At 32.2% G+C, this 72,089-nt stretch overlaps 4 protein-coding genes across 6 annotated transcripts in view; all 4 read right to left on the bottom strand.

The window, feature by feature from the left end:
- The window catches only part of LOC111707860 (E3 ubiquitin-protein ligase Siah2), a 36,153-nt gene extending 27,474 nt beyond the window's left edge, over positions 1 to 8,679 (bottom strand). For 2 of the 3 annotated variants that reach the window (XM_023481040.1, XM_023481041.1), the window contains exons 1-11: positions 8,633 to 8,679; positions 8,039 to 8,084; positions 7,070 to 7,173; positions 6,811 to 6,874; positions 4,884 to 5,000; positions 4,303 to 4,366; positions 3,579 to 3,783; positions 3,001 to 3,052; positions 2,131 to 2,176; positions 954 to 1,139; positions 271 to 368 (exon numbers count right to left, since the gene is read on the bottom strand). In XM_023481040.1, the coding sequence (XP_023336808.1) occupies positions 271 to 368; positions 954 to 1,139; positions 2,131 to 2,176; positions 3,001 to 3,052; positions 3,579 to 3,783; positions 4,303 to 4,366; positions 4,884 to 5,000; positions 6,811 to 6,874; positions 7,070 to 7,173; positions 8,039 to 8,084; positions 8,633 to 8,640 (990 nt within the window). In that variant the 5' untranslated portion in view covers positions 8,641 to 8,679. The remainder of the gene's footprint in view (positions 1 to 270; positions 369 to 953; positions 1,140 to 2,130; positions 2,177 to 3,000; positions 3,053 to 3,578; positions 3,784 to 4,302; positions 4,367 to 4,883; positions 5,001 to 6,810; positions 6,875 to 7,069; positions 7,174 to 8,038; positions 8,085 to 8,632) is intronic. The other variant, XM_023481042.1, reaches the window with a different exon arrangement.
- On the bottom strand, positions 8,676 to 14,198 carry LOC111707861 (deoxynucleotidyltransferase terminal-interacting protein 2). Its single transcript, XM_023481044.1, has 8 exons — positions 13,634 to 14,198; positions 13,261 to 13,329; positions 11,404 to 11,489; positions 10,950 to 11,040; positions 10,422 to 10,518; positions 10,108 to 10,204; positions 9,693 to 9,795; positions 8,676 to 8,867 (listed from the first exon to the last, which is right to left on the bottom strand). The coding sequence occupies exons 1-8, from the start codon at positions 13,697 to 13,699 to the stop codon at positions 8,724 to 8,726; spliced, it is 753 nt and encodes a 250-aa protein (XP_023336812.1). The 5' UTR covers positions 13,700 to 14,198; the 3' UTR covers positions 8,676 to 8,723.
- A 282-nt stretch (positions 14,199 to 14,480) lies between these two features.
- On the bottom strand, positions 14,481 to 23,323 carry LOC111707863 (3-hydroxyisobutyryl-CoA hydrolase, mitochondrial). The gene is made up of 14 exons (XM_023481046.1): positions 23,157 to 23,323; positions 21,992 to 22,054; positions 21,569 to 21,652; positions 20,774 to 20,847; positions 19,975 to 20,049; positions 19,609 to 19,747; positions 18,740 to 18,808; positions 18,433 to 18,514; positions 18,020 to 18,175; positions 17,578 to 17,659; positions 17,179 to 17,238; positions 15,640 to 15,705; positions 15,094 to 15,134; positions 14,481 to 14,637 (listed from the first exon to the last, which is right to left on the bottom strand). Exons 1-14 carry the CDS (start codon positions 23,301 to 23,303, stop codon positions 14,573 to 14,575), a joined length of 1,203 nt encoding a protein of 400 aa, XP_023336814.1. The 5' UTR covers positions 23,304 to 23,323; the 3' UTR covers positions 14,481 to 14,572.
- Positions 23,324 to 30,877: 7,554 nt separating this feature from the next.
- Positions 30,878 to 61,413, bottom strand: LOC111707862 (sodium- and chloride-dependent GABA transporter 1-like). The gene is given in 22 exon segments (XM_023481045.1): positions 30,878 to 31,785; positions 33,934 to 33,980; positions 34,255 to 34,301; positions 37,697 to 37,799; positions 38,248 to 38,359; positions 39,378 to 39,487; positions 40,686 to 40,758; positions 41,561 to 41,633; positions 42,399 to 42,497; positions 46,211 to 46,334; positions 47,252 to 47,332; positions 48,847 to 48,920; positions 49,982 to 50,085; positions 50,600 to 50,628; positions 51,706 to 51,843; positions 53,308 to 53,365; positions 53,819 to 53,903; positions 56,161 to 56,263; positions 56,978 to 57,043; positions 57,443 to 57,507; positions 57,990 to 58,095; positions 61,336 to 61,413. Coding segments are annotated over 22 exon segments (1,824 nt in total). The 3' UTR covers positions 30,878 to 31,736.
- Positions 61,414 to 72,089: the final 10,676 nt, after the last annotated feature.

Here is a 72,089-nt window from a genome sequence, read left to right as displayed (position 1 = left end):
AATATCTGCTGCCAGTGCCTATAGCCGGCCAAACGGCTGGACCGATTGGGCTGAGTTTTTTTGTGGACACTCAAGGGTGGCCGGGGGATGCTAAAGGCTAAAGAAAATTGGAAAAACAATTTTTTTTTAACATTTTTTATTCCACGGGCAACGCTGGGCCCTTCAGCTAATATTGAATAAATAAATAAAAGAATGAAAGGATGAAATGATGAATGAAAGGATCAGTAAATGAATGAAAGAATGAAAGGATGAATAAATAAATGAATGAACCTGTACACCGGATTCTCTGGTAGTAAATATAACTAGATCAGCTGCTCTCTCTTCTCTAGGGTTTCCAACTAGATCCTCAGCTTCCCCCGTAGTTCCACCTATGTATACACAATACACACTCAATTAATCATTCAATCGGAGTTCTAGGGACTTCCTACTAGCCACATAGAATGCTCAAGATGAACTTACTAAACCACGAAAGAGATATGGACGTATAACTTTGTGATAGGTGTCTTAAAGTAAAAGGAAAAAGCATTTAATTTAAGTTGCTATTTTCGTTGTGTTTTTGATATTTTTTAGCTGAGACCTATCGCAATTAAATCTGAATTAAAGAGACTGTTCACGTAATTCAAAAACTTTCCACATTCAAATGTTTAAAAAGATACCCTTTAATCTGTGTACCAATAGGGAAAATATCATAGTTTTTCTATTTCTTGAAAGAAATAAATCAAGTCAATCAAGAAACCGCAATAAAAAAGTTTGTGTGTGTGTCCAGAGAGAAACATAAATTTAAAGACAGTTTACTTAATTTTGTATAAACAACAGTGCCATTTTGAATTTTATCTTAGTAACAATAAAAATAATATCCTTTTTTCGATTATGAAAATAAGTGAAAAAATCCGTTTAAAAATCTGTCCACGTTACCAGCACATTCCTAAATTTAGTTCATTCATTTCACTCACCTTGATGATGTATTCCCCCCTGTTGAAGACCACCTCCTCCTGCTACTCCATGAACAGGACCTTGTCCAGGATGATGACCAACTCCATGTGTAACTCCTTGAGCAGGATGATGTACTACTCCGTGAACTATATCACTGTCTAGTGTGGCATTCTGTGTAACGGAATGTTGATGCGATGTGTTTTCTCCTGAACGACATTTCAATCAATGAATTATCATAATTTCAAACATCATTGTATCAATTCCCTAGGATTCCTATTTCCTATAAAATTTCTCAAATATTTTTCATTTCTGATTGTTTGTTAAAATTTCAATGTGACTCTCCATGCAAAGATTGTAATGCCCGCCTCTCAACGGTACCATTGAAACTTTTATCTGATCAATAATCTGATAAGATATTGCTGTTTTCTAGGTTTTAGAGTGTTAAATTCTGATAATTCCTGTTTATATTCCTGTTGTAGAAATGAGCTATTCATATTATTAGGGAAAACACAATTGAAAATAACCAATTTTTAAAAATATACATGTTAACATCTAATTCATACTTGATCAGACAAAGCTTTTAAGGGTACCGTTGTAAATCGTGCATGGAGGTTCACTTGAAATTACGCTTACAGTCCCTTTAAGCTTGTATTCATGATCAAAAAATTCTTAATTGGCTGTATCAAACCATTAAACCCTATTTAGGCGGAATATCTGGTGAAACGACTGACACTCTGGACTATGGAGTGCTTGCGGAATTTAGTTGTCCAGTTTAACGGATTTGTCATTCAGGGTTTAAATGGAAAATTGAGTTTTTTAATAAAATTAACAAAATATAAGGCAATTTTGTTATTGTTGTCGAAATAAATGAGTTCGCTTTGAAATAATGAAAATTGCCCAAATGTATGATTTGACCAGAAAAAAAGTTGTTCAATTGTTTCCACGCTTTAAAATAGCCAAGTTTTACAACTATCATGAATTTTTTTCAATTACATTTTTTTAAATATTAACTTGATCTTTTCGATAATTTTTTTTAAAAAGTGTTCAAGTTAATAAATAATTTTTAATAAAAAAAACTTAAAATTCCGATAAGTTACCAGGAAAAACTGATAAATATTTCTTAAGAAAACATTATTTAAAAAGAGGGCTTGCGAATAAATAAGTATTAACCCTCTATGGCCATTGTTTGAAATGTTCCTGAGGTTTGATGAGCAATATTACCAGTGAATCCATTTCCACCAGGCTAAACATGGAATTGATTATTAAGCATAGCTTTATAAAAAGCTAGGTGTTAGTTATGCATTTATGCAACAGTTCAAATTCAAATTCAAATTCAAAGAAAAAATAAAATCAAGGGATTCAATGATTGGAATAAGCCCTAAATTTTATTTAAGCATCCCTTAAGATTTTAATTTCTATTTCTTTAAAAATACTTTGTATGCAACAATTTTTATTAAATCCTGCTAATCTAAAAACGTATTTATGCAGGTCAATGTTAAACGCAACTCTTTTCAAAAGATTTAATCCCCCCAAGGGTTTCAATAATTGGGATACGCCCTCACGTTTATTCAAGCATCTTTTAGGATTTAAATTTTTACACGAATGTCATTTGAATTCAATGGAAAAAAAATCCCCAAGGGGTTCAATGAATATCGTAGAATCCCTTGTGCGGGTTAGATTCTTCTTGGTTCTACTTTTTCTGTGAGTAAATGATACATATATGATGGGTTAAAGGTATATACAATTTCTTTAATTAACAAATATATTAAAAATAATAACAGTGTTTTATTAATAAATAAAACACACTATACATAGTCATAAACAGAAAAACCCGGATTTAATTGACAGTAACAAGGGACTTTACTATATCTCTGACAATTTTAAAAGCTCAAAAAACTATTTTGTGATTATCATGTTGTTAATAATATTTGTAAAATTAAACTGTAACGTCGTCTGATTAATTGCAAATTAATTCCGGGTCTTTCTGATTTTGGTTGAATTAAATATACAAATATATTTGGTTGAATTAAATATACAAATATATTTGATTGGTTAAATCAAGTTTACCTGTAAATGTTCAGCTTCCTGACTGTGCTGTCCCTCTGCTGGGAAAAGTGGACTAAAACAATACAATTATCAGACCTATTTCCAAAATGATGAAGACGACATTTAAAATTACTTAAGAGGCGTGGAGACTTTTTGCCACATAGCATACCGCATAAAAATGAAAATAACCAACAGTAAAAGAAAGTACATGAATTTATAAAATATGAAAAAAATAACTAATTAGAGCAACATGTGTTTAGGAGTTTTGACGTTGGAACTTTTGTATGAACAACATCAACACAATAATAAAAACGATGTAATCCGTTAAAAAAATATAATCCGTTTGAATAGACTGATTTTTCTTCGCAAACTCTTGTTGGCACAGAGAAGATTTATTGGAGACTTCGGATTGGTCTCACCTTTAGAAATAATAAAAATAACAAAACCTAATCCGTCAAAATAGATATGGAAGTACTTAAAACCACATGATTAAAAGAAGTTTAGACATCTGAACAAACACAAGACAATTAGGAAGCTTGAAGAATATGAGCCCTTTTGTCAAGAATAGAAAAAAAAGAAAAAATTTAAGAGATTTTTACCTATTCTGTAGAGAGGGGTGTTGAGATGAACGAGGATTGGTTGAGGGAAGGTATGGAGGAAGGGAGTATGAGCTGGTATTGGATGCTGTGAGGGATAGGGAGGAGGGTATAGTGGAGAGGGGTAAGGAGGGTATGGTAGAGAGGGGGCTAGCAGAGTGGCAGGTCATCAAAGGAGGTTCGCTTACACTCAATGTAGACTGGGACACTAATCAACAATAGACTATTGAACACAAAGAAATTTTTTAAAATTTGCCATTTAATTCCCATTTTTTGACGCAATAGAAAAAAATGCTACTGACTAAAATGTTTGAAAATTCAAAATGAACACCCCTTTAAAAATAAAAGAAAGTAATATCCTGTTTTTAGGCTGAACCCCACATATACAGAATATTGACAAATGAGCGAATTATTATTATTATTAACAGCATTCAATGAAATAGGAGTAGACGCACCATGGGTACAAAGCGGACTGCCTACTTTTATTCAACAACAAATTTATGTCAAGTATTTTTATTCGACAACAACTCGATGTCAAGTACTTTAATTCGATAACAAATTTATGTCAAGTATTTTTATTCGACAACAAATTTATACCGAGTACTTTTATTCGACAACAAATTTATACCGAGTACTTTTATTCGACAACAAATTTATGCCAAGTACTTTTATTCGACAACTAATTTATGCCAAGGTAATCCATTAGGTTGTTTCTATAGTAAATTGCCTGTTTGTTGGTTGAGGTTTACTTGAGCTAAGTGAAGAGCATGACCCGGAGTCAGATATCCGTCCTAAGAACATTTGATTTCTTAAAGGGACTGTAAGACTAATTTCAAGTGACCCTCCATGTAATTATGGAAATGACCCACAATATTGATCAGATAAAGGTTTCAATGGTACCGGTGTGAATTATGCATAGCCATCTTTGCATGGAGGGTCACTTGAAATAACGCTTAGAGTCCCTTTAATCTTGGTTTTAATATAACTTGTCAAGTTGTCGTGTGGGGCAAGAAAATCGAAATGACAGTTAAGTCGTATAAAAGTTTGTAGATTTTCAGGGATTCGATTATAAACCTTCTCCTGTTTATCAACTGTTCCCTTTTCTTTAAATGATCCAGTTCCGTTTGCGTTCCCCCTCTCTTTTTCACGCCTGTTACTGCTACCCTTTCTTGCTCCCCTTCCTGCTCCTTTCATGCCCCTTTCATGCACGCTTTCTTACTTTTTCTACCTTTTCCAATCCAAACTAACAAGTTATTGTTCCTTTCCTATTTCCTGTATCTACTCTTTATCCTGTTCCTGTTTCTTTACCTGTTCCACCCAATTTTGGTTTGGTTCCATCGGCTGATCCTGGTCCTGATCCGGATCCTGTTCCTGTTCCCTGGAACTATTAGAAGATCTCCGACCAAGAGGTATACTACTTTCATCCTGAAATTTCAAGGAATTTGCCAATTTTTAAAGGAACAGATAAATCGCCAGATAGTATAATTTAAGGGCTGTATTGTATATTCTTACTTAGAGTTGATTTCATACCAACAAGTGAAGAAAATTTCTCTGTACAGAAATATAATTCACTAGCTTGGGAACCCAGTATTGCCCAGGGGAGTTAGAGTTTACCCACTGTTTACCAGTCCCTTCTTCTATATATAAATTTGGCTTGTCTGTCTGTCTGTCTGTCTGTTTGTTTGTATCCAATAAACGTCAAAACGGCTGAACCGATCGGGCCCAAACTTTTTGTGGGACATCTAGGGACTCCAGGGAAGGTTTATGAATGATTGAAATTTTAAATATTTGTCTCCATCAAAATTGATCTTCATTAAATTTTTGAAAATTTTGAAAATCCACGAAATTTTTTGTGAAACTCCGCGAATTATTTTTGTTTTGTTTTACGATGTACACAAAGAGAACATGTTCACAATTAATTTAGAAGATGGGCGCGAAGCGCCCTCTAAGGCTAGTGTTGTAAATTACGATTATAGCTATTTTACCCGTTAATAGTGAACCCAATCAACTTAGAACCTCAAAACCAAGCTAAGAACTTTCCCGTAGGTCTCCCAAGTTCCCCAATCAAAATTTGAGGCAATTTTCAAGGGATTCCTGAGTTATGATCAGACAAACAAACAAACAAACAGTGATTACAACTTTATATATATGGTTGGAAGAAAATGTAAATTTCAAGCCACTTACTCTGAAGAAAAAGTGTACATGCGGGCAGATGAGATTTTTCTACTTTTTTACACTTAAGTTTCAATTTGAGGGTTTCAAATTTCTTAATTTCTTTCCTTTTTTGATTTAGGTAAAAATGAGGGGGGGGGAAGCGAACAAGAAGGGCAAAGGTGAACAATAAGCCTTTAAAGGAATCAACACAAGGGAAACCAATAATGGAGAAAAGGGGGGGGGGGGGGGGGGGAAAGGGAGAAAATTAAATACAAAATTTTTTACTAAAAAGTAAATATATTCCTACAATTCTAAAGGATGTTTCCACCTAGACAACAACTAAATCAAAACTAACTATTTGAACAAGTTTCTGAGTTTAAAATCTGTTAGATAAACTATTATGTAATTAGCAATATTGCATCTTATATGATTCAATCACAGTTGACATATCAGACATCAGTAAGAAATGTACAGGGTTACCCACAAAATATTTAGACTCTAATTACTACTTGAAACTCTTTGAATTTGAATGAATGATTTGGAAAAGAGAAAAAGTTTACAATTGCAGGGAACCAATAAGGCTAGAACATAACTGTAGTCTGTTGATCGAATCGAACACTTAAATAATCAGTTTGATCATACTTCAAAAAATGATTTTAAAAGAGACTGAAGAACAACTGAGATTCATTTCTGGAGAATGATTGATTGATTGATAAAAGATATCTCAGATTGATATCTGGAAAAGGATTGGTTGAAAGATACATGAAATTGATATCTGGAGAAGGATTGATTGATTGATTGAAAGATACCTGAGATTGATGTCTGGAGAAGGATTGATTGATTAATTGAAAGATACCTGAGATTGATTGCTGGAGAAGGATTGATTGATTGATCGAAAGATACCTGAGATTGATATCTGGAGAAGGATTGATTGATTGAAAGATACCTAAAATTGATATCTGGAGAAGGATTGAATGATTGATTAAGATACCTGAGATTGATGTCTGGAGAAGGATTGAATGATTGATTAAGATACCCGAGATTGATGTCTGGAGAAGGATTGAATGATTGATTAAGATACCTGAGATTGATATCTGGAGAAGGAATGTCCTGAGCTGAGCCCGGGGAGAGGAGACAGAGCAGCGCTTAGAAATTTAACATTATTAATTTCAGGGATATTAATTCAAAATCCCCTCCTCCCCCCTCCATTCTTTCTTCTATGTGGACGATTCTTAAATCATGCGATCATGAACCCGTCCAAAATCTTTGTGTAATCAAGAATTAATAATAAATGACTAATGAGTATGCTCTCTTTAAAAAATGAGTTATTTTCAAAATACCTGGATGTGAGAACACTTGGTGAATCTTCAACATTGGTCAGCTGTCGTTTTCGCCCTTTAGATGGGCTTCGTAGTGAACTTTCCTGATGCCATCCATGTCCACTCTGAATAATAATTATATAAACAACTTTAAAGAGGTAAATATCAAATAAACACCCTGCCCCCCCCCCCCCAGGTAAACAAACATTTTTGACTTTTCTACGATATGGGAAAATTGAAAACTTTATCTTTGGGACTTTATTTATACAATTCTCTTAAAAATTATTTTCTCCACAAGGGATGACACTAAATATATCTACAGACTACAATTCGAAATTCCAATGGTAATTTTAGAATTTCAGCCCTCTGCTGCTTATCGTTAAGAATTCTGAGTCTAAAACTAAAGAACGAAAAGTTACGACTTAAATGTTAAGTTACAGCTTAAATGCCACTTCCGGCTTAATTTAAACCTGAATTTTAACCCTGGGTTTAAATATTTAGCTCGCCGAAATCGACGAGTTAAAATTTTAACCCAGGGTTAAAATCTTTAAATTCCGCATTTTCCCAATTTTTCAATCAATTATCATTTATCTGAGAAAGCAGTGAAAACCTTGATTAAATAAATTTCACGTTTTAGATTAATTATTGTTTGCACATAAACCCCCAAACGGTTGTAACTGGAAATATGTTTTGTTTTCTGTAACATAAAATTTAAAATTAAAAGACAGTTGATCTGATGAGCAATGGTTAGTGGTTACGTAATTTATCTCTCGCCTCGCGTTGATTCTATATTTTACAGAACTTTTAAGCTATAACTTAAATTTCGCGCATTCTTAAGTTTTGGACTCTGTAAGATATCAAATCACAAATGCATTCCTAAAATCAAGAAAAAATACAATATTTCTTTTTAATTCAGTTTTTATTTGGAGAATTGGTTCGAAAGTTTTCCAATATTCTCAAAAGAGGAATGTTTTTCAAGAAAATAAATACCTTTACCTGAAATCCACTCCGTCCTCCTCGAACTATTGACCTTGTCCTAAATATTAATAGTAATGACAAAGTAATCTAAAGGAACTGTCAGCGTTATTTCAAGTGACCCTACATACAAAGTTGACAATGCCCGTGTTACAACGGTTCCCTTAAAAGCTTTGTCATTTGCAGGTTCTCTGCGAAAGTGATTTGCGCATATTTTGCTTATAAGAAACATTACAATGGAAAACTCACCGAAATGAACACTTGTCGAGTAAGAAAAACGACGGTATCTTCCACATCAGGGTAAGGTTTCAAGGGTACTGTTGTAAATCAGGCATTGCCATCTGTGCATGGAGTGCCACTTTAAATTATGTCACTAAATCCGGATTAAAGTATTCTTTTAAAATTGAAGGAAAAAACAAACAATAATTTAACAAAAGTAATAATAGACAGATCCACCACGGTGAGTTAAGAAAAAAAATATAAAAAAGTAATTCAAATACATTCTAAAAATGATAAGTCTAAAAATTATTTTACTTTTAGAAAACACACCTGAAGTTTTTTAAACTTCATACAATATTTGTATGAATAATCTCAAATAAACTTACATACCTAACCATTTAAAATCTAGCTGAGCTGATACATTGATAAATTATTTTCTGAAAAAAGTTAAAAATAAAAAAATATTTGATCTGTGGTGGGTTTAAGCTGAGGACTTCTTCTTCTTCTTGTTAAACCGTTTATCCTTCCTGGCCTTGTCCTCTATAATCTGAACATACTTCCGCTTGTTGTACCGCTTAAACTCAGCATCCGCTAGCAGTTCATCTACCATAGTCCGCTTACGGTCCTTAACGAAAAAAATTAAAGAAAAAATAAATTAATTTTGTCTAAATTCAGGGGAAAAAACATGAAAAATGTAAAGAAAAATTAATAAATGTAAGGTTGTATTGGTCTCAAACCACATTGTAAAAAACTTGGTTTGAACAGAAAAAAAATACTTTTTTTTAGAAGATTTTTAGATGATTCACCTGAAGTTCAGAAAAAAATTAAACAATTGAGGGTTCTGTTCTTTAAAACAAATTTGTTGAGAATTGTAAAATATAAGGTCATTTCTGTTTATAAATTTTTTTATAAGCGTGTCATCAATTTGATTTGAAACATATCCTTTAAAAGAATATGACGGAAGTTGTTAGTGATCAGAGCTCAGCCATATCTTGTTTGAGATAAAAAAAGCTTAGAACTTTATTGTATACTAGGCTTTTACTTCGCGCCCACTTTTTATTTCAACTTTTAATTGTGATTTTATCTGTCAGCATCTTCACTTTGTACAGTATCAAACAAAAACAAAAAAGTTTGCACATTTCAAAATATTTTTTCGCTCATTTTCAAAATTTTACAAAAATAAGAAACTTTTAACACAAATTTTTAAATTTTGATCATTCGTAAACCTTCCCTGGGGTCCCACACAAAATTTGGGCCCGATCGGTTAAGCCGTTTTGACGTTTATTGGATACAAACAAACAAACAAACAAACAAACAGACACCCAAACAAGCTTATAAAGATATAGATAGATATTAGATATGTATCATATTTGAGATGAAAACTTTGGAAGTGTCTCCTTAAATTCCGTTGACAGTCCCTTAATTTAAAGTTTGATAATAAAAAACTGACCTTTTTAGGTATTCTATCACTGTAGAAGTCGTATGGAGAGTCTACAACGGTTCCGATTTGGAAATATTTTGGAAGGTTTTTCAAATCACTCTTTTTGTAGAATCTAAAAAATTTTTCATCAAATTATTGATTTCATTTAGTATGACATCAGTTGAACATTGACACCCTCTACTCCAAAGTGAAATTGACAGGATAAATCTTAACAATTCGTAAAAGAAATTTACAGGAGAATTTTTACCAAAAAAAATGTTCAAAAAAATGTGTTACAATGCAATGAGTACTTTTCAAGATACAAGTTCATTTTCCTGTAAAAATTTAAAAATAAATACAATATAAAAATTCTTCGTACATTATAAAAAGATTCCGCAGATTTTCTGATTTCCTTGGCGGATTTCTAGATAAAAATGGAACTTACCGTTTAGGATCTAGAGCCCCTCTCATCTGCAGTAGTTCAAGATCCTGTCGTCTTTCATCGGTCAACTCAAGGGCAGGTAGTCCAAACCAATCCTTACCTAAAATATTTAGGTTAATTTATTATAAGTTCAAACGGGTCATTTACTTCTGTGAGGCCATATATAAATCTGAGTTGATCGCAATAATTAAAATTTTTTACTTTTTTACAATTTTTGTGCATTATTTTTTATATGAAAAACTAATTACTTTTAATTTCGTTCTAGCCTTTTTGAAGTAATGTATTACTTGGAATATTTTAGGAAAATTTAATTTTACCTTTAGTTTTCTCCCTTTCTTCTTTTCTTAACAATTTAGCTTTATTCTTTCCGATTCTTTCTTTAATAACGGACGGGGCTGCGGCACTGAAGTCCTCCTTAAATATCATGATTAATATTAAATAACAACCCAACACAGAACGCTCCTGGTATGAACAATGTCCGTCTTAATGATGTGGGGGACGATAGTTCAGCCGCTAAATGTGTAATAGTCTTGACTGATAAGATAGATAATTTGGAAGCACATAGTCAGAGACGTCATCTGGTCTAGACTGTTTTAGTATTGAGAAGAAACTTACACTATTTCTGAAATTAAATGATATAAAAGATTTGAGAGAAAAAATTTGAGTGCACTTTCCAAAAAAATTATTTCTTCCCGATTTTGTCACCAGTGAAATTCAGTGTTTAATAAAAAATCATCTAAAAATACAAGATTTACAAACGCGATAAAATCATCTCATCCTCCCCCAATTAAAAAATCCTCGAAAATAAACATTCCTATGTGTAAAGAATACACATTTCTATGTACCTGTGAATCTATGTTTGGTTTAGTGTGCACAATAATATTGTTTTCTTCTTTCATGTATTTATCATCATCCAGCTCTGCATCCAGTTCCACGCTAAACATTGCTTATCAATCAATCCATCAATCCACCAAGAAATTCACCAATCCAACAGATAATCAATTATCAGTCTTCTAATTCAACACTCTTTTAATCCAACAATCAATCAATTCATAAATTTATCAAATCAATAAATCATGTATCAATGTATCAATGAATCAATCTATCAATGTAATAATGTATCAATGAATCAATGTATCAATGAATCGTATCAATGAATCAATGAATCAATGTATCAATGAATCAATGAATCAATGTATCAATGAATCAATGTATCTGTGCATACAATTCATTCATCCATTATCAATAAATTCATGAAAACTTATCATGTTTGAATAAATAGTTTATCTACTAGCGAACCTGAACTGTGATGGGTGTTTAACTGTTGGAACTAAAACTTTAATAAAATCCTCCCAGAGCCCGCCTTTCTTTACTCCACACAGATCCTTAATTCAGGGAACATTAATTCCACTTGCCCCTTTCTAACACTGAATGTTAGAAATGGGCACAAATTGAAAGACTAGGTATTTTGGATCTCGGCCCAAAATTGAAAGTAAAAGTCAATAGAAAAAAAATTAACCAACGTAAATGCTTGAAAATGGACATTGAAACGAATTCGAGTAATTGTCTTAAGCCAAGATATGTTCCAAAACGCAACACGAGCTGAAATGCGGTAATTGTTTTAAAATAGGGATAAGTTCGAAAATTAAATCAAGTAAGGGCTGGCACAAAAAAAACAGTCAAAAAACTCAATAAAACCTACCTAAAAGTGTTTTTCTTTGTGTGTTTTATTGGGGTTTCTTAAAATTTTTCTATTTTTAAGCCTAATCTTCACTCTTTTAACTTCTACTATCATTGATAATGATTATTAGGTAGTTTGTTTAACTAAAACTGACACATGAATTCAATTATTGTGTTGTAACTAAAACCTATGATTTTTAATAAGAATATTGTTTAAATAATATTCCGAAAAAAAACTATCAAATAAATTTAACTATTTATCCTTGTCACTCAGGTGAGTCACCTCCTCTTCTCCAAGCTATGAAGTAGAGGTATTAGGATGCTTCATCTGTAAACAAGACCAGACAAATCCCATTGTAGAAAACAATTGTAGAAATTAATCATCTACAATTTTTTTGAACTTAATAAGATAAACAGTACTACAACAGAATTTTCAAATTTGTTGAGATATGATAAGGAAATGCAATCCCTTGATTATTATCATGTAAGCAAGTGAGCACAGTATTTCAGTATTTAACAATGGTCTTCCTTCTTGAGCACATAATTATTACCAACTTGTCTGACTGAGTAGCCCCCCCCCCCCCCCCCACCTCTTCTCAGAAATATGTATCCAAGTAAGAAAAAAGATCAAACCTACTCTGAGATTCCTTGAACAAAAATATTAAACAATTGCAGTATACCCCCAATGAAGAGGGGAGGAAAAATTACCATATTAAAAGATAATTTTATATGATTATAACATTATCACAAAATATTATTTTTCTTAACTACTAAGGTTCACCTATTGCCCAAATAGTCTTATTACAATGAATTAGCAAGTTTTAGTAGGTTTTAACTATTGTAAAATTGAAAAAAAAACGTTAAAAACCAATAAAACCCAATACAACCCAATTAACCCTAGTGGGCTGTTTTTTTTTCCAACCCTGAATTAAAGTTTTAAAGTTGATATTTATTGTTTCAATAAATAGTATTAGTAATTTTTAAAAAATCTATGGTGTAGTTTTTTTCAACTCGTCTTGGATTTAAAGATATAAAGATATATATATATATCGAAATATATTTATATATAACGAAATTGGCCAAATGTTATTAACGTAACATTGCACATATTTGCTCTGATAGTAAAAACAAATATGTATGTTTCAATCAATCAATCAGAAATTTAACAACAGTATCTTAAATTCATGTTAAAAGTTTTTTTAGAATAAAGGTGCTTAAAGGACTAAGCGCCGTTTCAAGGAACCCTCCATGCAAAAATAGCAATGCTTGATTCACAACGGTACATTTGGAACCTTTATCTGATCAATAACACAGAAGATATTGTCGTTTTTCTTGGAACAAAATGGGAATAATTCTGATAATTCTGCATCTTTAAATAAAGAGTCACAAGAAATCACACTTACAGTCCCTTTAAGTTGATTAAATTATAGAAGAGAAATCCTTAATAATTTGTGAGAGAAAAAATGTATCAAATACCTTGAAATTTTCTAAAATTTTCTCCATCATAGGATCTAACTTGGGTTCTTCTTCCTCTTCTTTCTCAACCTAAGCAAGATATTTAACTACAAATATTGAAGGGTGTGCAGGTACAATAAAATCAAAGTTTACGAAGATCTGGCATATTAAATATAAAAATGACTTTTTTCTTTGATCGAATTTTTTGCCTTTTTTGTTTTTGAAGTTTGATTTCTTTTTTATAAGCTTTAGGCTCTCTTTTTGTTCCATTACTACTTAATAAAAAAAAACATTACTTCACTTTATTTAATCATTAATCATTAAGCAGAAACAGAGCAGATAAAATTTTTGACGTAAAATCCCTTTTATGAATAAGAAGTCTGACATATCTTACTTTTGGGTTTGAGGGAAGAGGAATTCTAGAAACCATCTTTTCTTTCATTTTTTCTTTTTTGCCCATTTTCGTCTGAAATAAAAATATATCGGAGTTAAAGGGACTGTACACTTCTTTTCAAGCGATTCTTCATTTTAAGATTTGTCAGATTTACATTAGTTCCTTAAAATCAAATCAAAACTTGATCTAATCAACTCTGAATAAGATAGTTTCGTTTTACTTCAGTGAAAAATGTTGAATTAGGAAAATTTTATTTGTCTTCGCTCAAGTACATAGAGTCACTTTTGTAGAGAAGCCACTTAGATCAATTTTGAGATAGAAGACATCATTCTTGCTCGGATGAAGGTTTAACGGTTCCTAATTGTGAATCAGACTGCTCCTGTTTAAATTGAGGATCATTTAACATTACGTTGACAGTTCCTTTAAATCATTATTCTAACATGAGACAATTGAACAATAAACATTCAAAGCAAAAAAAAAATACGAGTATTCTGACTAGAGTTTTAATACAACATGAACTATGAACTATGTACACCGTACATGATTTTAGATAAATTTTGGTAGATTTATAGTTATATTTGGTAGATTGAGTTAAATTTTGGTAGATTTATACTGACAGTCAGTAGAGATGACGAAAAACGGGAGGGTAAAATTAACATTGCTTTTTTGGCAAGAGAAACAAATTAAGGATTTAAAAACGAAATTGATCAAATGTATAAATATAAAAGCACGAACTTTCTTTTCTTAAATATTTGGAACAAAATTCTTAATATCTTTTGGCAATTTTATGCTACAAATATGGTTAAAACGGAATATCAAATACTATTTTAAGTTCTTTTAACTATTATTATTTCAAGAGAATTCTCTCTTTAAAAATATTTCTATTTATCTGATAAAGTTAAACTATTAATATATTAAATTCTGGATTAATTTCTTGTTTCAGAGATTCAACTCTAGGTTGCTTTGAAGAGGTTTAAAGTATTCATCCACCATTGAGTCAGTCACTTCAAATAATAATACAATATTATTAATAATATCAATTCTAATTCAAGTAAAAAAAAATACAATTTTAATTAAAGTCCCATTTTCGGTTTCAAAATGCATTTATTTCATGTAGTTATATGATGACTAAATGTATATACTTGTAATTCTGTCTGTCTGTATCATATAAACGTCAAAACCGATCACTTCCAAATATTTATTGACAATTCACATATACCCTCCAGGGAAGGTTTATGGATTGCTAAGTTAAAATATTTCCCGGATTTTTTATTTAAGAAGAATATGTTTACAGAACAATCTGTAAAAAAATTTGTGAAGAAAAAATGACCGTTAAAAAGCAACATTTAAACACTTAAATTGTTGCTTGAAGAGAGGCGCAAAGCGCCCTAAAAGCATAATATAATAAACAGAACTAATTTGTTTCCATGAGTATCTTTAAAAAGTCAAGAATAGTTTACCTTCCTGAAGACTTGAAGGATTCCATTTTGGAGAATTATCCCTAAAAACGGTCAATTTTATCATATTTTCCATAATATTTGCACTTTTCATGTTAAAAAGTAGTGCTCAAGTAATTCTCTTAAAAAAAAAAAAAAAAGCACAATCAATAAGAATTAAACATTGTTACCGCGATCACTACATCTGTAATCTATATGTTACTATGAAAGAATAAATACTTTTGAGGATATGAAAAAAATTGACTTTCAGATTTTAGTCTCCTTTAGTGGTCAATAAGGTTATACCTTGAATGGATGTAGTTCCAGGGGTGTATATTTTTCAGAATTCAGTTTTTGATGATTTGGGTGTGGACAAATTGAAAAATATGACAACAAGAGCAACTTTTATATTCTTTTGATTCTATTCATCCCAAAAATTCATTAAGTTTTCCCAATTTACCAATTAGAAATTATGCTAAAAAGAGTGGAGGGGGGAGGGAAGAAACATGATTTTTCGAGAAAACATACACACCGGATATGATGAGCTTAACAAACAATCTATATTTATACCTATCGATAAGAAGCGCTCGGACTCCTTCATAAAAATCATCATTTTCACAGCAGCGCAGAACCAATCTTAACAAGAAAAATGTTTTCGAGTTAACAATATTTAACGAAAAATCAACTTTTTTCTACAAATTCCTTTTTAAATAAACAGTTGGCGCAATGTCAAATGACCTTCTATTTTTGACGTGTTCGATTTACAATAATACCATTTAACACTTTTACTACCCAAGGATGATGGACATGCTTGTAAATGTTGTTAAGTTATTTGCAAGCTGTTAAGTGTTCAATGTTCAAATTCTAAAAATATTAATATTCAATATTTTCATTTAAATGTTTAAAACCCTAGTTTGACATAGCATGTTAGGGATTAAGTCAGCTGTGTTGAGTTCACACCGTACGCTAGTGTACACTCAGCAGTACAGTCAGCTGTTTTGAGTTCACCCTGTACGCTAGTGTACACTCAGCAGTACAGTAAGCTGTATTGAGTTCACACTGTACGCAAGTGTACACTCAGCAGTACAGTAAGCTGTATTGAGTTCACACTGTACGCAAGTGTACACTCAGCAGTACAGTCAGCTGTGTTGAGTTCACACTGTACACTAGTGTACACTCAGGAGTGGTTGCTTTAAAGTTTTATATTTCACTTATGCTCTTGTCCTGGCTATTCCTTTTTTATTTTTCTAATGCTACAATGGTAAAATGTTAAAATACCTTTTTTAAGTAAAAATTGGTTCTTTATTTGTAAAAAATGCATGTGGTGTGATTGTTTCCTTAGTTAGTTTGTTTGTTTACTAATGTATAATGCATTTGCTTGTTTTATTTTTTAAGTTGATGCTATATTTAGATTTAGCATGTTGAATGAGTCTTTTTAGATGGAGAGAAGGTAGAGAATAGTAGTGGGTTGTCTCAATCTACTGAACAATAGCGTGAAGAATCATTTGCTGGAAATTAGATCCTAAATCTTCCCTAAGAGGAGATAAAGCAGGTTATCTAGTAAGTTGTTCGTACAAAATAATTAAGTTTATATCAATATTGATCTTTACTGAAAAGATCAATATAAGGAGCGTGTAAGAATGAATATTCTTCAACTCAAGAATGTAATTCAAGGAAAGTTAATTGCAGTTGCGTATACTCTGCCTACATATTGGAACCAGTTCTCTCTGGGCGGAATTTGTAAAAAAGAATAGATGCATCAGTGTACGTTTAGTATCCGAGGAGGTTAAAAGCATTGAATTTTGATAATTTTGATAATTTACATAATAGTTTCCTATGACCAGAATATTTCATTAATTATTTATGTTAAAGATGGATCCCATGTCAGGCTTCGACATCCGTCTTGTGTTCATATTACCGCCCAGTGACAGTACACTGCAGTACAAAAGATGCGTACACCTCTGAAATAACTTTCTATGCATTAAATCCTTGCTTCAACTAGTGTAATAATTTCCATTCTTTAATGCATGGATCGTGTAATAATATACATTCTTTCACGCTCTGACCGTGTAATAATTTTCTAAAGATTACAAAGGGAAAACATTTCACCTATATTCTAAATTTAGTGCTTGAGAAAGAGAGTTCAGGTTCCGACCTTCTGTAATCTGTCTAAAATTAACGAACTTATGATACAGAACATGAGGGGTAGGCAAACAAGAAAAAAATAAATTAAGAAACTTTCTTGAAAAATCACCTTAAAAAGTTCTGACATTTTGTAAATACAAGAAATGAACCTTTTTTTAAAAAAATTGTTTGTTTGGCAAGAAATCTTTTTTGTTTTATTAAAAAAATTTCGAATAAAATGAATAAAAAAATTATAATTATAAATCCTCAAATACTCAATAATCTTAGTAAAACAGTCTGTTTTTAGTAACAGTGTAGATTGTAAAAAAAAACTCAATTAATTAATAAGGAAGAGTTTAAAAACTACATAAATAAGTTAGTTTCCTATGCGCCACTTTTAAGGATCTTGGCGAGGCTCTCTTCAAAGCTTTCAGAGTTTTCAAGGCAAACTCTGAACCGTCACTTTCTAACAAGGATATCAATAGTAATTTTAAAAACAAAATAGTTTATTCCTGAACTACAATTCAATTAAAGTTAGGGTTCCATATCTACTTCCAGGGAGAAAACTAAACAGAAAATATTGAATACTTTCATATCTACTTCCAGAAGAAAACTAAACAGAAAATATTTATTACTTCCATATCTACTTCCAGGGAGAAAACTAAACAGAAAATATTTATTACTTCCATATCTACTTCCAGGGAGAAAACTAAACAGAAAATATTGAATACTTTCATATCTACTTCCAGAAGAAAACTAAACAGAAAATATTTATTACTTCCATATCTACTTCCAGGGAGAAAACTAAACAGAAAATATTAATTACTTCCATATCTACTTCTAGGGAGAAAACTGAACAGAAAATATTTATTACTTCCATATCTACTTCTAGGGAGAAAACTTACTTGCATATCTACTTCCAGGGAGAAAACTAAACAGAAAATAATATTAATTACTTCCATATCTACTTCCAGGGAGAAAACTAAACAGAAAATATTAATTACTTCCATATCTGCTGTCAGGGAGAAAACTAAACAGAAAATAATTAAAAGGACTGTCAGTGTCTATGTAAAAAAACTTATTCTAAACTAATCTACGGAATATCTATATTTTCTTTTTAAGTCAGTTCCGATATGCAGGTCCTCAACACTCATTTCTCATCCCGCATTTGTAAAGAAGTTTTACGGAATTTTATGATTTTCTAATTTGATGTAAATTCACTTTTTTTGGTTTCCTAACCTTTATCTTTCTGGAACTGGCTGCTAGCAGAATATTTGTCCAGTATACTACTTACATCTTCAGGGTTGCTTTTCAGATCTGCCTAAAATTCCAGTTTTGAAGATAGTAAAGCATGTCCTGTCCTGTCCTGTCCTGTCCTGTCCTGTCCTGTCCTGTCCTGTCCTGTCCTGTCCTGTCCTGTCCTGTCCTGTCCTGTCCTGTCCTGTCCTGTCCTGTCCTGTCCTGTCCTGTCCTGTCCTGTCCTGTCCTGTCCTGTCCTGTCCTGTCCTGTCCTGTCCTGTCCTGTCCTGTCCTGTCCTGTTTTTACCTCTAAATTAAGAATGTCTCCACTATCTACCGCATGTGTGGCGATGCCAGCATGGAGGCAGTCTCGACCCTATAAAAGTTTCAAAAATGAAAGAAAAAAAGGATTATTGAAACTTTCAGTAGACAAATATAATTTAAGAATGATTTTTTCCCACTCCAGGAATTCATTCATTTGTTTTCAAAACAATTTTTCCCTCTATTGATACAACTCGGAGAAAAAAAAATCCTCTTAATTTTTTTCTCGCTTTGAATAAACAAAGAAAAGGGGAGGAGGTGAGTAGTTTTTTAGAAATCCAGAGAAGCGTCCCATCTCTTATTAGATTATCTCCCAGCTTTAACTCCAAAATAGGCACCTGGCACATAATACTAAAACCAAGTATTTTCTGCATGCAAATTTTTTAATTGATTCCTTCTCTTTAAATTTTCCAATTAGACCCGGAAATCCCAATTTAGAGCTATTTACAATCCAATACAATTTGGGTCACCCTGTACCTTTTAACACAGTGCTTAGGATCCGGATAAGTTAGATCCGCAAGATTTTGGCTTCCTGTATCCAGATCCGGATCCAAGGGGAAAAATATAATCGAAAAACGGCAAAAAAAACTTTACTCTCAAAACCCAAAAAAGAGAGATAATAAAAATTTCCTGATTTCTGAATGGTTTATAAAGTTTTAGCATAAAAATAAGCGAAAAAATAAGACAAAAAATTGGAAAATTCTGCTTTATCAAACAATACAGTAAATCTTAAAAGAAATGACCGACCGGGATCCGGTTCCATTTTATTCCAGTGCGGATCCAGGATTCGGATCCGCATCAAAATTAAATGGATCCTAAGCACTACAGTTTTAAGCTTGACAAAATTTAATGTACCTTTAGCCTATGTCCAGTGAGGCCGAGAAACATGCCTATACTTCCTGGGAGGCGTGGCAGAAAATAAGCTCCGCCCACATCAGGCACCAGGCCTATCCCGGTCTCAGGCATAGCGAACATAGTGGTCTCACAACATACCCTTTTTACAGAACATGTTGTTAGATATTGTGATTAGTATCAGGAAGGAAAATCAGCTGGTTGTGTCTTATAATTTTTTAATTATTTTGAAAAAAAATATTTTTTAATTTTGTCTTGGATTTTTATATTGTGGTTATTTCCATGTTAATTGGAACACCCTGTACTTTTTCCCATGTTTATTGGAACACCCTGTATCTGTATTCCCATGTATATTAGAACACCCTGTACCTGTATTTCCCATGAACAGATATCCCGACCCCTCCTCCCATCACAATTCCATTGAGAAGAGCAACATACGGGATACTGAACAAAAAGAGGGAATATTATATTGTTTAACCGTCTTATGTCCAACATTACACACCTGTTTTTACCCCCAACAAAGGAAGGTTAATGCTTAGGATCCGGATCCGTTGGATCAGCAAGATTTTGGCTTCCTGGATCCGGATCCACAAAAATATGCGGATCCACGGATCCGGATTCCAGGGGTAAAATTCAACCAAAAACTGCAAAAAAAAACTTTTTTACAACTAAAACCCAAATCTGAACTTTTGAAAAAAGATCTTATAAAAATTTCCTCATTTCTGAACTATTCATCAAACTTTAGGATAAAAATGAGCGAAATTTTTTTTTAAAAATTTAAAAATTATTTTTTGTTGAAAAAATTCAGTCAATCTTAAAGAAATGATCTGGATCCGGATCCATTTTTTTCCAGAGCAGATCCAAGATCCGGATTCGGATCCGCATCAAAATTAATTGGATCCTAAGCACTGCTTAACGTCCTTTGGGACAATTAAGTAAAATAACCATTAACGACCCGCTCTGCGCAGATTTCGTGAAAAAATCGTGCATTTTCATCTCAAAATGCGATTAAATTGTGTACAACTACTTTTTCGGAAAGTTAACAATTTTACTTAACCACGGGTTCCAATTTGCATACAAAACATCCAGATTCCAAAAGTACGGTATAGAGAAATACCTTATAGTTCCTGTGAGATTATCCTTTAAAAAGTACGGTATAGAGAAATACCTTATAGTTCCTGTCAGATTATCCAATAAATATTCATTACGGAAGAAGTTTTTCTGAGCCTGACCCCCTCTTTCCTGAAAAATACATGTTTTAACCATATCTGGGATTTACAACTTTGTGCCTTAGCTATGAGAAGGGAGAGGGGGGGGGGGACAATTTGACACTTTGAAGCACCAAAGGCTGTCAAGTTGGTCTTAAAAATGATATAAAAAGTATAGATTTCGAATGCAGTCTCCGATTGTGATCATCTATCTACACGGGATCGACATCAGCAACTTATTGCTTCAAATTTGAAAGGAATTTTTAAAAAAAATACAAATTTCATTTTCTGATCATCATTTTTTTTATCAAATTACTATATTCAACATCGATATAGAAACACAACATGTTGAAAACTTACAATTTTTTTTAAATCCGTTTATTTTTTCTAATATTATTTTTAAATGCACGAAAAAGAATAGCTTGAAGATAGATCGGCAACAACAAAAATAGATTATAATCAGAAAAAAAGATTGACGCGCCCAAATCACTACATATATATATTATATATTTACTTTTAAATATATATATAATATTCTAGCTTGAATTCTCACCTTTCCCTGGACACAAAACTTTCTCTATGAAACGTCAAGTCAAGTTGTCAACCAACTCAACTAAAAATGTTTAAACAAAGCTAACAAAATTCCATTGGCTTTGAGGCAAATCTGTCAAGGAGCTCATGAATTATGATCGGCAATATAAAAACAAACAGACCTTACTAATTAATATATTTATATATATTTATTGTATTTTAACCTGTGTAATTGCTCTAATATCTCCACCAGAACAAAATGCTTTATCTCCGGCTCCTTTAATAATTACAAGCTTTACTCCTTCATCCTGTATACACCAGAACAGTTCAAATCATTTTATTTCAAGTATTTTAGGAATCTTAGCGCAGGGCGGAGAAAACAAAAAATGTGTTTAAATATAGTAATTTTTACTGAATTGGGAAAAATAAATAGTTTTATTGGGTAAATAAACACTGTAATAGGATACTTCTTATGAGTTGATGTTCAATAAAAAAAAAAACATAAAACAAAACTTCTTGCCTTAGGATGAAAAAACTATTTTTTTAAATATTTTTTTTTAATTCACCTCCCCCCCCCCTCCATCTCTCATAAAAACCTTATTATATTTTTTATCAATATTTAAAAATTTAACAATTTTTAACTGTTCCTGCCAACGCTGTAGTCTAGGATGCATAGCTGCAATCATATTTTCGTTCAAAGCATTCAACGCCTGAAAAAAATCTTTAAGGGACTGTAAGCATAATTTAAAGAGACCCTTCATGTAAAGATGGCAATTACCGATTTACAACGGTACCCTTGAAACCTTTATCTGATTAAAATGTGAAAAATACCGTCATTTGTCCAGGTCTCGAAAAGTGTTGAATATTAATAGTTTCTTTAATACAAGAAATGCCCAAGTCACTCTCGCAGAGAAAAGTTGCAAATAAAAATAAACAGTTGAAATAAAAAACATGGATATAATTTAAACTTTATACGACAAACCGTTGTAAATCGGGCATTGCCATCTTAATTCATGTGGGGTCACATGAAAATACGCGTACATTCCCTTTAGGCTTTTTAAAAAGGGACTGGCCCCGTAATTCAAGGAATTGTACATTTCAAAAATACTGTCAAGTGTCAAGTAAGGAATACAAAAGGAATTTACAAATAAAGTAAAGTGTAGTTTCTGGGACGAACGTAAACAAACGCAATCCTGCTCTGTATAAATCTCTTCCAGAAACTGCAGTACACTTTAATTGAAAACAAAGATAAGGGCGTTCCTATTGTATATTCCTTGCTGTCAAGAAGAAACCATCTTATGTAGAGTAGCAATCAATCAATTTAATAAGTGAAATATAGGTCCGTGGAAACAATTACTGTGTTTTATATTCAAACCTAGGCTCGCGCCCATCTATTATTTTAATTGTGAGCATTTTCCCTTTGTAAACATTGTAAAATGAAACTTTAAAAAGTTGACAGATTTTATAAAAAAAATTTCTTGGATTTTCAAAATTTAATGGAAATCGAATTTTGATAAAGGCAAAATTTTGAAATTTTGATCATTCATAAACCTTCCCTGGGGTCACGTGAGGTCCCACACAAAATTTTGGTATATATAATTAGAGACAGGTGTGAAAATAATAAATGGTGTTTTCCAAATCCAATGTTGTATGGGTCATATTGAATTCCCTGGGTTCAAGTCATCGGATATTTCTACAGCAATAGGTACGAAGATGAAATGAGAAAATGAAATGTTTTTGCGAATAAGATATACTATTGTTGATTTATTTTGATATTGAATAAAGTTGTTAAGAAGAAAAGGATTTTTCTACCTTAGGTCTGTTTAATAATATAGTTCCAACCCCTCCTTCCGTCTCCAGTAATATGTCCTCGGTGATAGAACTCATTTCTCTTGAAATAAATTGTCTAGAAATCCGCGGTTTTAAACTTACAAACGATCTAACAAGCTTTAACAGCATTTTGTCTGTAAAAAATTCACGATTAGATTATTGTGTAAATATCAACCTTTCTGGACTCCCCCCCCCCTCCATCCCTCCTGTCAATTTTGTAAATGGATCTCATATGTAACACATGGATTTATTTGGTCATGTGGCCTAGCCTGTCCTTGGCGCAGCGCTCGGTCCCCTAGCCTGTCCTAGCCGCGGCTCTCGGCCGCCTAGCCTGTCCTAGCCGCGGCTCTTAGGCCCCTAGCCTGTCCTAGACGCAGCGCTCGGTCCCCTAGCCGCAGCTTTCGGTCCCTAGCCTGTCCTAGCCGCGTCTCGTAGCCCCCTAGACTGTCCTAGCCGCGGCTCTTGGCCCCCTAGCCTATCCTAGACGCAGCGCTAGGTCCCCTAGCCTGTCCTAGCTGCAGAGCTCGGCCCCCTAGCCTGTCCTAACCGCAGCACTCGGCCCACAAATTGTCTGAACCTAACCTAACCCTAAAGTAATTGGTCCAAAAATCGTATACTAGGAAATTACCAAATTACCTATACCTGAATTTTAGTCTTTAAAAAATTGATAAGATAGAATTGAAGAGGGACAGGGGGGCCAGAAATCGTTCTCTAGGACAGACCCGGTCTGCGAATTTGACTAAATATTCTTGTTTATCTTGTGGAAAAAAATTTTGATAATATAAGTGATAAACAAATGAGTGAGATTAGTTCAATCGGTTTCAAGTGTATCAGTAAATTTAAAGCGCATTTACGATAAAGTGCCGCTCATGATTATCATTAAAACATTAGATCGTCTTTGTTGAGAAGACTATCAATCAATTGTTGTGGCCGCAATTATAGGACAGACGCTGAACTCAGCGTCTGGGTGGTGTATTTTTCGACCTACACATATCCGCTATACTCCACTTCTGACCTACACCAAATCCGCTATAAAACACATCCGACCTACTAGCACGTGGTTTTACAGCTGCGATATGGACATGTGGCCGCAGCGCCCGGCCCCCTAGCCTGTCCTAGCCGCGGCGCTCGGCCCAGAAATTGTCTTAACCTAACCTAACCCTCAAATAATACAAAAATAAACAGCTGACGTAGGTCCGATATTGCAGTAGGTCGGAAAGTTAGTAGGTCGGAAGTTCAGTAGGGGAGATATTGCGTATAGACGATGTAACATTACCGCTGAACTCCAACCTTCGAGTGTGTGAGGTGAGGAAGACTTCACTTCAGATTTTACAGCTGATTTTACTGAACACCGCGCTCAATTAAAAGCATGATTAAGGGGGGATGGGGGGGGGCCAATCAGAGTTTGCCCTCACTCCTCCCACACACCCTTAAAAGTTTGAGTGTCCCCCCCCCCGCTCAGTTCGTCTCTTCAAATATCCTGGCCATTTTGAATCTAATTTTAACCCTATCACCGTATCACGCCAAGTATTTAATCAATGCAATTTAATTGTCAGGTTAATTAGACACATTTAAAACTGAATTTATTTTTATTAAAAATAGAGTAAAAAATAGTTTTACTCTAGGAGGAAAAAGATTTTGCTCTTTTAAATCTTTAGAAAAGCTACTCTGCAAAAATATTGTCTTTGTTAATTCCAATTTCAATTTTCTTTCTTGTATGTTAAGATCTGAAATAAATCTAATATGTAGTTATTATTTAGAAGTAAAAATGTATTCTTCATTGTCCATACCCTTTTTTTCTATAAAAAGACATCTATAAATTATAATGACATTGACTATTATTTCAGAATTTAGAATCATTTAGAATATGTTGACTTGAAATCTAAAATGTCTGAAGTATCTGCACATTTAAATTATTTTCGTGCAAATTTTAAAGATGTTAAATTTTAAAATGAACCTTTTTAAAAAACAAATTCTAGGATCCCCAGGATTCTAGGGGGGGGGGTAAATAACCCCAATAACCCCCCCCTATTTCCGCCACTGAGGGAATGTTTTTTTGGAGGGGGCAAGGCAACTGTATAACTTGTAGGGGCAGAAGTGGAGTAATCCCTTTTTATAGGGCGTGAATAGTTCAGGAGTAATTACTTCCAAGATTCTTAGACAGTAGACACAGTAAAATAAAATTGTAAACAAATATCTAAAATCTTTATGCATTATCCAACTAGAAAGAAACAAAATCTAAATCTGACGAAGCTGTAAGAATAATATTATGAAGTGGGCTTAACAATTTATTAATGAAAAAAAAAATATTCTAATTGCGTTTCTAATTAATGTAAAGTACTCCGCTGCTCCTCCATTTTTTCTTTTCTCAAAGATTTCTTGAAATAGAACTTCATGATTTTCCTGATTTCCTGAACTTATGCAGTACATAAATCTCCTGACAGACCCGGTGTGATGCCTGGAGAGAACTCGTACCTGCAGCGAACTCTGGTTATGCTACGCGGCAAAGCGCAAGATTCTTTAAACATAAACAAACACTTTTCTTGTTTGTTTACATTTCAAGAAACTTGCGCTTTGCCGCGTGCATAACCAGAGTTCGCTGCAGGTACGAGTTCTCTGCAGGCATGACACCGGCATCATGAAACCTTAACAAGTTTAAGATTATCTTTAAGAATATTTGTTTCTTAAAATTAAAATATCCATTGTACACAGAATGTATTCTTGGGGGTTGGGGGAGGGGGGTTGGTGACAATTTGTTGAAAATTTCGGATAAACAGCAGTTGTTTGAAACTGAGAAACATTTCAAGAATATGTGGTGGCCGTGGGCAGGGCATAACCCCCCCCCCCCTCTGAACGCGGCCCATCTATACGCCCTTGCTATGAACAAATTATGAAATGTTCCTTAAAGATGAATCCAATTCTGAAACTATTTTACATTCTATGAAACTAAATATGCGTTGGTTAATCAGCTTTCCATTCTTCTTTCAAAAATATGTCCACAAATAACATAAGTGGGGGCAGGGATCGATAGTTTAGCTCCTGTTGCAGAAATGTTAATGTTTCAAAAACTCAAAAAAGAGTCACGGAAGTTCGTAGTAAGATTTTGACTCCACTGGAGACCACCGGAGGGAATTCTTTTTCACTGGAGGGGTTTAAAAAAATGCTTTTTACATATGTCCCAGATGACTCCCAGTTCCGTGGTGATGTCCCAGATGACTCCCAGTTCCGTGGTGAAAAAGTGGTCATGTACAAAAGTAAAATCTGCCGTGAATTCTTCCCCACCTCGCACACTCGAATTGGTTGGAGTTCAGCGTCTGCCTAACACCGATTCCAAATTGGTCCCTGATCTCTGTTCTTATTACAAAGACGACGGATTACATGCCTTGATTTCAACAAATCAACTCGAACTCATTTCATAATTTTCTTTCTTAATATCTTTTTTTCGCTTAAGAAGTTCTGAAGTTTTGGTATAAAATTTGTACTGCATAGCGGAGGCTCGGTGCTGCATAGTAAATCTGGGAGGCTCATGGCGGCAGGGGGTTCCCTCCCTTGGAGAACCCGGGGGGAACTTAAACACTGAGAAAACTTTTTCAAATTAAATTGAAAAATTTTAACTTGTAACTTTGTATACTTGTAATTAAATACAAGTGGATCAAAAAGAGAGTTTACCTTAATTTGTTTTTAACCTTACTCAAAAACGGCTTCAATAAATGCCTAAAACCGATTTTTTTAAGGATATATTAACACAAATGTTTCAAATGCACATGGGTAGAGTACATGGCACTTAGAAGAAAGATTTTAAATAGAATTGTATTTCATTTCATGAATTAAAAATTAGGATGATTCCCCATTTCTTATTCTTGCAGTACAGTTCAAATCTAACTTTTTTCATAATTTATAGGAACAACTGAAAAAAAAACTGTAAAAAATCCAAAAAATAATTTTTATTTAGTGATGTGGACCTTGGCATCCATCAATTTAGAATTATTAATAATTAATCGTAAATAGGCTTCGCGCCCACTTTTCTATTCAAACTTTTCACTTTTAAAAATTGCTCTGAAATTCGCCATTTTTAAAACAGACCAAAAAGACAGAAAACCCAAATATTTGTATTGAGTTGTTAATTCCAAATATATAAATATAAATAAGTATTGAGTTGATCTCAAATATATAAATATAAATAGTGTATCAAATGCCTTACTTCAACAAGTCCTTTTAAGTCTGTATCAATCCAGATACAACCCGCTCTTAAACTCTTTAGAGTCTGTATCGTTCGGATACAACTCACTCTAGAACTTCTACAATAATAGTCTGTATCAATCAAGATACAATACTCTCTCATGTATTCTCAGTATGTAACGTACAGATACAACACTCTATGTATTCTTTAGTATGTATCATTCAGATACAACTCGTTCTCAAAATCAATGTTCGACCAATAAAAATTCAGTCTGTATCAATCCAGATACGACACTTTATGTATTCTTTAGTAAGTATCATTCAGATACAACTCGCTCTCGAACACAATGTACAACCAATAATACTTCAGTCTGTATCAATACAGATACGATACTCTATGCATTCTTTAGTATGTATCATTGAAATACAACTCGCTCTCGAACACAATGTACAACCAATAATACTTCAGTCTGTATCAATACAGATACGATACTCTATGTATTCTTTAGTAAGTATCAATCAGATACAACTCGTTCATAAACTCAATGTCTGACCAATAACACTTCAGTCTGGATCAATTCAGATACAACACTTTATGTATTCTTTAGTATGTATCGTTCAGATACAACTCGTTCATAAACTCAATGTCTGACCAATAACACTTCAGTCTGTATCAATCCAGATACGATACTCTATGTATTCTTTAGTAAGTATCATTCAGATACAACTCCTTCTCAAACTCAATGTCTGACCAATAACACTTCAGTCTGTATCAATACAGATACAATACTCTATGTATTCTTTAGTATGTATCATTCAGATACAACTCGTTCATAAACTCAATGTCCGACCAATAATACTTCAGTCTGTATCAATCCAGAAATGACACTTTATGTATTCTTTAGTATTATGAACCCAACCAGTAAAACAATCTAGATCTAGTTCAAAAGGGTATTAAACTCCGGTTATGTTGCAGGTAGGGTTGGTAACGTTTTGATTTTTGAAAAAAACGATCGTTTCGTTAAGAAAACGTCGAGGAAAATCGAAAAACGAAACGATCGTTTTTAAAAACGATCGTTTTTTTAAAAAGTTCGTTTTTTAAAAACTGTCGTTTTTTAAACGATCGTTATAAAAAACGATCGTTTAAAAAAAACGATCGTTTTTCAAAACGATCGTTTTTATAAAGTTTGTCGTTTTGTTAACGATCGTTAACGACTACCCTTCGTTAACGATCGTTAACGACTACCCTTCGTTAACGACTACCCTTTGTTAACGATCGTTAACGACTACCCTTCGTTAACGATTGTTAACGACTACCCTTCGTTAACGGTCGTTAACGAAGGGTAGTCGTTAACGACTACCCTTCTTGATAACAACCGTAAATTTGGAGACTACAGTCCTTCTTTCGATCTGTAGAATTAATTATCTTTATGTGACGTAATTATCAATCATTACCTTATCCAATCACTAATCAAATCAGTCTTCTAGGGATGTTACCTTTCATTAACTAAACAATTATGATCAAAACTTAATATTTTTAATATCTTGTACTTTAATTTCTTGTGTGCCAAATTTCAAGCATATATAAAACAAATAAAGAATTAGGTTTTAAAGTTCATATTGACCATTTTGCGGGGCTCATGGCGGCTCTGCACTCTCAAAAGTAGAACAAATTTCTTCAATTCAATTCAATTCCGCTGATCATTTTATAACTGCTACGGCATGTAAGACGACATTTGATAAATCTAATTAAAAACGACATTTATGACTATCTTCAGGACGTCGTAAAAATGATAATTTTTTTTTTTCAAAAACGATCGTTATTTTTTAACGATCGTTTATTTAAAAACAATCGTATAAAATACGGTCGCTTATCGTTTTTCTGAAAATGATCGTTTTCAAAAACGATTGTTCTTCGTTTTCTAACAGTTCAAAACGAGTGGGTTGTTTTAAAAACGATCGTTTTTTTGAGAAAACGAAACGATTGTTTTTAAAAATGATCGTTTAACGAAGCAAAAAACGATCGTTAAACGATCGTTTTCAAAAACGATTACCAACCCTAGTTGCAGGGTATTGATCTCTTATCTCGTGATACCACCCTATGGCCAGGGGGTGCAAGGTTTGGTGCTGGAGAAAGGAGTAACAGTGTAGAGGAAATGGGTATTGAACCCTCTTTCTTATCTAGAGTATGGCATTTATCTTGCCAGCAGAGAAATCAGATCATTAGCGATCTCAGCCCCGGAGTTCATATTGGAATCAATTAGCACGAATCATCTGATCAGAAGAGTCAAATTGAATTATATTCGCCCCTAGGCCAATGTCATGTATATTTAGATCAACTCTAGATAATTGTTTGTATCGTTATAATGTAAATATAATGTGTGTGCAACCATGGTTTGTTATTCCACTCAATCTTGACTTTTTAATGCTGAATTCTTTTCAAGTCTATAGTATGTATCTTTCAGACACAACTTGAACTGGATGCTCTCTATACGAGAAATAATATGTGTGTAAACGTAATAAAGCAAAGATCCATACCCAACCAATCTATATGTAAATTAAGGATGGTTTTATAGTCATGTTAATAATATAGAGATAAATAGATTTGGCCCGATTTTTTTTTTATTAAGTGTCATCTTAGTGTTTAGAGTTGAATCTTTGCACTTGATAACAGAAAAAAAGATTAGGTCCGAATTTTTTTTATCATGTGACATTTTGATGTTTTTATATACGCGGGGCACAAAACCAGGGATCATCCCAATCACCCCAATTTTGATTTTGAGGCAGTTTACATCTATCCAAACTCACTGACATAGAATAAATATATTCATATATGATCTCTTAAAAAAGGAGACAAACTATTTACAAAATCTAATAAACATTTATTATCTTTCATATAATTTTAAAATTTACTACAATTTTCGTTAGATTTACCTTGAAAAGATGAGGGTAAAGTTTAAAAATCTTAAACCTAGTTTAATGAAAGTTTTTCAAAACTGCCACATTTGTTCATTATTATTATATTTTGTCTTTTGATACATTTTGTTAAAAAAAGGATGTTCAAAATTTTACAGGAAAGTTCAAGAATTTGATTAACAAAGAAAAACTGATGAACAAATTTGGAAGTTAAAATTTTATCCATTTTCTAATTGAAGTAGATACAACATTGACAAATACATTTACTAGAAGGAAAAGCATGTTACAAGCACAAGACACTGGTTTTACATTTAAGATTTGGAAGACAAGTTTGAGTAAAAATGTGATTACAAACAATTTACAGGAATTTCATCGAAATAGAATTGAACTCAATTTTCAAATCCAATTCACAAAAACACTTTAAATTTGAAGGTAAAAACATTTATTCTCATTTTTTGGAAGACATAATTACAATAAGATATGTAAACATTTATTATAGAGTAAAGGGTTTTGACTGATGGATAAAATATCGCATCTAGAACATGAAAAAGAAATTGCTAAAACTAACATACAAAGGAACTTATTACTCGCCTCAAACTCTTATTTTCTAATCCTTTTATCTGAGAAATCTAGTGTCATAACCTTTGACGTTTCAAATTATAAATTTTCATAAATAAGATAGTAAAAGGCTTGCACCATCACGTTGCAAAGATATAAAGATTCGAAATTTTTATATTTGATGCAAGTAATAATTTACAAATATTTACATTAGACATATAGCAATGACGAAAAAGAAAATAAACTCACAAGAAGCCTCCATGAAAGTCCCTAAGTGAAAATAATGGAAAAGTCCATTTTGGAAAACATAAAAAAAAATAATTGAAAAAAAGAAAAAGAGCTAGAAATCCATTAACAAGAAACCCTTTAAAAAACTCACAGGGATCAAGGTTAAAGCATTATTTACAATATTTACAAAACAACTATTTTAAAAATGCATAGTTAGGTTTTTTGTGCATAATTCGGTGTTCTCTGGTTCAAAATTTATCATGAAAGCTTTGTATTCAAATTATTGAAAAGGTTTTTTTCATTTTGTTATCAGTCATTATAAACATTTTGATTTTTCATTTAAAATTAGCAAAACTTGAAGTGATATTAAAATTGTATTAATTTCATTTTTGTAATCAATTGAAAATCACACGAAAATAATGATTTTCATTATTTAATTTGCAGTCTTATTGTTTTAACTCTATAATATTATTATTAAAACTTATAGTTCAGCTAATATATTCTGTGTCAGTATCATAAACAAGGATGAAAAATAAAGTTGGTAAAACAAACTATGTCGTAAATTGTCTTGTTAAAGAGTCTACAGCGTTAAATGATTTCAAATCACAGTGATTTAAACTGGTCAAATGTGTCGTTGTTCGCTAGTTTCAGTCCTGTAAACTATCTATACCGCTGTGGTACTTAAAGATGGGTCAGCTTAGAGTGTTGTGCTGCGCTACTATCCTTAGGTCTGAAATAAACAAAAGATATATTTTGATAAAGTTTTTCTACTTTTTATTTGAGAACAAAGGAATTTAATTTTTGCCACAAACTCTGATATTCTACTCCTTATATCTTTGCAACCCAATATAGTAGATTTTAGACATTTCAAACTATGAATTCTGTTAGATTAGATTAGATCAGGTTGTTAAGATATATGTAGGGATGAGAAAATTAGGATTTGTGCAAAAAACTCAATTCTTTTCCGCAAAATTTTTTTTGATGCATTAGGTTGGGAAGATACATACAAATTTTGATCACAAATAAAAAAAAATATTTTTCCGACGTTTTATAAAAAGTTTAGTTTACCTTCCCTTATATAAGACCTCAAAATAAAAAAAAAACTGAGTAGGCTTCACGTCGCTATTCATTTTTAATAGCAAGGTCGCGTGAAATTACGCCGACAGTCCATTTAACCCTAAACAGGCTAGAGGGGGCGTTTGGGTGAACGTATAAAATGCCTTTTTTTGCTGAAAAATAGGTGAATTTTTTATTAACATAGGTATGTATGGTAGTAAGCAGATACTTTTCTTATAAAACTATAAGATTTTTTTGTAAAATCATGATAAAAAAAATATATTAAGCAAGAAATTCAACTTTAAAAATCTTTAAATTGCCTCTTTTTTTTCTTTAAGACTTGCTTAAGTTTTTGTCTTGGAAGTGACTGTAGTTTGAAAATGAAAAAAAATAATTAATGTTGAAATTAAGATTTTGAAAAATCAGTGGAAGTGAGGGTAGTTTTTAATTTAAATAAAATTCTTGAATAAATGTTGATAAAAAAGTTTCAACTTGTGGGTGGTAGTGAGGGTAGTGGGGAATTGAAAAATAAATAATTGAATAAATGTTGATAAAAAAGTTTCAACTTGTCGGTGGTAGTGAGGGTAGTTTAAAATAAAAAAAAATTTTGAAAAAAATGTTGATATATAGATCCCAGGCTTTACATAGATTCAGACCCCCAGCCTTTATAGGGTTAAACTCCTAATAAAGATGTTGCAAATAATTATATTTTCTTTCTTTTACAATAAGCAAAAATAGTGAAATAATTCTTTCTTATACAATTACATTAGATTTTGTTTATAACCTTCTCCTAAGGATTAGGTAAACAAGGGAGAAAATATCTAATTTATAAGATTTAAAGGGAGTGACCGTCTATGTAAGGTGGTTGAACTGAGTATGCAGTGTTGGGGAAAACTTCTTTCGGATTCATTTGAGACATATTAAACTTGTTAAAGATCTGTGAATCCTGAGTTTGAGCGCAAATTCAACGTTGAAATTCAAAATCCCCTCTTTTTGGGGTGGCTACGTTTTCAGAATTAGCTTTTTTTAAATTATTAAATAACGACGACATAAAATGTAAAAAGTTCTACAATAAACTATAGACGTTATGTATATGTAATATGTTGAGAAACAAAAACTAATCTTATCATCATCAAAAATAAGTAATCTTGTTCAATTATTAGTTTCTATTTTCTCATTATTCACAAAGATTTTTTTGCAGATTTTCTAGAATTATTATTGGAAAGACGACATTTGAAGAATTTGAAGAAATCTGCGAATAAATGCAAAGAAAATAAGAAATTCAATATAAAAATGAAAACGAAATAATCGATTTTAGCATTGGTTTTTTGACAAATTTCTTTTGAGAAATATGTTCCTAACCATATCGTTTCTTATAATCATAACGTATCCAACCCCAAAGTTTTGAACGTCGAATTTGCGCTCAAACTCAAGATTTACAGATCTTTAAAAAGTTTAATATGACTCAAATGAATCCGAAAGAAGTTTTCCACAACACTGCATATCAGTTCTCACTCCCTTTAACAATATGAAAAAAGTTATAATAAATTGAAATCGAACCATAATTCCATTGCGGGTATAACGGCATCGACAAGTGTCAATGGGAAATTATATGATTTGAACAAACACAAATCTTAGATTGAAGATTGAAAATGTATGTATTCGGATTGCAAACTGCGAAACAAATACATATAAAAATTTTGTTTTTCATATATGGCTGGGTTTTAAAATACCAAATGGTATCGCAATAAAGCAAAGTGATGGAGTTGGGAAGGGGCCGGAAAAAAATAATTTTACCTCGTAGTCAAAGTGATAATTTTACCTGATTTCCGTCAGGTCCAGTGTGGGACTAACAATCAAATCTATTTTCTAAAAAAAATATTAAATAAAATATAAAGACAGCATGGATAAAATATAAAGATAGTATGGATAAAATATAAAGATAGTATGGATAAAATATACAGCAAGCATGAATAAAATCTTTCTTTTTTTTAAATCGGAATTTTCTTTTTTTAATTTTAAATTTCTTATGAAGTTCTTTAAAGAGCCGAAACTGTAACCTATTAAGGATATTTAAATAATTTTTAAAGGTTTTGAATATTTAAAAGCTTAAACAAAATTTGCATATAACTTTTTTTCTTACCTCTTGAATAGATCCTGGTGTGGTTACCCACAGCCAGATTGCGTAAACTAAACAAATAATTACATTCAAAAAAATATTAATTGAAAAATCAATAATCATTGACATATGGTTCATAATATCGAAATATCGAAATATCGAAAAATCGAAATATCGAAATATCGAAATATTGAAATATCGAAATATCGAAATATCGAAAGATTGAAATATCGAAATATCGAAATATCGAAACATTGAAATATCGAAATATTGAAATATCGAAATATCAAAATATCGAAATATCGAAATATCGAAATATTGAAATATCGAAATTTCGAAATATCGAAAACATTTCAAAATTACATCTTGTTCTAAAAGTATAAACAGAATGTTAGAAATTAAGAAATTCGAATTAGTTTCGGTAGTTCTATTCTATTTTATGAACTTAAAGCATTCTAATATTACAAAATTATTGCTCGAGATTATGAAGAAAACTAGCACCAATTTTGAATTATTATGAAATTATTTTGAAATATCTAAGGAAGTACTTTAGGTATTTCATATTACATAATAGTGAAATATATTTTCTATGTGTTGTTACTATGTTTGTATTCTGTAATAATTGTATTCGATAGCGTACTATATGGTGTAATTCTGAATTGTTTTCATCAGTATACTGTAGGTTGTGTATTCTGTACTGTAGTTTAGTATTAGTATTCTGTAGTGTATTGTAGGTTGTGTAACGTGTATTCTGTACTGCAGTGTAGTATCTGTATTCTGTAGTGTACTTTAAACTGTAGCTGGTGTATTCTGCAGTGTACTGTATGTTGTATATTCTGTACTGCAGTGTATAGCATTTGTATTATGTAGTGTACTGTAGGTTCTGAAATGTGTATTATGTACTGCAATGCAGTAATTGTATTTTGTACTTTATTGTAATATTTGTATTCTGCAGTGTACTGTAGTGTAGTATTTGTATTCTGTAGTGTACTGTGGTGTAACAATTTTATTCTGTAGTGTACTGTAGTGCAGTGTTTGTATCCTGTAGTTTACTGTATACTGCAGCTGGTGTGCATTCTGTACTGGAGTGCAGTACTTGTGTTCTGTACTGCAGTGTAGTAATTGTATTCTGTAGTGTACTGTATAATTTAGCTGGTGTTTTTTCTGTACTGTAGTGTAGTATTTATATTCTGTAGCGAACTGTAGTGTAGTGTACTGTATTCTACAGCTGGTGTGTATTCTTTATGTAACGTAGTATTTGTATTCTATAGTGTACTGTATACTGTAACTGCTCTGTATTCTGTAGTGTATTGTATTCTGTAGCTGGTCCGTATTCTGTAGTGTACTGTATACTGTAGCTGCTGTGTATTCTGTAGTGTACTGTATACTGTAGCTGATCTGTATCTGTAGTGTACTGTATTCTATAGTTGGTCTGTATTCTGTAGTGTACTGTATACAGTAGCTGATCTGTATTCTGTAGTGTACTGTATACTGTAGCTGGTCTGTATTCTGTAGTGTACTGTATACTGTAGCTGCTGTGTATTCTGTAGTGTAGTGTATACTGTTGCTGCTGTGTATTCTGTAGTGTACTGTATACTGTAGCTGGTCTGTATTCTGTAGTGTACTGTATACTGTAGCTGCTCTGTATTCTGTAGTGTACTTTATACTGCAGCTGCTCTGTATTCTGTAGTGTACTGTATACTGTAGCTGGTCTGTATTGTGTAGTGTACTATATACCGTAGCTGCTGTGTATTCTGTAGTGTACTGTATACTGTAGCTGCTGTGTTTTCTATAGTGTACTGTATACTGTAGCTGCTGTGTATTCTGTAGTGTAGTGTATACTGTTGCTGCTGTGTATTCTGTAGTGTACTGTATACTGTACCTGGTCTGTAATCTGTAGTGTATTGTATTCTGTAGCAGGTCCGTATTCTGTAGTGTACTGTATACTGTAGCTGCTGTGTATTCTGTAGTGTACTGTATACTGTAGCTGATCTATATCTGTAGTGTACTGTATTCTATAGTTGGTCTGTATTCTGTAGTGTACTTTATACTGCAGCTGCTCTGTATTCTGTAGTGTACTGTATACTGTAGTTGGTCTGTATACTGTAGTGTACTGTATACTGTAGCTGGTCTGTATTCTGTAGTGTACTGTATACTGTAGCTGGTCTGTATTCTGTAGTGTACTGTACACTGTAGCTGCTCTGTATTCTGTAGTGTACTGTATACTGTAGCTGGTCTGTATTCTGTAGTGTACTGTACACTGTAGCTGCTCTGTATTCTGTAGTGTACTGTATACTGTAGCTGTAGTGTATTCTGTAGTGTACTGTATACTGTAGCTGCTGTGTATTCTGTAGTGTACTGTATACTGTAGCTGCTGTGTATTCTGTAGTGTACTGTATACTGTAGCTGCTGTGTATTCTGTAGTTACTGTATACTGTAGCTGCTGTGTATTCTGTAGTGTACTGTATACTGTAGCTGCCGTGTATTCTGTAGTGTACTGTATACTGTAGCTGCTGTGTATTCTGTAGTGTATTGTATACTGTAGCTGCTGTGTATTCTGTAGTGTACTGTATTCTATAGCTGGTGCTTGTTCCCCCCAATAAACCAATAAAGTAATACTTTCTCTCTAACAGGTGTATCTAACAAATATTGTAATATTGCATCATAATTTCTAGTCTTTTTACATTGCTTAGATTCTTTTTAAAGAGTGTTTGAATCAAAACAACTATAGAAAGTCTGTTCAGTCTTTTTTAAAGTTTTTTTTTCTAGCTTCAGTCTTAATGGTAAATAAGGCATCATTCTGTTTTCCGACGCGTGTTAAAATCTTCAAATTATCCAAGTATGTCAGAAAGTAAATTTTTATTTAACAGTTCTTTCCGGACGTGAAAGGGAGTGTTCGCAAAAAATAAAGGGGGTTATAGGCTTACGGCGAAAAATAATCGCTTTTAATTTCTTCTAATCATATTTCTATCTGTTGCGTCTAAAAGGAGAACATTGTTAAAAACGACTTGTACCTTGAACGTAGAGTCCATACAAATTGAGAAAATTGCAACATACGACTTTGATTGTAAAAAATCAATTTAATATCAAACAAATCATTCAGATATTACAACCTATAATCATCGATTATTTTCGATGCATTAATAGATTGATATTTAATATATTGATATTTTTCATTTGTTTTTTAACATTGCACTTAAAACGCCGATTAGTTTGTCCGCCAGGTGTCTCTGCTCTCGATGTTCTTAATGATTACACGTGGCAGAGACACATAGCAAAAAAATCGCTGTTTTTAAGTGCATTGTATATAAAACAAATAAAAACTATTATGAAATATCAACTATGTATGAATGCGTCGAAAAATAATCGATGACATAGGTTTTAATATCTGCCTTATTGTGCATGTATGTATGTATGAACTGTACATAGTACAACTTGCTGACGGTACAGTATTTCACTGTCCTACCTGGAATACAGAGCATAGAACTTCCCGCCATGAAGTATCCGACTGCATGGGCCCACCAGGGGTAATGGTAGCCCTGGTATACAAGGTTCTCCCAGGTAGCAAGCTAAAACAAAATTATCTTGACATAAATTTTAGTGACCCAGCAGTATCCTTGACTCCTTATTCTGATATATAGTTTTGAAGGTAAAAATATCCTACCTTGAAGAGGAAGATATCCTACCTTGGAAGAAATATATCCTACCTTGAAAAAAAAGATATCCTACCTTGAGGAGAAAGATATCCTTTCTTTTTTAAAAGTAAGAAAATTTTAAGAATGTCGACTGACATGTTTTCTGATCTAAGGTTGTAATGAAATAAAGGTTTTCCGACCAAAATTCTATTTTTCGTTAACGGAGGGTGGCCGTTAAGAAGGGGTCGTCGTTTACGGTAGTTTAAGATCTATAACGATCAAAAAACGACCTACCTTCGTTATCAAAACGAAGAACTAAAACAAAAAACGACTTCTTCGTTTTTCAATTTTCAAAAACGATCATTTTCAAAAAGGATCTTACCTTGAAGAGAAAGATACCGGCACAGATAGCTGGGGTGAAAACTGACCAGCACGCGACAAAGAAATAGCTTGGATAGTAACCAATCATATCCTTCATACCCTCACGGAAACGCCTGAACCAAATAATGTAACATTATTTAAGAAATTTTATAAAAACTGTACTCAAGAGAAATTAAAAGTTTTATAAAAACAGTTTTTTCCATTCTCTCTCCGAGTGTTTTCTCAATTTTCATCCAGAAACCTATCTTTGTATGGTATAACAGGGGTGCAGAAACTTTTTTCTAGAATCATTTTCAAAACCCTTAAATTCATTTCGCTAAGAGTTCTAGGATATGTTGACCAAAGAGTTTTATTTTGAACAATTGTACCATAGCTCGATCTTTTTCTCCCTTTTTATTAACCATTACAGTCTCCCCCTCCCCATTATCTCCCCCCTTCCCAAGTTTTCCTTTAATTTAAAGCTCTTTCAATTAATTTTAATCCTTAGAAACTTCTCGCTGTTAAAGTAAAAGTGATTTAAACCTTAGTTTTTTTCATTTAGCAAATATATATCTATCGATCTATCAATCTACTTTACAGTGAGAACTAGAAAACAGTGAAACTTTTTTTTCCAATGTTGCTTTTCTGTTCTAAAAAGTGTCTTAAACATTTTAATCACAAAATCCTTAAAAATTCTAAGTCTTATTTAAATTGAAGACCAAAGACGACCTTCATTCCAGGGCTGTTTAGTTTACACAACAAATATTTCACTCTCCAATCATAAATAGTTAATTTCTTTAAAATTGTTACTAGCCTCCTCCCCCCTTGAAAAATAATTTTGAGCATAAAAAACTTTAGTTTTAGGTTCTAATTAGATAAAAAAATATGTAAAATCAATTCTTTTTTGAGTTTATATAAATTTTAAGCAAAAGGACGGTTCACTGCTATATTGGCAAAGATATGAATATCGATTGTAAACAATAGTTGGTGATTTATCAAAATTTTACATGTTTTTTAATCATAACGCTTTCAATTTATGCAACAACATGTTTGCATTTCTCAGACTTAGGCGTAAAATCTAATTTAGATAAGCTCTGAGATCAAATTTTTTCAAATAATTTTACAAAAAAAGTTTATTTTCCTTATGCTTACCTAGCTCCGAACCCCCAGGAGACAGCAATGCATTCAAAGAACATGAGGAAGAGAAGAGACATTCCACTAGCAGCATATTCATCAAACAGTTGGAATACGTAGATACCACCCTACAATATATATTAATATTCCACTAACAGCATATGTATTCATCACATAGCTGGAATACGTAGATACCACCCTACAATATATATATTAATATTCCACTAACAGCATATGTATTCATCACATAGCTGGAATACGTAGATACCACCCTACTAATTATTTATATTATTATCAGTTCTTAATTTTCCCAACTCAAAATTAAAGTTTAAAAACGTAGAAATAAAAAAATAGACGAGTTTTCAAATAAGTATATGATTGGTTTTATGTTGTCTGCTATAAATTATGCGAAGGGAGCTAGAAATGTTCCTACCCAAAACAGAAAATCTGCGAAACCCTTCCGATGTTTTTGTTCTATTTTAAACTATCCCCTCTGGTTTGAGTTTGTCAGGATTTAGGAATCTGTTGTTTAATATTAAACATAGGACAAGAAAATTCTAAATTAAATTCTGACAGAATCGAGACAAACTTTACAATATATATATAAATATATATATACTAAACAAATATGGTTGCAAGATAAATTATAATAAATCCTTTCATGCTTCTGCATATACAGAGCGTCCCATATCATATTAGATTATCTCCAATCTTTAATGCCAAAATACACACATAATACTAGAAAAATCTAGCACTTTCTGCAAAAAGAAAATTCTATTAGCCTTATTAAATTTTTCAAAATGATTCATTCTTCTTAAATTTTCTGATTTGTCCCCCAAATCGTAATTTAGACCCATTGACGCGGTCTAATTTGATGTGGGACACCCTGTATCTACAATGTTTAGGATCAGGGGATAAATATTATGTAAAAAGTAAAGATAAAGTATCTTTTAAAAATTGTTCTTTTTAAGATAACTTTGCATAATTAAAAAGCATTACTATTTCTCTAGCGTAACCGCCCAAATCAATTCCCTTGATTTAGGCTTTACAACAGGCTATTATGCCATTTCCAAGATGACACGAATATGAATATCAATGAAAAATAATAAAACTACAATCAGATTGGCATTTGGTGCTTCTGCCACGCGGATCAGCTGTCAGTACAGTAATACCCAGAAAACTGTAGAATATGAATACGACTAGTAAGTAAGTTATATTACTTTATCAATTTCTGTTTCTCATGTTCATAAAAATTGAGTGTAAGATTCGACTTCTTGTTATAGAGTTTTCTGGTTCTCACTGTATTATATTTTTCTTTATATTTACCCTTGAAATACAGGAGAATCCAATGATATAGGAGAGGAAGCAAACAAAAGCAATGAAGATTTCTTTATGCGGCCTGAAATTATAAAAATGAGTGTAATCGTAAAAAATTGTATTCTTGACATCGAAATTTGCGATTTCTTTGTCAAGTAAAAAATGTTGTTTAAATTTTAAGTTTTTTTTCAAAATCCAAAACTCGATGGAGCTATTGGATAATTGTAAAACATTACTTTATTAATTAATGGCAACGTTTCTTTTCAAAAACAATAGTTTTTATATAGTTTAACTGCACAATTAATTGTACTTCATCCAATTTTTTAATCATAGAGAATAGAATATATAGAGAGGAATTAAAAGAATCTCTCGGTATGAATTTTGTCAGTCCCTTTCAGCCTGAAAGGGAGTTCATAGTGTACAAATCATGTAAATGTTCACAAATTATATGCAGTAGAGTACATTAATACAGTATGTTCCCTAGACTATCCATTTCAATTTCGAATCTTTTAAACTGTTAAATAAACTTTATAGGTGAATAAAAACATCATTTGATTTATATATTTATAACGGAAAATCATCGTTTGTAAAGTGGAAGGCATAGAGTCTATGTGAAATGATCATTGGTCAATTATGAAACCAGTCTACTTCATAATTTGGCTTTCTTTTAACAATAATTTTAGATTTTCTATAAAATGATATTCCAGGGCCCAACAGGTTATATAGCATAAATATGTGAAGTACACCTGCAGTATGGAAACAGTACAACAAAATGGCCGTTTTACACTTTTTTCTAGTAAATTCCTCTCTATATATTCTATTCTCTATGTTTTTAATACATATTTGTTTGCCATACAGAGAGAGTTTTAGTAGATTTAGCTTACCTGAGATACTTAGGAAATTCATCAACAACAGCAGTAATAAATCCCTCCATCGTACAGAACTGAGAATCCAAACCTAAATCCCGTTTTTACCATATACTTTCTGTCAACATCAATACTAGGCATAGTCCAAGGAACTATATACAGGAACGCCCAACTGAGATATGTGCATATTATGTACTGTAAACTGCTCAACAAAAAACAAGTTAATATATCAAGTTAGAGCGACCAAGAATGATTTTTGGCTTTCTGGTCATTATGGAAAATGCAATAGCAATACATTCTTATCCCACCCCTGAGGCCCTTTTCCCTCAAAAATGATGCGTTGCCCCTGAATTCTTTGTTTTGATCTCCTCCCACTGCAGTACATAGAATTGACGCATCAGATATGGCGGTTCCTGGTCTATATATTTCTTGGCATAGTCTAACAAAGCCAAATGTTAATTCTAAACATTTGTTTTTCTGACATTATCCCCAATTTTGACTTTGACAGGAAACATAAAAAAACGAACACTAAAAATTGACGTTTATAAAACGATCCTTTCGGTTCGTTTTTCCATTTATTTCGGATACAAATTTTCCAAAGTTTAATAAAAACTCAAACTTTAACAGAAAACAGTTTTAAAACTTTTAAAGACTTCAAATTTTTTTATAATGAGACGAGGTTGGGGGTAGTCTTTTTGAAGATTTTATTTAAAAAAGATGAATGCACGAAAAAAAAATGTTTTTCAAGCATCGTTAAATAAGTTGACGTTAGGACATTTACAAATCCAAAAATGTTGCAAATGCTTTTTGACAAAAAAAATACATATTTTAATCTTTATTTCACCCTATTTTATACCTAAGAACATGAGCATGAAGAAGAACAGACAAGACCATAGAGGTGACAGAGGCATCTGTAAAACAGCACTAGGATATGCCAGGAACGCAAGTCCAGGTCCTAAAATATCTAATCTGTAGAACAGCACTAGGATATGCCAGGCACGCAAGTCCAGGTCCTAAAATATTAAAACTGTAGAACAGCACTAGGATATGCCAGGAATACAAGTCCAGGTCCTAAAATATCAAAACTGTAGAACAGCACTAGGATATGCCAGGAATACAAGTCCAGGTCCTAAAATATTAAAACTTTAGATAGGATATGCCAGGAACGCAAGTCCAGGTCCTAAAATATCAAAACTGTAGAACAGCTCTAGGATATGCCAGGAATGCAAGTCCTGGTCCTAAAATATTTAAACTGTAGAATAGCACTAGGATATGCCAGGAACACAAGTCCAGGTCCTAAAATATTAAAACTGTTAAACAGCACTGGGATATGCCAGGAACGCAAGTCCAGGTCCTAAAATATTAAAACTTTAAAACAGCATTAGGATATGCCAGGAACGCAAGTCCAGGTCCTAAAATATCAAAACTGTAGAACAGCACTAGGATATGCCAGGAACACAAGTCCAGGTCCTAAAATATCAAAACTGTAGAACAGCATTAGGATATGCCAGGAACGCAAGTCCAGGTCCCAAAATATTAAAACTTTAAAACAGCATTAGGATATGCCAGGAACGCAAGTCCAGGTCCTAAAATATTAAAACTTTAAAACAGCATTAGAATATGCCGGGAACGCAAGTCCAGGTCCTAATATATTAAAACCGTAGAACAGAATTAGGATATGCCAGGAACACAAGTCCAAGTCCTAAAATAATACGTTTTGAAGAAAAAAGTCATTGGTCACAAGTAAAATTTCTTTTAATAATAATTTTAGAGCGATCTTTACTTTTTGTAAAATATATAGACTATTTTTAAAATTTTGTATCTATCTATCTATTTATGATAAAATGTACATTTTTTGAAACATATTATTTTGTCAAAATTTGGTTTATAAGTATCTATCTATACTATCTATCTATATATCTATCTATGTCTATTTCTATATATATCTGTCTAACTGGATGAGTATGGCAAGTCTATATGTTTATCTATCTATATTTTGCCTATCTATAAGTGTATGAGTGTATTTGATGAATTGAATGTCAAGAACACACTGTGTATGGAGGAGTAAAGAAAACCAAAAACTTATCTTAACTTTTACAATATATCTATCATTGCTTGGCTGTCTGTCCGTTTGTATCCAATAAACATCAAAACGGCTGAACCGATATGACCAAATTTTTTGTGGAACCTCGCGTTTATGGATGATCGAATTTTCAAAAATTTGCATCTATCAAAATTCTATTTTTGAAAATTTTCAAAATATTTTCTTTTACAATGTACACAAAGAGAACATGTTTTCACAACGGAAATGTAACTAATAGCCTAGAAAGTTATATTTTTTATATCATCCGAAAAATAAGGCTTTTTATGTTAGTATATTTTATTCAGCATTGCAAATTATTTGCTGTCTCTTTAAGTTTTAATCAGATTATTAATTATACTTGGTGTCTGTTTTAAGGTCTAAATTCTCACATCCGTTGATTTTTAATAATTATTTTACACACAGATTCACACAAGCCCTGATTTTTTCCTAAACTCAAAACAGAAAAAATTTCTAACTTTTATCTCATCCATAATTTACAACCTTAAATAGTTTTTGGTGAATTTGGCCTGTCTGTAATTTTGTGTGAAAAATGCTTCGGTTTTCAGATTTTAAAAACTTGGATTTTCTTACCCTTGTTACAGTTGGGCTTATTATTATGTTGAAAGGGAGTAATTCAACCCTTATTTGTTATGTTACCCTTTTCTGTTGGGATAAGGGACACTTTTCTGTTGGGAACTTGGGATAGGGGTTTGTGAATGTGATAAATGATCATGATCCATCTTTATGAGGGCTCCGGAGGAAATTGAGAAGTGTTTTACGTGAGTTCATAAAAATATATTTGTATAGGTTAAAAGGAATTGAATTTTTGCCACAAACTTTGGTTTTATAATCCCTATATCTTTGTAACCTCATGTCTTAGAGCTTAGATATTTCAAACTATGTACTAATAAAATAATCTAAGCTTACATTACAATATACAAGGTTTTACGCTCAGGTTGCAATCTAAATTTAAAGCTCTAAACGATCTGATATGATGTGGGACACCCTGTACTAGTGTACAATCTTGAGTCTAAAAGTCGTCTTTCTCTTCCACAGCTTTCTCCGGAACCCAGTGTCTATGAATGTATGAGTGTAAGTATCCGCTGGTGAAAATTGAATAATTGGCAAGGAATTGAAACAAATAATAGAGACAGTATTCACTTAACAGAAAAGGGACTGTACACAGTTATTAAAATGGTTCCTTTAAAACATTTTTAAATTTGTTTTTATATTATTGAGCTTCTTTTTAACGAGGACTATCAAATTATGAGCTCGTAAAAAAATATTTAAATTATATAATTTTTATCAAAACAAAACGAACGTTTTGTTTAAGATGACAAACACAATGTTAGTGATATCTATATCTAAAGACTAACTTTGTTTTAAATATCCCAATCTTAGAAATTTTTAACACAATGTAAGTGATTCTGCTAATCTGCAGGGAAGATTTTCGAATTTTAAAAACGTGCTTCAACAAAATTCGACTTTTGAAAAATTTAAAAATACACGAAATTCTTTTATAAAATCCTCTTTTTTATACAATGTATTCAAAGAGAAAATGTTTACAAATGAAATATAAGATGATGGGCACGAAGCGCCTAAAAGCCTATAAGTCTATAAATTTAATTTGCTTGTCTGTAATTGTATCCAATAAACGTCTATACGGCAGAACCGATCGGACTCAAATTTTGTGTGGTACCTCGCATGACCCCAAGGAAGGTTTATGGATGCTCAAAATTACAAAAATTGTGTCCAAGAGTTTTTTATTTTTGTAAGATTTTAAAAATGTGCAAATAAATATTATTTAATCCGCGAATTTTTTTTGCTATGTTTTATGTTGGAAGAAAAAGGAAGATGCTCAAAATTCTAAATTGAAATAGAAGATGGGCGCGAAAAGTCTTGTAGAAATAATATAGTTTTCCCCCGGCTCACAAACTTAATAAAAAGGCCAAGGGTTTAAGATAAATGGAGATATGATTGAATATGAAAGGAAATTATTTCTTTTTATAAATCTGATTATACAAAAAATTATCTTGTATACATCTACTATTCACACTTTATGAAGGAGAATGTCAAAATAATTTGACACTATTGGTACGATTGTGTGACCTTGTCGCTCCTCTATACATACTTATAGAATGTTCTTCTCAATAGCTCTGTGCTTTTTCTCAATATGTTTAAATGTCAAATATATAATAAAAGTAAAACATCTAGATTAAAATGTTAACATTACTTAATATAGCATATTGTAGAAAAGGCAAATGAACATTTTTTCTCGTTTTTTAACTTTTTGGTAAACAGAGTTGTTTAATCAATATAAGAACTGTAACTTATATTTTCATTTATCATAACGGGTTACCCACAAAGGGTGCGAATAGAACGACGACTAAAAATAGAGATCCAAAAATAGCTTTTTAATTGTTAACAAAATAGTTTGGTAAAGAAAAGAAAAGAAGCTAGATTTTTCCATTAATTACATTAAAACTCTATTTTCTTAAAATAACAAGTTTGTGATTTAACAATTGATGTGGTAAAAGAATTACCTTTGAGACCCAAAACCACAAAAATTGTGAAAAAAATCTTACCGCTCTTTGCCACATCCGCCACATCTACCCCTTGTTCATTCGCCATAAAGCCAAGGAAGGAAAATATGACAACTCCAGCAAACATTGATGTACAACTATTCACAGCGCAGATAATCAGGGCATCCTAAATATGTAAAATTGTGCAGAACAATGTACAGCAACATTGATGTACAATCATTCACAGCACAGTTAATCAGGGCATCCTGAACATGTACAATTGTACAGAACAGATAACTAGGGTGTTTTAAACATGTAAAATTGTACAGTTCAGATAATAGGGTGCCTTATATATGTAAAGTTGTACAGTGCAAAAAATTAGGGCATCCGAAACATATGTACAATTGTACAGTACAGATATCAAGGCGTCCTAAACATGTACAATTGTACAGTACAGATAATTAGGGCATCCTAAACATGTTCAATTGTACATTACAGATATTAAGGTATCCTAAACATGTAATATTGTACAGTAAAGATAATTCAGGCTTCCTAAACATATGTACAATTATACTGTACAGATAATCAGGGCTTCCTAAATATGTACAGTTGTATAGTACAGATATAATGGTGTCTTTACATGCACAATATAGACAATCAGGTCATCCTAAACATGTACAATTGTACAATACAGAAATCAGTGCATTCTAAACATGTACAATTGTACAATACAGATATCAGGGCATTCTAAACATGTACAATTGTACAATACAGATATAAGGGCATTCTAAACATGTACAAAACCGAAATTTTAGGCTTTGTAGATCTTTTTTCAAAATTCTAATTTATTTTGGCAATTCTAATTATTTTATTAGATTCTAATTCTAATTCTAATTGATAAATTACACATAGTTCATAGGGCAAAGGAATCCATGTTCACAATGTAAATTGTTTTAATATTTTATTTTTTGATTTCGCATAATTTTTACTAAGTTTAAAATACCAAAGGTTTACACCATCAGGTTACAAAGATTAGAGTTTGAAGTCTTTCTCCTTCAAGAATTTTAACATCGACAAACTTACTTTAACATCGATTTATCTTACTTGATAAACGTTGTTATGGTATTTGTTGTAGCTACCCAGGGCAATTATAGCTCCAAGCCCAAGTCCATAAGAGAAGAAAATCTACAAAAAAATATATATTTATTTATGCTTGTAAGTTTTTTTTGTACTTAATTAATGTAAAAACGGGCCAAATTTTTTTCTAGTAACTTACATGATCCACAACAAGATTTTTAGAATTTTTGAAAAGTTGAGCATTTGTATATACATACATCCACCATTGAAATTATGAAATCCGCAATATTTTTCTTTCTTTTGAAAATGTATTAAGTAGCATTTAAAAGCAAAAATTATCACAAGATACGTCGGCGCGAAGCGTCATAAATTCTTTGTTTTAATTAAAGTACAAGATCACAGAGCTTAAAGTTTTCCTTTCAAGCATTAGTGGGAGAAGTTTTAAAAGTATAAAAACAATTCTGAGTTAGTTTCAAATTAGCAAAGTTTAAATTACGAAATTGAGTGTTTGCAACAAACATGTTAAATCTCTTTGTACACCCAATGTTGGTTAAAATAATATAATTTAAAAATATTAAAGGTTTACATCATCAGGTGGCAAAGAAATAAAGATTAGAAAATTTAATTTTGCAACAAAGACTCATGCATCTTCCTTTATCTCTCTTTACTTTATTTTTGAGTGTCTGCTTCATACCCACTGACCGGGCGATACAGTACAAAGTGGAACCGGAAAAGTTGACCCAGCTCGGAAATTCAACTACTACGACTGCCCGTGCGCGACTCTTCATGTTTTGTTGGGCTTTAGATATTTATTTTAATCTCTAAACTGGACGATTTTTGTTTACTTTTCTTTATAAATCAGGGTAAAGAAGTAAATCTATAATTTTGTAAGAAACACTAGTGCTAACTGCTAATATAAAATAGACAAAACACCATTTTTAATTAAATTAAAGTAAAGTAATAAGCATAGAGAATAGAATATATATATAGAGAGGAATTCACTAGAAAAAAGTGTAAAACTTGTATGCTTGTATGTCCGATCATAACTATGAAACCCCTTTGCCCGGTTTTCTTGAATTTTAATCGAAAACATTTTTTATTTATTTTTTATTTTCTACTTTTTACTCTTTCTTAAGCTTTTTTATGGTGGAAAAAAACTCAAAAGAAAATACTTCTTCGCTAATATATAAATATTTGAATCGTTAAAGCTGGTTAAACGAATGGACTGCAATTGGCTATATTTTTCTAGGAAACCCATGGCTAACCCGGTGCTGACCTTTTCAATAGTTCTCAAAACGCAGGGTACTCTAGCTGGTTTTTTGCATATTCAAGCTCGGCTTTTAAGTCAGAAATATTGCACTTTAAATTATAATCATTGATATAGATTTATTTCGCGCACAAAGATAAAATAGAACAAAATAATCATCTTTGACTTGGAGTAATTCATGAAGTATGGTTAATTTCTATTCTTGGTCTGAAGGAATCACACAATACTTGTTTAGATTTCTAGATTGTACATTACAATCTTCTGTAATAGATTCAAGATTTTTACATAAAACAGTTCTTGAATCATTTTCACTTACATCTACTAAAAGTCAAATATATCCCTAAAGTTATCTAACCTGAGTTCCAGCATCAATCCATACTCTTGAGTCTCCTAGTCGGGATAAATCAGGTTTCATGTAGTATTCCAAACCTAATCCAAACCAAACCAAACTTTATTAGTATTCCAAATCTAATCCAAACCAAACCAAACTTTATTAGTATTCCAAACCTAATCCAAACCAAACCAAACTTTATTAGTATTCCAGACCTAATCCAAACCAAACCAAAATTTATTAGTATTCCAAACCTAATCCAAACCAAACCAAACTTAATTAGTATTCATCCAAACCAAACCAAACTTTATTAGTATTCCAGACCTAATCCAAACCAAACCAAACTTTATTAGTATTCCAGACCTAATCCAAACCAAACCAAAATTTATTAGTATTCCAAACCTAATCCAAACCAAACCAAACTTAATTAGTATTCCAGACCTAATCCAAACCAAACCAAACTTTATTAGTATTCCAAACCTAATCCAAACAAAACCAAACTTTATTAGTATTCCAAACCTAATCCAAACCAAACCAAACTTTATTAGTATTCCGAACCTAATCCATATCAAACCAAACTTTATTAGTATTCCGAACCTAATCCAAATCAAACCAATCTTTATTAGTATTCCAAACCTAATCCAAACCAAACCGAACTCTTTTAGTATTCTAAACCTAATTCAAACCAAACCAAACTTTAATAGTATTTCAAACCTAATCCAAACCAAACCAAACTTTATTAGCATTTCAAACATGATCCAAACCAAACCAAATTTTATTAGTATTCCAAACCTAATCAAAACCAAACCAAAACATTATAAGTATTCCAAACCTAATCGAAACCAAAACATAATTGATATTCCAACCCTCAGTTCAAACAATAGTAATACACGACGCGATTTTTAAATTATTCGTTGTTATGATTTGAAAAATTATGTAAAATATACATTCATGGTTTTTTAGTTATCTTATAAACGCCAAAAGTCTGAACCAGTCGGGCCCAAATTTCGTGAGAGATTGTATCTGTTTGGTCTGAAATAAAAGTAATGTAATCAATTTTTTTCGCAAATCCACCAACGAAATAGTTAAATCTGCGAAATTATAAAAGCTTTGAATTTTAAAATTATTACAAGAAATAAGGTTTTTTTGATTTGTTTGCCCAAAGAAGCTCCCTCCAGCGTGATTCCTCGAATCAACAGGATTACCAACAGGAAGTAGGGGAACAGGGCAGTAAAGTAAACAACCTGCAGTACATTAAGGAGACTGTAAGCGTAATTTCAAGTGACATTCATGCAAAGATCACAACGCCCGATTTACAACGGTTCCCTTGAAACTTTAATTTTATAAAAAATATGGAAAATACTTTCGATTTCTGACTCGAAAAGTTTTTATTTCTGTGAGTTTCTCCATAGCTGAAAACTTAAGAATGAAATATCCAGATATCCGATGGATTAGCTTCTCTGGAGTTTAAATTCATGTGGAGAACAAGCAATATTTAAATTGGATATTAAGAAAAAGAGTGGTTTAAGCCTTAATCCTGATATCCACCATTCTAAAGTTTTCAGCTCATGTTTCTTAAAAGCAAGAAATGCACAAGCCATCTTTGCATGGAGGGTCACTTGAAATTACGATTACAGTCAACAATAAAAAACCTAACTAAGAAATTGCACTTTAATCTTTTATATTAAAATATCAACACAAAATATGTTGTTTAGTTGCAGGGTTACTCACAAAGAATAAGACCTCAGATACAAATTCATTCATTTTTTTAATTTACTCTTTCCTGCAGCTGTAAACTTTTCCCCCCTAAAAATGACTAAATCATGTAAAAAACTATACTCTCAACAAAACCCCAATTTTAACCTTGAAATTGCTAAATAATAACAGATTTAATAAATAAAAATAAGAAGTTGAACCCTGTAGATACAGTTCAACCCCGTAGATACAGTTGAACCCCGTAGATACAGTTCAACCCTGTAGATACAGTTCAACCCCGTAGATACAGTTAAACCCCGTAGATACAGTTCAACCCCGTAGATACAGTTGAACCCTGTTGATACAGTTGAACCTCGTAGATACAGTTGAACCCCGTAAATACAGTTCAACCCCATAGATACAGTTCAACCCCGTAGATACAGTTCAACCCTGTAGATACAGTTCAACCCCGTAGATACAGTTCAACCCCGCAGATACAGTTCAACCCCGTAGATACAGTTCAACCCCGTAGATACAGTTCAACCCCGTAGATACAGTTTACAAGTAGACAAGTAGACAAGTAGACAAGTAGACAAGTAGAAAAGTTGGCAAGTGGATAAGTAGACAAGTAGACAAGTAGACAAGTAGACAAGTAGAGAATCTGACAAGAAGACAAGTAGACAAGTAGACAAGTAAGGAATTTGAAAAGTAGACAAGTTGAAAAGTAGACAAATTGAAAAGTAGACAAGTTGAAAAGTAGACAAGTTAAAAAGTAGACTAGAAGACTAGTAGATATGTAGAAATGTAGACAAGTAGACATGTATAAATGTAGACAAGTAGACAAGAAGACAAGTAGACAAGAAGACAAGTAGACAAGAAGACAAGTAGACAAGAAGACAAGTAGACAAGAAGACAAGTAGACAAATAGACAAGTAGACAAGTAGCAAAAGTAGACAAATAGACTAGTAGACAGGTAGACAAATAGACAAGTTGGCAAGTAGATAAGTAGACAAGTAGACATGTAGACAAGTAGACAAGAAAACAAGTAGACAAGTAGGCAAATAGACAACTAGATACACAGTTAGCAAATAGACAACTAGACTTACAAACAGTTAGATTTGAAATTAGACTAAACAACTTGACAACTACTGAAAGGCCAGGCAACTAAAATAAAAATACTTTTCTTACCCCAGGACTCTGTTGTAAAGCCTTTTTCTCCCAAAACTCTTGTACTGGGTCGGTCACATTAAGAACAAACAGATTCATCGTTTCATTGAACTTGTTCATAAACTCACAGTAGTCAGCAGAAATATACTCTATACCTTCCTAGAATAGGAGATATAAACTCTACACCTTCCTAGAATAGGAGATATATACTCTACAACTTCCTAGAATAGGAGATATATACTCTACACCTTCCTAGAATAGGAGATATATACTCTACACCTTCCTATAATAGGAGATATAAACTCCACACCTTCCTAGAATAGGAGATCTACTCTATACCTTCCTAGAATAGGAGATATATACTCTTACCTTCCTAGAATAGGAGATATATACTCTACACCTTCCTAGAATAGGATATATATACTCTATACCTTCCTAGAATAGGATATATATACTCTACACCTTCCTAGAATAGGAAATATATACTCTATACCTTCCTAGAATAGGAAATATATACTCTATACCTTCCTAGAATAGGAAATATACTCTACACCTTCCTAGAATAGGAGATATATACTCTATACCTTCCTAGAATAGGAGATATACTCTGCACCTTTCTAGAATAGGAGATATATACTCTATACCTTCCTAGAATAGAAGATATATACTCAACACCTTCCTAGTATAGGACATATATACTCTGCACCTTCCTAGAATAGGATATATATACTCTACAACTTCCTAGAATAGAAGATATATACTCAACACCTTCCTAGTATAGGACATATATACTCTACACATTCCTAGAATAGGATATATATACTCTACACCTTCCTAGAATAGGAGATATATACTTAACACCTTCCTAGAATAAGAGATATATACTCTATACCTTCCTAGAATAGGAGATATACTCTACACCTTCCTAGAATAGGAGATATATACTCTATACCTTCCTAGAATAGGAGATATAAACTCTACACCTTTCTGGAATAGCAGATATATACTCTATACCTTCCTAGAATAGAAAATATACTCTAAACCTTCCTAGTATAGGAGATATATACTCTACACCTTCCTAGAATAGGAAATATAAGTTCTATACCTTCCTAGAATAGGAAATATATATTCAACACATTCCTAGAATAGCAGATTTATACTCTACACCTTCCTAGAATAGGAAATATATATACTCTACACCTTTCTATAATAGGAGATATATACTCTACACCTTCCTAGAATAGGAGATATATACTCTATACCTTCCCAGAATAGGAAATATAAACTCTACACCTTCCTAGAATAGGAGATATATACTCTACACCTTCCTAGAATAGGAGATTTATACTCTATACCTTCCTAGAATAGGAGATACATACTCTACACCTTCCTAGACTAGAAGATATATACTCTACACCTTCCTAGATTAGGAAATATATACTCTACACCTTCCTAGAATAGGAGATATATACTCTACACCTTCCTAGAATAGGAGATTTATACTCTATACACCTTCCTAGAATAGGATTAGTATATTCTACACCTTCCGTATGAGATAGGGATTAGAGGATAGAAGACAGAATTATGAATGAAATTATGAAGAAAAAATGATTAAAATTTTACCGTTTTACAATCTTTATAATCTGCGGGTAGGATACTGCAGGCAACATTCTCTCTCGGCCTGTTGATCAATTAAATTGTAAAACACAATATTAATGATTTTTATTTGATGATCGCCCCTCTTCGAAATTGCAAACAGAGTTTTAGATATTTAGAAAAAAAAGTTCATTTTATGAATACTAATAACAAAGATATGACAGAACGCAGAGATATAAAAAAATGAGTATTAATGGGATACACAATGGTACCCTGAAACCTACTTCTGATCAATAATTTAAGAGATATTTTTATAGCTTCAAAGTGATAATTCCTTTATGCTTCCTTACACCTCACATTTGTAAAGAAACCACATTTAAAAAAGATCAGTTTTTAAAGTTAAAAAAACATTGATATCTAATTTATTCTTTTTTCAGTTTTCAAGGGTACCTTTGTATATCTATAGTCGGGCATTGTCGCTTAATTCTCTATATATAAGGTTTCATTAATTAATATTAAATAACAAAATGTTGTTGACCTGCAGCTTTCATTGTACGCTTTTTCATAGGGATTTCTGCATGTTTCAGTATTCCAACCATTCTCACATGTTCGCCATGGGAGATCTTAAACGTATTTTATTAAATCAAAAAATTTTTAAAAAACATTAAGTTATGAACATATTATTGCTTCTGTATCTGTTTCAATGTGGTTTTTAATACCTGTCTCTTTATCTTTATCAGCATAAATGTTTGTATGTATATCAACTACTGTATTTATAATTGTATCTGTATCTGTATCTGTATCTGTATCTGTATCTGTATCTGTACCTGTATCTGTATCTGTATCTGTATCTGTACCTGTATCTGTACCTGTATCTGTTTCTGTAACTGTTTCTGTAACTGTTTCTGTACCTGCACCTGTATCTGTATCTGTATCTGTATCTGTATCTGTATCTGTATCTGTATCTGTATCTGTATCTGTATCTGTATCTGTATCTGTATCTGTATCTGTATCTGTATCTGTACCTGTATCTGTACCTGTACCTGTACCTGTACCTGTACCTGTACCTGTACCTGTATCTGTATCAGTATCTGTACTGTACCTGTACCTGTACCTGTACCTGTACCTGTATCTGTATCAGTATCTGTATCTGTATCTGGATCTGGATCTGGATCTGGATCTGGATCTGGATCTGTATCTGTTTCTGTATCTGTATCTGTATCTGTATCTGTATCTGTGTCTGTATATGTGTCTGTATCTGTATCTGTGTATGTATCTGTACCTGTATCAGTGTCTGTATCTGTATCTGTATCTGAATCTGTATCTGTATCTGAATCTGTATCTGTATATGTATCTGTATCTGTATCTGTATCTGTATTTGTTTCTGTATCTGTATCTGTATCTGTATCTGTGTCTGTATCTGTGTCTGTATCTGTGATTGTATCTGTGTCTGTATCTGTGTCTGTACCTGTATCTGTATCTGTATCTGTATCTGTATCTGTATCTGTATCTGTATCTGTATCTGTATCTTGTATATGTATCTGTATCTGTATCTGTATCTGTATCTATATCTGTATCCGTATCTGTATCTGTATCTTATCTGTATCTATATCTGTATCTGTATCTGTATCTGTATCTGTATCTGTATCTGTATCTGTGTCTGTGTCTGTGTCTGTGTCTGTATCTGTATCTGTAAGTCGGCCATTTAAAATAATTTTCAAATTTTGGCGGATTTTCTTTTTGATTTGTTGAAATTCCCCAGAAATGTTTTCTCCAATGATTATGTTTCGTAAATCTTTCATGGGGTCATGTGAGGTCCCACACAGTATATATATAGATGTGAACACCTTGAGTTAAGATTTTCGGTAGAAATATAGGCGTCCTGAAAGCCTTTAGTATTATTTATTGGCTAAGTTACAAATGATTTAAGTCTGAATTGAAGCATGTCCTTTCAGTGTAATCTCAAACCTATTGGGCAAAGGTGATACTAAGCAATACTTGTGAACACAAATTTTATTAAAAGGTTGAATTTACATTGTTTCCTGTCGTTATTGAAGTATTTGACATGCATGGAAACTTTGCATTTATTTTAAAAATTTGTGAATTTGGTGATAACATCAAATTGTGGATGTCACAAGAATAAATATTCACAAGAAGCAAAATGTGAATTGGAATAATGAAACGGTGGAATTTTCGGGGTTTTTTCAACTATGTCAATTTAAATGATTTCCTAAGTTGCTCAAACATTTATAGAAATTGTCAATTACAAATTCCTCGACGGTAAAAGGTAGAACAAAGACGCTAATCATTTTACATTTCTGGTTCTCATGTATTTTATCATTATGTTCTTTCTTAAAGAGTTAGCGTTTCTATCGTGGACTCACAAAAAATATATTACCTGAAGAAAGAGACTCATAAAATATATATTACATTATGATAAGAACTCATAAAATATATGTTACCTAAAGATAGAATCTCTTAAAATATATAATACCTAAAGATAGAATCTCATAAAATATATGTTATCTAAAGATTGCAAGACTCATAAAATATATATTACATTATGATAAGAACTCATAAAATATATGTTACCTGAAGATAGAGACTCTTAAAAAATATATTGATTGAAGATAAGGACTCATAAAATTTATATTACCTGAAGATAAGGACTCATAAAATTTATATTACCTGAAGAAAGGGACTCATAAAATATATATTGCCTGAAGAAAGGGACTCATAAAATATATATTGCCTGAAGAAAGGGACTCATAAAATATATATTGCCTGAAGAAAGGGACTCATAAAATATACATTACCTGAAGAAAGGGACTCATAAAATATATATTATCTGAAGATAGGGACTTATAAATGACATGTTACCTGAAGATAGCGACTCATAAAAGTAGTAGAGACCCCAGGCCAGAACGATGATGTAATATACATTTAACCAGCAGGCCATTACTGCAGCAGCAATACCGACACCCTGGACAGTGTACATACATTACATAAATATCCTGTAAAGTGTACATAAGTACGTAAACATCCTTTATAGTGTACATACAGTATAAACACATTCTGTACAGTGTACACTGTATATACAGCACATAAACAACCTGTTTAGTGTACATACAGTAGAAAAACACCGTATAATATTAAATATTACGTATACACTCCCTATAACTCTGAAACCAGCCTTAAATATTACGTATACACTCCCTGTAACTCTGAAACCAACCTTAAATATTACGTATACACTCCCTTTAACTCTGAAACCAACCTTGACTATTACGTATACACTCTCTTTAACTGTGAAACCAACCTTAAATATTATGTATACACTCTCTTTAACTCTGAAACCAACCTTGACTATTACGTATACACTCTCTTTAACTCTGAAACCAACCTTAAATATTACGTATACACTCTCTTTAACTGTGAAACCAACCTTAAATATTATGTATACACTCTCTTTAAATGTGAAACCAACCTTAAATATTACGTATACACTCTCTTTAACTCTGAAACCAACCTTAAATATTACGTATACACTCTCTTTAACTGTGAAACCAACCTACAATATTACTTGAGCACTCCCTGTAACTCTGAAACCAACCTACAATATTACGTATACACTTCCTTTAACTCTGAAACCAACCTTGACTATTACGTATACACTCTCTTTAACTGTGAAACCAACCTTAAATATTGGAGAAATCTTGTAAACACCTAGTCCACCTATTGATAGAAATTGTCCAAGAGCAACCTTTTATAGAAAAAAGTTTTTCTTTTTGTAAGAAATATAAATTGGTTAATTTTAAAACATCTCCAAGTTCGAAAATTTCAAATATATTTACAATAAATACATTAATCAAACAATAATTAAATTTTGAAAATGAAAAAAATTTGAATTAGATGCCATGTTTCTTCTAAATATTTTCTAAATAATAAGCTCGACAGTTTCTAATAAATCAGAAAATGCAGGTTGTATTGAATGATAACTAAACTATCATTTTCTTCACAATCAATACCATTTTTTCTTGGTATTTTGAAATAAGAGGTTTCTTATCGTCTCTACATATAACATTCAGATCCAATTAAATTTCTTTGGTCCTACATTCAATTTTTTTAAACAAAAAAATGTTGAAAAAAAAACTATTTTTTCCTCGAGCATGAACATCGGTACCCCGGCAAACACGAGGGTGAGAACGTAGGGAACCAGGAATGCTCCTGAAAACAGTATTAATTTTTGTTTCAATTTTCATCTTTCTTTGCACGCACTTTAATAGTAATAATAGTTAATAATTGTACAAATTTTGGGATTTCTTGGTATTTCATATTCAGAGTTTTCAAACAAATAAAAAAATCGACTCGCAAAAAAAATTAATTTTGCTTAGAACTCCGTAATTGCGCATAAAGTAAACACAGATTATGCGAAAAAATGTTGCAAAATTGAGTTTTAGCTTCAGGATCAGCCCTTTCCGTACCTTTATGCACAAATCAAAACAGGCAAGAAATGCACACAATAGTAGACAAATAGCAAATTGAAAAATACTTATTATCTTTATTAATATCTGTAAATATGTGAATATCTATTACTGTTTCATACAATCTTCAGGTTATGCATTAAGAAATAATCAATAATTAAAAATAATAATTTTATTTAAATATATTTTTAGTTTTATGTTAAATAAACATTAATTATTTTTTACCTCCTCCATTTCTAAAACAAAGATAAGGAAATCTCCAGACATTACCCAAACCAATTGCATAACTAAAAAATGTTAATCAAAGAAAATGAGTTTTTGCCAACAAATCCTATTTTTAAGTCTTTCAAACCTTTCCAACCCGATTTTGTAGAATTTTAAGAATTTTTATCGTTTCTAAGAAGCATCGTTTTTCGTTTCATTTTTATGTTTTTTTTCTAAATTATTTATTGTTTTTGAAAAACTATAGTTTTTTAATTTTTATTATGAATCAAAGTTTTAAGACAATTAGTTTTTTTGTTCTTTTTATAGAAACAAAAAACCAGAATGCTTAATGCCCTCAAATTTTCCTACCAAAAAATTCTCAGGCACACTGCCTGAATGACTGTTTTTTCCTGTAGCAAACTAAATCTTTGTTTTGACCCACTTCCACTTGTCAGATTTTGATAAAATTTAGCTTTTTGGAAAGCCTTTGACACAAGAAAACGAATTCCACAAGTTTTGCGAAAACAACCTGTCAAAGAAATTGGCACATTTTTAGTTTTCTTGATTAAAAATCAGGCTATTTAAAATTTTGCAAAAATTTTTGCATATTTGAAATGGCATGGTCAAGGCTTTTCAAAAATGTATAATTTTTCATTTTTTGGACAAATTTTTTTTGCAAACAATTGACATCCCTTCTCACATGCCTTCCCTTCTCTTATGCCTTCCCTTCTCACATGACATCCCTTCTCACATGCCTTCCCTTCTCACATGACACCCCTTCTCACATCCTTCCCCTCTAAATCCCATGTTTTATGTCTAAATATGACAAATGATACATCATNATATGACAAATGATACATCATTGGAAAGCTCTTGTGCTCTACTTTTAGAATCTGCAAAAAAATTTGCAAATTTTCAAAAATTGAATTTTTTATCGCAAAATCCATGGCATGTGAGAAGGGGAGGCATGTGAGAAGGGGCTCACATGACATCCCTTCTCAAATGCCTTCCCTTCTCACATGACACCCCTTCTCACATCCTTCCCCTTCTCACATGCCTCCCCTTTGCAAATTTTTTTGCAGATTCTAAAAGTAGAGCACAAGAGCTTTCTACAAATAATGGGCCCACAGAGCCCTCATGTAGTTTTTCTGTACACCCCTCTTGTGCTCTACTTTTAGAATCTGCAAAAAAATTTGCAAATTTTTTTGCAGATTCTAAAAGTAGAGCACAAGAGCTTTCCAATGATGTATCATTTGTCATATTTGGACATCAAACACGGGATTTAGAGGGGGGGGTCAAATTGACCCCCGCCCCCAGCATATCCTGGTTTTCAAGTACCCCAGTAGAGATAGGGTTAACGAAGGGTCGTCGTTAACGGTCGTTAATGTAGGGTCGTTTTCAAAAACGACCCTTTTAAAAACGAAAAATTATCGATTTTTATTTAAAAAGAAAAACTATTGTTTTTGAAAACGACCATTTTTAAATAACGATTGTTTTGTTTTTCGTTTTTTCTTCTTCGTTTTCAAAACGAAATAATCGTTTTGCAAAAAAGTGAAAACAATCAATCCCTAGTTGAAGATCTTTAAAATTTCAATTTATGAAATCTTTTAGATCACTTTGTCAAAATTTTAAATATCAACGATAATTACACCATCAGGTTGCAAAGATAATTTGAGTTTGGGACAAACAAAGCATCAGTTCCTTTAAATAGGTTACCCCCTAAAAAGGATAACGACAAATGTGGATTTAGTTAAAAAAACATTCGTGATAATTCAGAAACAGAAAGTTTTGATACAGAGTGTCTTAATAAAAATGGTAATAAAACGACGACTTCTATCTCGTCTTTGTTCTGCATGGAATTATTACTTGAACTTGGAGGAAAATGCTCTTGTTGTATATCTAGGGTAACAAATACTTATTTTAATGATTATTTCCGCCTACAGACTACAGTTGAATGAATGTGTTTAAACCCATGAATGATCGTGGCCAATTTTGCAAAACACATAAATATCAGCTTGTAGTGTAAGAGGACAAAAAAGTGCAAAAAAACTGGAAGTACTTTGGGAGATAACTCAAAAAGTGTATGTCTGAGGTTGTTCAAATTCTCGACTTTTCTTATTATGATATGCCCCACACATAAGGCTCAAAACAGGGCTTTAAAAACCTACTGCCTGAGTCCTCAGGCATACTGCCTGAATGCCTAATTTTACCTTTACTCTGCTAAATCTATATTTAGACTTACTTTCGGTCATTGGACTTTTATAGCTTTTTATAGCTTTTTGTAAAGGAAGTAGATTGCACAATTTTTGCGAAGAACTTTTACACGGATTTTGCACAGATGTCATGAAAGAAAATTTGCAGATTTTCAGTTTTCCTTGAAAAGAAATTTAGCTTTTGAAAATTTTTAAATTCGCCAGGGTAAGGGATTTTCAAAAATGTATACTTTATTATAATTTCGCGCAATTTTTGTTTTTGCACATTTTTGCTTAATAACTTGATATTGCAGTAAATATGAAAAATGTTGCAAATTTGCATTTTTTGCAGATTATCAAAAGTGTATCAAATGTCAAAAATTTGTATCAAAATAAGGAAATAGCCCTGACTATTTTGGGTGAACCCGACGTCAGCCTGGGATATAAAATAGTATAATTAACCTGGATCCCCGGGATATAAATAGTATAATTAACCTGGATCCCCAGGATATAAAATAGCATAATTAACCTGAATCCCTGGGATATAAAATAGTATAATTAATCTGGATCCCTTGGATATAAAATAGTATAATTAATCTGGATCCCCGGGATATAAAATAGTATAATTAACCTGGATCCCCGGGATATAAAATAGTATAATTAACCCGGATCCCCGGGATATAAAATAGTATAATTAACCCGGATCCCCGGGATATAAAATAGTATAGTTAACCTGGATCCCCGGGATATAAAATAGTATAATTAATCTGGATCCCCGGGATATAAAATAGTATAATTAACCTGGATCCCCGGGATATAAAATAGTATAATTAACCTGGATCCCCGGGATATAAAATAGTATAATTAATCTGGATCCCCGGGATATAAAATAGTATAATTAACCTGGATCCCCGGGATATAAAATAGTATAATTAACCTGGATCCCCGGGATATAAAATAGTATAATTAACCTGGATCCCCGGGATTTAAAATAGTATAATTAATCTTGATCCCCGGAATATAAAATAGTATAATTAACCTGGATCCCTGGGATATAAAATAGTATAATTAACCTGGATCCCTGGGATATAAAATAGTATAATTAATCTGGATCCCCGGGATATAAAATAGTATAATTAACCTGAATCCCCGGGATATAAAAAAGTATAATTAACCTGGACCCCTGGTTCCTCACTTCCTCCATTAATCTCAGTCCTCATCTCCATGAGCTGCTGATGTTCAGGCTCCCCCATTCTATCTGAAACCAATCAATCAATATACCAATCAATTAATCAATTATGGCGTGAATCAATTAATCTATCAATTATGAATTCAGACAACTATTAAGCTTACTACAAGCAATCAAGTAAAAAGTCAAACAATCAACCAAACAGTAATTAAACTACTCGATTTACTCGATTAACTAATTAATTTATTAATTGATTAATCAATTAATTAATTAATCAAACCTTTGATCAATCCATCAATCAACTTTTGAGAAAGTACACTGCAAAAAAGTCCATTTTTCCTCGTAACATATTAAATTGTTCTTACCAATTGTAGAGTTATGTCGATTCACTAGAGTATCCTATAAAGCTGATCAATAATAATTATTCTTATTTGTAAACAGAAACACTTGAATCTTCAGATACCTTTGTTCACCAGCTGTTTCATTGTTAAAAAATATATATATTTAATTTTGAAATCGCAAACAATTAATTTTCTATAAAAGTTTTTTTATTCAGGTATATATAACTAGCCTCCACTCAGTATTTTTCTAGTATTTAAACATCATTTAAGAAATAAACACACAGAGTTCTCCACCGTTGAACAGTCAGGATACCGTTATAAATTTCTTTCTTTGCATGGTTCCTACAGCTTAAACGAATTAATTTAGTTTATGATAGAATTGATGCAAACAAATAATGGGCCCACAGAGCCCTCATGTAGTTTTTCTGTACACCCCTCTTGTGCTCTACTTTTAGAATCTGCAAAAAAATTTGCAAATTTTTTTGAAATTATCTGGAATAGAATCTTTTCTCATTTCCCCTCCCAACCTTTACATACACATCACATTCCATATTCCCAGTATTATCAATATTCTCATTTGTTTTCATAAAAATATCAATATTTTTATCCTTTTTACTTTTCTTACTTTAAGGATAATTAATAAGAATTTTATAAATTCTTTAAAAACATTATAAAAAAAGACGATTCATGGCAATACAATTAAAATGCAAAGAGAATAAAACATATGTTAGAGTTGAATTTACTAGAAAAAGTGAAAAACGGCCATTTTGTTGTACTGTTTCCATACTGCAGGTGTACTTCATATATTTTGTGCTAAATAACCTTTTGGGCCCTGGAACAACATTTTATAGAAAATCTAAAATTAATATTAAAAGAAAACCAAATTATGAAATAGGCTGATTTAATAATTGAACAATGATCATTTCACTTTACAAACGATGATTTTCCGTTATAACTATAAATCATTTGATGTTTTTTATTCACCTAATTCGTTTTGTAAAGTTTATTTAACAGCTTTAAGAAATTGGAAATTGAAATGGATAGTCTAGGGATCATACTGTATTAATGTACTCTACTGCCTATAAATTCGCTGGCCAAACGGCAGGACCAAATTGGCTGACATTTTTGAAGATAATTTTCCAAAATATTTTTAAAATTCCACGGGCAACGCCAGGCACTTAATGAAGTTTTCTATCAAGTTTTAAATTTGTTGAGAAATTGAAGACAAAACAAAGTGCCCAAAGGAAAATTGTGTGCGCTAAAATTTCACTTGGACCCTTGTGGAAAAGGAAGACGACTTTAAGACTCAAGTTTTGTTTATATTTGAATAATCCAATAAACATAAAACACAACAATTGTGTAATCTACACAGACCCATATCACTAAAGAGTATATTTTTATGCTACTTGTAAAACTAGTTGCTTTTTAACAACATCAAAAACACATAAACATGTTTAAAATGTCGTCTTCCTAATCCACAGTTTAATTAGCCCCTCACTGTGCCTCAACATTTAGTCCATGAAGACTGAACAGTAATTAAATATATAAATTAATTATAGTCAGACTGTAAATAATTAATTAATTAATCAATAATTAATTATCTTCACCCTTCACTGAACGCTTTTGAACAAACTATTTACTCGGTTCAGTAGCCACCAGGGAGTGAGGAATAGAAGGGAGATATAACTGACACGGTTCTCCCTACCATATGATTATACATGCTTTGCAGACGGGTACTCCATTTGAATAAGATATATTTGTCTGATGTACAATTACCGCGTATACAATTACCTATTCTGAATATTTCTTATTCAAATGTAGTACCCGTCTGCAAAGCATGTATAATCAAATGGTAGGGCGAACCGCGTCAGTTGTATCTCCCTTCTATTTCTTACTCCCTGATATATGCCACCAGCCAGCCCTTTATCTTTTATCCTTAGTTTGCCACAGGATATACCGAGAAAACCAGAAATCATCAAATTTTGCGTTTTTAATTTTTAATTACCGTCAAAACTATTTTTTTAAAAGCGTCAAAATACAAATTTGTATTGAATGTAACGTTTTTCTTTCTGTTTTTGCCTTTTATTTGTAAGCCTCCGATCTGTTAATGTCACAAAATAGTTTTTAGCTTTTCTTCAAATATTGTTTATTAAAATTTTTTGAAAATTAAGAGTTCTGGCTATTGCCAACTTTTGCAACATTTCAACTCTTTTTGTTCTTTTAAACTTCTATATTGAATGGAGTGTTTACTAAAAATGGTTATAAGTAACGTGTTCAATCTTATATTCAACGGTATTTGAACTCCAATTTTAAAATTCACTTTGTATTCAGTAAAACCCTTTATTTATCCCAAGGATGGATTAGGACGCGGCCCGCCCTACCATTTGATTATACATGCTTTGCAGACGGTAATTCATTTCAATAAGAAATATTCAGAATAGGTTATTGTACGCGGTAATTGTACATCAGACAAATATTTCTTATTCAAATGAAGTACCGTCTGCAAAGAATGTATACATATAATTATATGGTAGAGCGGGCCGCTTCAGCTGTATCTCCCTTCTATTCCATACTCCTTGGTTTATCCCCTTCAATTTCGATCACAATACAGTAGAAATTTATCTAAACAAACCCCCCCCACCCCCACCCATATCCCTCTAAAACCCTATATATATTCCCTGTATTCCCCTTAAACAATCTGTGCCCTCTCCTCTCCCCCCTCCTATAGATACAGAGATATAGAGATCATAGATACAGAGAATAGCGATATAGAGATTTAAAGATGCAGAGATACAATTAATCAGAGTTACAAAGATACAGAGATATAGAGATACAGAGATACAGAGAAATAGAGATGAAGATATGAAAAAATTCTAAGTTATAAAATTTGAGATATTATTGATACTAATGTTGAAATCATGAATGCACAATTTTGAAATATAATCGTAAATGCATAATTTTAATTGTTTAAGCATGCTATTAGCCTATTAAACTTAATTTAACAAAAAACAATTTTAACTAAACACGTTCTTAAATTTCCCAAAGAGTTTACGAAGGAAAAATCTACAAAAATCTCGATTTTTTCGTAAAGTATAGATTTTACATTATTAAACTAGTTAACGCTAACGTCTTTTTGAAATTAAAAAAGAGTGAAAAATTAAGAAAAAATCTTTAAAAATGCACACATCTAACACTCTTGTAAAAAAGATTTTCGTTATTTCGAAAAGTTTTCGGTAGATCGATATTATGAACAAAATGTTAAAGCTTTTTTAACAGTTTGATTTGTGCAACGGTTACCAGCAAACAGTCATGAACTTTTTAGACCGACGACTTGAAAACAATTTTCAAATGTTTTTTTTTTAAATTTACGCAAAGGAAAAAAGTGTGAGTTTAAATTGTTGAATGTTTGATGTTGTGTTTAGGTCAAAATATATTCTCGAACTGAGGTCTGAAGACTAGAGTAGTGTGCACACTATACAACAGAGGTTGTTGAGTGTATGTGAGGGTTGGAGAAGCCCATTCAGCCCTCCTCTTCCTCCCTACATCCAACTCCCCCCACCAATCCCCTCCCTTCTCCCTCTACCCCCCGTCTACGCCCTCTCCTCCCACCCTTCTCCCTCCACTTCCCTCCCCTCTCCCTATCGTACCTCCATCCATTCTTCCTCCACCTATCATGTCAAATCCCTCCCGCCCTCGATCCTTCTCCCTACCCTCGCTTCACCTTCCTCTTATTCCAGTTTTATTTCACCTCTAATCTTGCGCATCTTCTCCCGTCTCTAATCTCCACATTCTCCCATCTCTAATCTCCACATTCTCCCATCTCTAATCTATAACACATTCTCCCATCTCTAATCTCCACATTCTCCCATCTCTAATCTCCACATTCCCCCATCTCTAATCTCCAAATTCTCCAATCTCTAATCTCCACATTCCTACTCACCAATATTTATATTCTCCCATCTCCAATCTCCGCATCTGCTCATCTCCAAACTCAGAATCCTCCCATCTCTAATCTACGCATTATCCCATCTCTAATCTATAACGCATTATCCCATCTCTAATCTACGCATTATCCCATCTCCAATCCCTGCATTCTCCAATCTTTCTCTCTCATTCTCTTTGAACGCCACTGCTCCGGCCAAGCTTATGAGATATCCTGGAGACAAGCTTTACAGATATCCGTTTATACTAGACTAGAGCAACCCACGAGAATATCCGATCTGTGAGTACTAACTACGAAGGGTTTCCAGCGGAATGGAAAAATCGTTGCGTGGGATTGCGCAACGCGAGCTTGCTGACGCAAAATGCGGAATTCTGGGCAAAAGCCTATTTTGAAAAAAATTTCGAAAGAACAAGTTGATTTAAAAAAAATCTTTTTTTAAGTTATGTTACCCAATATGGTTCAGACTTTTGGCCAGCTATAGCTAACATATATATATCTAAATACAATTATATTTATATGAGCTGTATTCCATAGATTTGGGATGTCCTTTAATCTAAAGTCTGTCCGCGTCATCCGGCCTTTTTTTTAGTTATGTTACCCAATATGGTTCAGACTTTTGGCCAGCTATAGCTAACATATATATATCTAAATACAATTATATTTAAAAGATTTTTTTTTAGCCTATGTTACCCAATATGGTTCAGACTTTTGGCCAGCTATAGCTTACATATATATATATCTAAATACAATTATATTTAAAAGCCTATTTTCTTACTTTTTTAATACTTTAAAGGGACAGACCGGCTATGTAAGGTAGTTAAACTGAGCATGCAGTGATATGGACAAATTCTTTAGGGTTCATTTAAGACTTATAAAATTTTTTTAAGATGTGTAAATCCTGAGTTTGAGCGCAAAGTCGACGTTTAAAACCGTACTTTAGGGTGGATATGTTTTCAGAATTGCATTTTTTTTAATTATAACGACGATAAAAATGTAAACAAAATTCTACAGTAAACTAATTAGTTGTTTAGGAACAGGTTGAGAAAATAAAATTAACTTAATCTTATTCAATTATTAGTTTCTATAATCTCTCTTTAATCACAAAGATTTTCTGCAGATTTTCTTAAATTTGTATTAAAAAGACAACATTTAAAGAGTTTAAAGAAATCTGTGAACAAATTCACCAAAAAGAAGAAATTCAATATAATAATGAAAAAGGAAATAATTAATTCTAACTTAGATTTATTTACAAATTTCTTTTGAGAAATTATTTTTCGTCGTCGTTATTTAATAATTTAAAAAAAACTGACTCTGAAAAAATACCCACCCAAATTCGTGATTTTAAATGTCGACTTTGCGCTCAAACTCAGCAATTATACATCGTGGAAATGTTTTACATGTCTCAAATGAATTCTGCATAGCCGGTCTGTTTCTCTAAATTTGTTTTTAGCCCTGGATATGAAGTTTTTTATATGAAAATCGCTCTTTATGATGGACTACTTGGCAAAATCCTGGTAATTTTGAAGTATAATTAAGAGTGTAAAGGATCAGGGTTTTTTTGAGGAGGGGGGGGATTCCTAACTCAAATCCAAAAGCAAAAAAAAATTTAAGTTTTTTCAAAAAGTTTTTGAATATTTGTAAAATTAATCAAAGGAAACTAATGACCGAGTATTTGTAAGATTGGTATTAAGAAACGAACTACGGAGTATTTGTGAGATTAGTGCTGATCAAGTCACTGAGTATTTGTATGATTTGTGCTGAAACAAGGAATTATGGGTTTACAGATTCAAACTCACTATTTATCACCCGCATGGATGAAAGAAGGAAGGGGGGGGGACGAGGAAAACAGAACAAAGTTTACATATTCATAGTTTAAACAAGGAAGAAAGTATCTTCCAGTAATGGTTTAAAGGGACTGTAGCTTAATTCCAAGTGACCCTGGAAACAATTAGATGGCAATTTTCGATTTACAATGGTGCCTTATAACGCATGAATTATATATCCATGTTTTTGTTTCTTTAAAGGGAGAGTTCACGAAAAATGAAATGGGGTATAGGTTTACGGCGAAAAATAAGCGCTTTTGATCGTTACTAATCTAAGTTCTATCTGTTGCGTCTATAAGGAGAAAATTGTTAAAAACGACTCACACCGAAGAACGCAGCGTCCATACAAATTCGGAAAGATGCAACATTCAACTAGGATCGTAAACAAATCAATTCAATTCGAAACAAATCATCCTGATATTACAAACAGTAGTCATCGATTATTTCCTTTCCCTTTATTCCTATTACCTGGGACTGATGCATATGGAGACAAACTGTCAAGAGTGCGGCATTTACTACAAGTGGCATGGCATTGGTGGGATTAAAGCACCCTAGTTAAATACCAATTACCCCAAGGAAGAAAAGTCATGTAAGCACCAGGTTCAATCATGTACGAAGAGAAATAAGACGAGAAGATATTGATCAAAAGACACAACAACAGCAACACTGGACACTGTTGAATCATTATACCTTAGTCTGTCTAGTGAGGACAAGTCAGAAACAGAAATGAACATAATAAAGCCTCAAAGCCGAGAACAGTAATTAATGCAAAGAAAGGCGCAAAGGGAAGTAATCAGCAAAGCAAGAGATGCAGTAATTGCAGAAATGAAAAGAAGTTTGCAAGAGGCTATGACAAGGAAAAACATAAATTTTACTTTCTCCTTCTTTGAATTAAGTGACTTAGCTGAAGAAGAATTGTATAAGCTGCAGTCTGAGGTGTTTTAAATCCTTGATTTCTGATTTAAATCTAAGCTACTTATATTCTTATTCAAAATGGTTTTCAGGAGAATAAAGAAATAGAAAAAGAGAATAACAAAAACAAAATCCTAGACAGTGAACAGTATTCTAACTTATATCAGATTGCTTTGTAAAACTGTATAGAAGTTTAAATAAAATAGAAGTTTTTATAAAATAGAAATTATGAGTATGTAAAAGTTTAAATAAAATAGAAGTTTTTATAAAATAGAAATTATGAGTATATAGAAGTTTAAATAAAAAGAAGTTTTATAAATTAGAAGCTATATGATCGAGTATATAGAAGTTACTAGTAAATATTAGTCATGAGAAAATAGAAGTTATATATAGAAAGTATATAGAAGTTTATATAAAATAGAAGTTTTTATAAAATAGAAATCATGAGTATATAGAAGTTTAAATAAAAAGAAGTTTTATAAATTAGAAGCTATATGATCGAGTATATAGAAGTTTGAAGAAAATAGAAGTTATGAGTGTATAAAAGTTTAAATAAAATAAAGTTTCAATAAAATAGAAGTTTTATAAAAATAGAAGTAACAAGTAGATAGAAGTTATGAGTATATAAAAGTTAAGAGAAACCAGAAATTTCAAGAAAATAGAAGTTTCAAAACATAGAAGTTATGCAAAGAATAAAGTTTCAATAAAATAGAATTTTTATGAAAATAGAAGTAACAAGTATATAAAAGTTATGAGAAAATAGAAGTTTCAATAAAAACGAAGTTTCATAAAAATTGAAGTTAAAAGTATATAGAAGTTACGAAAAAATAGAAGCCTTCAACTCACCGAATTCCAATAAATAATTTGAAAACCTGAGACAGTAAGAAAGACAAAAAAAATTCCGTTTGAAGTGAAGGTGTGTGTACAAAAGTTGAGCAATCTGAATTTTTTTATGGAAGGCTCATTGAAGAGCTATGCCATGGTAAAACAGTGGTTCTAAATGTTGATAGTAAAAAGAACATTATTATCTGTATTAATATTACGAACAATCCCTTTAGCATAAAAAAAATGATGCTTAAACTGCGAAATCCTGGAAATGAAGCGGGCATGACAGCTATGAAAAAAAATGGTTAACAAGAAACAACGGAAAAACATGAAAATAAGGATAGCAGTTTAAACTCTTTAGAACTCAATATTTTGTGCTTTTTACCACCAAGCTCTAAATCTAAATAATCACGAGATGATAGATATATAGAAAGATAGATAGATAGATAGATAGATAGATAGATACAAGGAGAATTGAATTCAATTCTCCTTGGATTGATAGATAGATATAGTAAAGCCCTACTCCATAACAAGTTCTCGAAACGTATCTATCCAGGTTCAAATCATCCGCTATCATTGTCAAACAGGACACACCCCACCTGGCTCTAAATGCCACACAGGTACACAAGCCTAGCTATCCAACAAGATATCAAATGCAGGACCAAACCCACCTAGCTCCGAATGCCACACAGGGACACAAGCCTAGCTATCAACAAGCTACATATATAGATCCCAAATGATGGGGATGATCCCATCTGGTTATATATCAACACAGGGTTTCAGGATTAATCTCTCACAGTAATCAGTACGGAGTTACTCTATAAACTGAGGTTTTATTTCTTTTTTTAGATTAGAATTGGGTATTAACAGCGTAATTACAATTTATACGCTGTTATATATAATATCGATTTCTATTTCATATAAAGATAGATACATAGATAGATATATTAAATAGATAGATATATTGATCGATAGATAGATAGATAGATGAATGTTACATAACTCTGAGTATACCCTAATCAATGCTGATTTTGGATTGAATTAGGATCGAGGTTTATACGTCATTTCTTCCAGGCATCGGAACGGTACGTTTAAAAAACTAGGGATTTTCTTATTTTCTTATATATCAGTCTCAATCAGTTAGACTTTATAAATAGAGAGAACATGGGCAGCCGTAGTACATTTGAATTTCCGAGCCAGGTCAACCTTTCCAGTCCCAGTTTGTACTGTATCGCCCGGACATTGGGTAAATAATGCACACATTCAGTAGGACAAGCTGGTGCAATAAGGCCGGATGACGCGGTCAGACTTTAGGTTAAATTTTCTTTTACTAAAGGGTCAGAGGTGCCTGAGAAGAAGTTGAACTTGGTCTGCTTTAGCTTTACTTTTATCTCTTATCAAGGACATCCCAAATCTATGGAATACAGCTCATATAAATATAATTGTATTTATATATATATATGTTAGCTATAGCTTGCCAAAAGTCTGAACCATATTGGGTAACATAACTTAAAAAAAATCTTTTTTAAAAATCAACTTGTTCTTTCAAAATTTGAATTAAAAATTATCTATCTATCTATCTATCTATCTATCTATCTATCTATCTATCTATCTATCTATCTATCTATCTATCTATCTATCTATCTATATCTCTATCTATCTATCTATATATATATATATCTATCTACCTATCTATCTATCTATCTATCTATCTATCTATCTATCTATCTATCTATCTGTCTATCTATCTATCTATCTATCTATCTATCTATCTATCTATCTATCTATCTATCTATCTGTCTATCTATCTATCTATCTAGCTAGGCAGTATCTGAATGAATAAAGGATGTATTAATTATCTATCTATCTATGCATATCATGTTTATGTTGTGTGGGACTGCTCCTTACAGATTTTTCCATCTGTATCATGTTTCCATATATTTTTGTCCTATTTCCATAAATTCATAACATATTTCTATATATATGTATAATATTTCCATATATTTGTATACTATTTCCATATATTTGTATCATATTTCCTTATATTTGTATCATATTTCTATATATTTGTATCATATTTTCATATATTTGTATCCTTTTCCATATATTTGTATCATATTTCGTAAATGTTTCCACCGGAGGAAATGTTTTTTTTTAATTTAATGGTAATTACTCCATCGGAAGTATGGTGATTTACACTCAGGACACTAATCACTTCATCGGAGGGAGGGTAATTAACACTCATGACACTAATTACTCTACTGGAGGGATGGTAATCAACACTCAGGACACTAATTACTCCAATTGGATGGATGGTAATCAACACTCAGGACACAAATTACTCCAATTGGATGGATGGTAATCAACACTCAGGACACTAATTACTCCATTGGATGGATGGTAATCAACACTCGGGACACTAATTACACCATTGGATGGATGGTAATCAACACTCAGGACACAAATTACTCCAATTGGATGGATGGTAATCAACACTCAGGATACTAATTACTTCAATTGGATGGATGGTAATCAACACTCAGGACACTAATTACTCTACTGGAGGGATGGTAATCAACACTCAGGACACTAATTACTCCAATTGGATGGATGGTAATTAACACTCAGGACACTAATTACTCTACTGGAGGGATGGTAATCAACACTCAGGACACAAATTACTCTAATTGGATGGATGGTAATTAACACTCAGGACACTAATTACACCATTGGATGGATGGTAATTAACACTCAGGACACCAATTACTCCTGAGTGTTTATTACCATCCCTCCGTTAGAAATAATTTGCCTCCGGTGGCCTCAGCTCTAGCGGAGATGACAGAATATGGTGCTGCAAACCTTTAATCTCTCGAACTCTATCGTATAAACTTGTTTA

The sequence above is a fragment of the Eurytemora carolleeae genome, unplaced genomic scaffold (genome assembly GCF_000591075.1).
Source record: "Eurytemora carolleeae unplaced genomic scaffold, Eaff_2.0 scaffold789, whole genome shotgun sequence".
NCBI classification, from domain to species: Eukaryota; Metazoa; Arthropoda; class Copepoda; order Calanoida; family Temoridae; genus Eurytemora; species Eurytemora carolleeae.
Note: the sequence above shows the minus strand (reverse complement) of the source record. Positions and strands in the feature narration are given on the sequence as shown.

Coding starts and splice junctions, on each gene's coding strand:
- LOC111707861 (XM_023481044.1), bottom strand. CDS start 13,699: ATGGGCAAAAAAGAAAAAATGAAAGAAAAGATGGTTTCTAGAATTCCT. Junction 13,330..13,633: donor CTCTTCCCTCAAACCCAAAA/GTAAGATATGTC, acceptor TATCTTGCTTAG/GTTGAGAAAGAAGAGGAAGA. Junction 10,519..10,949: donor AACCAAACATAGATTCACAG/GTACATAGAAAT, acceptor ATGATATTTAAG/GAGGACTTCAGTGCCGCAGC.
- LOC111707863 (XM_023481046.1), bottom strand. CDS start 23,303: ATGCTGTTAAAGCTTGTTAGATCGTTTGTAAGTTTAAAACCGCGGATT. Junction 19,748..19,974: donor TCTGTTCATGGGAAATACAG/GTACAGGGTGTT, acceptor TTCTGTAAAAAG/GGTATGTTGTGAGACCACTA. Junction 17,660..18,019: donor CCCTAGAAGTAGATATGGAA/GTAATTAATATT, acceptor TATCCTTGTTAG/AAAGTGACGGTTCAGAGTTT.